At 43.4% G+C, this 68769-nt stretch overlaps 10 protein-coding genes across 14 annotated transcripts in view; 4 read left to right on the top strand and 6 right to left on the bottom strand.

The window, feature by feature from the left end:
* The window catches only part of LOC131262766 (probable sodium/potassium/calcium exchanger CG1090), a 9772-nt gene extending 5499 nt beyond the window's left edge, over positions 1 to 4273 (bottom strand). Inside the window, exon 1 of the mRNA XM_058264840.1 lies at positions 4190 to 4273. The gene's annotated coding sequence lies outside the window, so the exon portion shown is untranslated. The remainder of the gene's footprint in view (positions 1 to 4189) is intronic.
* Positions 4274 to 15660: 11387 nt separating this feature from the next.
* On the top strand, positions 15661 to 16699 carry LOC131259170 (early growth response factor homolog 1). Its single transcript, XM_058260604.1, has 2 exons — positions 15661 to 16306; positions 16422 to 16699. The coding sequence occupies exons 1-2, from the start codon at positions 15661 to 15663 to the stop codon at positions 16697 to 16699; spliced, it is 924 nt and encodes a 307-aa protein (XP_058116587.1).
* A 13262-nt stretch (positions 16700 to 29961) lies between these two features.
* On the bottom strand, positions 29962 to 33181 carry LOC131266016 (aprataxin and PNK-like factor). 3 transcript variants are annotated; one of them, XM_058268363.1, is made up of 4 exons: positions 33039 to 33179; positions 32591 to 32961; positions 31619 to 32516; positions 29962 to 31249 (listed from the first exon to the last, which is right to left on the bottom strand). In XM_058268363.1, the coding sequence occupies exons 2-4, from the start codon at positions 32675 to 32677 to the stop codon at positions 31041 to 31043; spliced, it is 1194 nt and encodes a 397-aa protein (XP_058124346.1). In that variant the 5' UTR covers positions 32678 to 32961; positions 33039 to 33179; the 3' UTR covers positions 29962 to 31040. The 3 variants fall into 3 exon arrangements, with proteins under 3 accessions (XP_058124346.1, XP_058124338.1, XP_058124353.1); XM_058268355.1 differs by lacking the exon at positions 32591 to 32961; XM_058268370.1 differs by lacking the exon at positions 32591 to 32961 and having other exon boundaries at positions 31115 to 31263; positions 33039 to 33181.
* A 1439-nt stretch (positions 33182 to 34620) lies between these two features.
* On the top strand, positions 34621 to 47545 carry LOC131260560 (serine/threonine-protein kinase ATR-like). 3 transcript variants are annotated; one of them, XM_058262320.1, is made up of 3 exons: positions 34621 to 34948; positions 35022 to 37800; positions 42571 to 47545. In XM_058262320.1, the coding sequence occupies exons 1-3, from the start codon at positions 34671 to 34673 to the stop codon at positions 47512 to 47514; spliced, it is 8001 nt and encodes a 2666-aa protein (XP_058118303.1). In that variant the 5' UTR covers positions 34621 to 34670; the 3' UTR covers positions 47515 to 47545. The 3 variants fall into 3 exon arrangements, with proteins under 3 accessions (XP_058118303.1, XP_058118304.1, XP_058118305.1); XM_058262321.1 differs by lacking the exon at positions 34621 to 34948 and having other exon boundaries at positions 35104 to 35155; positions 35228 to 37800; XM_058262322.1 differs by lacking the exon at positions 34621 to 34948 and having other exon boundaries at positions 35171 to 35355; positions 35439 to 37800.
* On the bottom strand, positions 47539 to 50628 carry LOC131260561 (uncharacterized). The gene is made up of 4 exons (XM_058262323.1): positions 50493 to 50628; positions 50067 to 50418; positions 49652 to 49998; positions 47539 to 49575 (listed from the first exon to the last, which is right to left on the bottom strand). Exons 1-4 carry the CDS (start codon positions 50530 to 50532, stop codon positions 48305 to 48307), a joined length of 2010 nt encoding a protein of 669 aa, XP_058118306.1. The 5' UTR covers positions 50533 to 50628; the 3' UTR covers positions 47539 to 48304.
* A 974-nt stretch (positions 50629 to 51602) lies between these two features.
* On the top strand, positions 51603 to 53702 carry LOC131272663 (uncharacterized). Its single transcript, XM_058274484.1, has 4 exons — positions 51603 to 51718; positions 51776 to 53022; positions 53091 to 53319; positions 53400 to 53702. Exons 1-4 carry the CDS (start codon positions 51686 to 51688, stop codon positions 53562 to 53564), a joined length of 1674 nt encoding a protein of 557 aa, XP_058130467.1. The 5' UTR covers positions 51603 to 51685; the 3' UTR covers positions 53565 to 53702.
* On the bottom strand, positions 53678 to 55759 carry LOC131272661 (guanine nucleotide-binding protein-like 3 homolog). Its single transcript, XM_058274483.1, has 2 exons — positions 55666 to 55759; positions 53678 to 55598 (listed from the first exon to the last, which is right to left on the bottom strand). The coding sequence occupies exons 1-2, from the start codon at positions 55685 to 55687 to the stop codon at positions 53827 to 53829; spliced, it is 1794 nt and encodes a 597-aa protein (XP_058130466.1). The 5' UTR covers positions 55688 to 55759; the 3' UTR covers positions 53678 to 53826.
* Positions 55760 to 56045: 286 nt separating this feature from the next.
* On the top strand, positions 56046 to 56919 carry LOC131260886 (probable small nuclear ribonucleoprotein G). Its single transcript, XM_058262731.1, has 3 exons — positions 56046 to 56197; positions 56270 to 56417; positions 56488 to 56919. The coding sequence occupies exons 1-3, from the start codon at positions 56166 to 56168 to the stop codon at positions 56536 to 56538; spliced, it is 231 nt and encodes a 76-aa protein (XP_058118714.1). The 5' UTR covers positions 56046 to 56165; the 3' UTR covers positions 56539 to 56919.
* Positions 56579 to 58510, bottom strand: LOC131260885 (zinc finger protein 436-like). Its single transcript, XM_058262730.1, has 4 exons — positions 58329 to 58510; positions 57993 to 58270; positions 57145 to 57926; positions 56579 to 57073 (listed from the first exon to the last, which is right to left on the bottom strand). Exons 1-4 carry the CDS (start codon positions 58464 to 58466, stop codon positions 56679 to 56681), a joined length of 1593 nt encoding a protein of 530 aa, XP_058118713.1. The 5' UTR covers positions 58467 to 58510; the 3' UTR covers positions 56579 to 56678.
* Positions 58511 to 58700: 190 nt separating this feature from the next.
* On the bottom strand, positions 58701 to 60537 carry LOC131272429 (mitochondrial outer membrane protein SLC25A46). Its single transcript, XM_058274153.1, has 6 exons — positions 60402 to 60537; positions 60164 to 60327; positions 59792 to 60074; positions 59664 to 59720; positions 59375 to 59590; positions 58701 to 59303 (listed from the first exon to the last, which is right to left on the bottom strand). Exons 1-6 carry the CDS (start codon positions 60437 to 60439, stop codon positions 58766 to 58768), a joined length of 1296 nt encoding a protein of 431 aa, XP_058130136.1. The 5' UTR covers positions 60440 to 60537; the 3' UTR covers positions 58701 to 58765.
* Positions 60538 to 68769: the final 8232 nt, after the last annotated feature.

Genomic DNA, 68769 nt, shown 5'->3' with positions numbered 1-68769 from the left:
CTCGGCGACGACTTGCCTACGCGTGGCGCAATCCAACATTACCAGCGGACGGACGGTGAAATTCAATTTGTGCCCGCCGCTAGCTTTAACCAACAACACAAACCCAACGTCGATCCAGGGCTTATCCCGATGGAAACTGGCAACGGGTCTGAGTTCGTCCTTTCTTTCATGGCGGAATCAGATAGAGAAAGTCATCTGTCAACGGAACGGCACCATTCTTCCATCCTTCCATGGATTGGACAATGTTTCAATTTAAAGACAAACAACCATCTTTCACTCGGTGCGTTGGCTTGGTAACACTTTTACGTCGCTGAATCCTCGCGTGCCCTCTGCTGGTCCTATGTTAATTATATCTTTCGAGGGAAGTGTATTTGCAGCTTTCGTGGAAGGGCTTGGATCCAGCCCGGTGAAGAACAGGAACAAACCGTAACCTAATTTATACCGCTTCATTAAGAAAGTTACTCATTAATGCACAGAGTGCCCACATTTTCTGCTGCGGCTGGACGAGCATAAACCCAACGTTCCTATGGAAGAACCGCTAAAACGAATCACAAGTATCCAATGTGTCGTTGCCCTGGCTGAGGTTTTCCCCACCGCCTGACAAGGACAACATAAACCCACTCACAAATGCTGCTGAAAATGCCACACTCCATGCACCACCACAAGCAGCTGCCAGGGTCCTCTTGCAGCGAACAGAGAAATAAAGTGTGCCACAAACAAACAAACCATGACCACGAGCCTTCACCACAGGCTGTCGATGGCGCCGTTACTTCGTGGTTGCCATCTTTGACGTTCGCGTCACCGTGCAACGCAGTGGCACCATACCAATTCACGACCGCCGGTCTCGATGTGCAATTATGTAATGCGATGTTCGGAATTTCTTTGCCCTCTCGGTGGCGATAGCAAGAGTTCTCCAACAGAATTTCCGTTAGAGTGTGTGTTGATATCTTCAATGATTCTTTACAACCGAAACTTAAACTTACTTTTGAAGACTGTGACAACCCCTATCCATGAACTATTGTTCTACTATAAAGGATCCTACTTGCTTTGGGAACTTTCGGAAACAAAATGCCATCTGCTAGTGGCTTAAACTTTCCCCTAGACTTTATGGAACGATGTAACAGGAATGCAAAGTTTCGTTGGTGTTGTGTCACTTTAGTGGTTTGTTAAATTGTACTATAAAATGCTGAACGAAAGTAAAAAGGATTTACTCGATTCCAGAAACTCAAATGGTTCCTGCGTGTTCATAGCACATTTCAATGGCTGGGCTGTTTCTAGAAAAAATTCTATCATTTCACCTCACTAAGCTTCATTTCCCGGAAGGACACGAACCATTAGTGCTCACAACGGGGTGTTCCTGTTTTGGCCCCAATCGGTGGGCGGTAATTTGTCAGGTTCCCGTGATTGCTTATTTTCCTACGAATCACTGCCACCCGTTTTTCTGCAGCAACAGCAGGAGAACCAGGGGCAGCAGGGGCAGGTTCGAACATCGTTTTCATCGATTGGCGCGCCGGAGAAAATCCTTTCTAAATCGCCGGAAAACTCCCATTCTCCCGGGTACCCGCAGCTAATAGGGAGTGTTGCCGTTTCTGCCGGATCTGCTGAGTGCGGTGGAGTGCAGAAGAAGAATGATAAAACCCATGTTTATGTGCTGTGTGCGTGTGCCTATAAAGAAGGAACAAGGCGGACCGGGTAATGATGGAGAATTATGGATACTAAGAAGCGACAGCACAATTGCCAAAAATGACAACAGCTAAAAAATATGTCCTGCGAAGGGTAAGATCGGGGGCCGGAGAGGAAAGTCACTTCCAATACATGGGGAACTAACGCTACCACCGTCCTCGATCGATCGACGTTGGATCGAATAGTAGGACGACAAAAATCCATCGAAATCGCACCCTGCAATCTGCCATCTCACCGAAACAGGATCCTGCTCGTTAAGGTGTTTTATTTCACGACATCGTCAATGAGCTCCGTAGCGGCTCTAGCGGGTGATGCCTGCGGTTTCAGCAGAACCTATAGAGCAACTGGTCACTGGCCTTACAGCTGACTTGTGGGTTTGTTTCAGTTTACTGTCCTGTTTCTCATCAGCACCGTCGTTAGCGGAATATCGATTTGGTCCCGTTTCCCGTTGCACGAAATGCGCGATTCCGAGTTAGCTGATGCTTTCAGGACATACCGAAAGGTTATAAAACACATCGGGGAATGGGGAAGAATGGCACCGGTTAAGGGAAATGGTGTCTATATACACATACTGTAGAAATGAAATTATTTAATCACACAAATTTTAAAAGGAGAAACGCCACCATCTTATTCCAATGGAAAATGAATTGAAATACCAGCTACGCCTGCAGAAAACAGTAGAAATGTAGATGAATTTTAACAACCCCGCACAAGCTGTCGATACGCCGAGCAGGAGGATGACCGTCGTCCCAAAAATGTAGGGCTCCTGATAAACGACCAGCCGCCGCGGCGCACGACGACGAGCTGCCGATGTGAGAAAAATCGTTACGGACGCGTGACGTAGGGTAAATGTATACTAAGGGACCACGGCGAAATCCGTACCGAACAGCAATTTCGGGAATATTCACTCACTTTCCAGCCACATTATTCGCCGCGTCGTTAGCCCTGCCCTTCCTACCAACTTTTCCTCTGATCCGTCCCTTCGACCAACAGCCCACCATCAGTCCACCACTTGCCCTTCTTTTTCTCCTCCGCACGCCGCACGCGCTCTTGAGTTCGGGTTGTGCTCGGCTCCATTCAAAAAAGTACACCCGGGTGTTGTTGGCATTGTCCCGGCTGTCTATGGCTGGTCGCAAAAACAACTGCCGGTGGGATGAGCGCTTCAGAAATCGGATATCGTGTGTTGCTAAATCTGGAGTGGAGCCGTCTGTGGAGCAGCAATACAGGACGGGAGACACGTGGTATGATTCCGAGGGGGGGATGGTTCGCGTAACGCTTCGGAACTCGCGCGCCACGATTGTGCGTGGAGGCACTCACAGCGCCACTCGCAACGTACGGCGGTCGGTACGCGTACTAGGAAGCGAGAATGTATGCCGGAGGCAGAAAAGAACATTCAACCTTCGTCCTTTTTAGAGCATGTAGTAAAGATGTTTCATTGGGGGTTGTGCTTTTTTCTTCGCTCGTCGCCAGAATTCCTAGTCCTCGTAGGACGCACGAATGAATGCTTGCCCTTGTTTCGCTTTTTTGGACTCGTCTCGGACCGCTCGGTGCGCTGCACCCATCGTGCAGATCATACATACGTCTGACCGACCGAGCTGGCTCGTAGCGCCTGGTGAGGAAGAACAAAATTTCATTGATTTTCTATTTTGGAAACCCCTTTTTTCCTTCGTCACTACAAAAATAGTGAGAACAAATTCCTCAGGAGACTCGGTCGCACCAATGTATGCCAACCGGGTCGGACGACGCGGCGTCGGAGTTTGGTTTACCCCCACAGAGGAATGTCCTATGATGTAAGCGTCGCCGAGATTAAAGCAATCGATGGTACAAGCCCGTCCCGAAGATAATTAGTATCGTGGCCGAGATTCTCCAGCGGACGTTCGTCGGAACGTGCGATTTTACGAGGATATTTTTCACCGGACCGCTACTTACTTGCGTCACGCGCACGGTTCACAAGACAAGTAAAACCCGTTCACTTGGTCGAATAATTTGGGTATATTTTTTATCTGTGTGAGCACTCTCTGGTTATTTTTGCAATGTCCGGTATCCCAAGGTCTCCGGAAGTGGCATACGGAAGACGCATTTGGTTATGAACACCGTTGAAGCTTGATATTAGCACAGATGTGTGGCTTTGCCTTCTCTAAAGCTCCGATTGATGTACAAATTTAGAATCGATCATTGCTGCTCGAATTCCATGCGATATTAATAGATTTGAGCACGAACTGTGACGTACAGAGAAAAGTTCACCTATGTGGTGCCTGGCGAATTAGGGCTCGTTATCGGATTAGGTAGTGTTTTACCGTTACTGTAACTTATCTACATGCTTTGCATCATTTTTCCAATAGCCTCCCATACATGCACACACACATACACCCACACGCACACGGTCACATGCACACACACATACAAACACATCCGCTCACACTCACGGAAAAGACTAATTCACACAGCGTGGATGGTATTTCGCCAGCACGTTCCCTTGTACCACCATAACCACTAGCTTGCCTACCTTTGGCCGCGTAGGGCTCCACGAGAATTTAATGTTGCTTTCTACTCCTTAGCACGGACGCAGTTTTATTGTGCCCTTTCTCACCCACAAATGCACACATACACACACGCCTTCACGTACATACAACGCACCACCCGCACACTCACTTGGCAGGCTCCACTGTATTGTGTGTCCCCCGTCGTATGGTGACACCGGGCCCGGGCACGAGCTTTAGCGCGAGTCACAAACGCTGCTGGACTACTGAACGCCGACGGTTCGTTGGCGATAGGCCCTACCAAGCGAGAGCCCGACGACGGGATTCTTTACCGTGGTTGGGCTCGTGGTCGGTCGCAGTTCATCCGAGCTCCCCATAAATGGCACCTGTAACGCCTATAACGCTTTCCACCGGACCGTCTGTAGCCGCCGTTTACCAGCTTTTCCCAAAAACACGTGAGTGCTGCTCGGAGCTCGTAGGAGTGGAGCCTTCGGGATTTTCTACGCACGCACCGGCGCAGTAGCCACCAGCTTGTATTCTACGCTGAGGAGTACGACGCGGCCCAAAGGTTAATCAAAAGAAAACTCGTGTTCCTATATAGGTTGGTAGGTAGTTCTGTCACATGTTACTCCACTGCAGATAGCGAACTGGACTAGGCCAGAGCTGGCAGCGTGTTCTACACGCCGGATGTTCGAGAGGTTAAGTGGTGCGTTGACAACTTTACACGTCGGGCAGTGGGATCTGGCTTGCTAATCCCTCACAACAGTTCTCAAAGCACGAAGCTGTCGACCGACATCCGAGGGGACTCCACTCTCCACTTTCACCGGCTCGAGTAGATGGTAAGCTGTAGACCACACTTCTAGCTGGTTATTTATTTACTTACTTTCCCTGTTTAGCTCGTCCCCAGTTCCCAGAGTTCCATTTTGTAATGGAAAGTTCCGGTTACAAGATCCTTCGAATACTGGTCCTGCACCTGTTGCCTCGGCGAAAAGCGACTGTAAGGATTACGTTTTTCACGTATTCGTAGCAATTTCTGTTCAAACTCGTGCAAAAAAAAGGATCTAAAAAGATGAAACACTTTTCTGTGAGGTACTGAAATATAGAAGGTAACTGGTTCAAGGCATCCATGTATCAAAATTAGAATGTATCTGGATGGAATTGTTTCGCATCCCCTTCCCACCGGCCATCTCCCTACGCCTGAGTGCGAAATTATATCAGAACCGCAAACATCACCTTTTCCCAGCGAGCAAATTGATTGCCTCCGACCGGAAGTTATTCTTTCCACAGTTTTACAAGGGAATTCCAAAAGTATAAAGCGAACGAAACGCAACCAAGTTGCGGTTAGAGGGTGACCGAGTGGAAAGCGTGCACCACGGAGAGTGTCATGATGCAACGACACGATGCACCAATTCCAGGGGTTCATTAATGGAATTGGAGAAACAAATTATTCGTTTCTGTCTTCGGTCTTGACCGGATACTCACATCCCATATAGCGCACCATACAGCCACATAAACATACGCCACGGGGAGCTGGACACTGCTGAGAGGGAAACGCAGCACGATCCAAACAGCAGGGTGGCCGCATACATGATTGAAAGTTATCGTTTAAACGCTACGAAAGGTGGTGCGCTGAAACAGAGGGAAGACTGAGCCACCCGCCGGTGGGAGATTTTTCTTTCGAAAGGAATTTTGCTCAACTCTACCAGCATAAGGACTAATTTGGCAAATTGGTTTCCTTCGAAGAAGTTTGCACGATATGTGCGAGAAACAATTTGTGCAATGCTTTTATCAAGTTGAAATCTTTTTAATGCAAGATCCATTGAGAATATTTTCAGGAGCCTACACCCGGGGTAATAACTGACAAACTGCATATATTATATTTTTATTTTTATAATAATAATATATATATTTTTTTAATTGTAAATCATCTACATCATAATTAGGGAATATATGCCACGCAAAAAACTAATTCAGTTTTATTGACAACGATTCAGAATCCAGTAGAACATGGATTTAACGTATTAGTGTTGATCCAATGCTGATTTTTTATATTTTTCCTTTCATAAGGCAAAGCAATTGCATACATTTTGTCTAATGCAAATGAGAAAACAAAGTTTAATACAAGAAAACGTTGAATTGGGGTCATGCTAGAATGCTTTCGAGTTAAATTTGCTATTCATTCTTACGCCAAAAGATGCGTACAAATGTAATAAACTGCAACCTTTTTAGTAGATCAGATTTAATGTCTTAAATGTAATCGTTGTAATACTTTCAAAATAAGTAGTCCAATTCACCTCTCTAAAGTATTAGGCGTTCAGCAATTCTGAAAGAAAAATAGAAATGAAAAGTGGCAAAATTGACCATTATTTCAGTTTTGAAGTATTTTAAAGTTGGAAATTTCAAAAGGGGAGCTCGTTTTTATTTGAAACCATAAATTACTCTGTATTAAAAATTCTCTGAGTAAAGATAAGTAGAAACTGTAATAAATCAAAATTAAAGAAATGAAACCTTGTATGTCAACCGATGGGTGAACAAAAAAAAAGACCAGACCAACTATCCTACAGGACCGGATGATTGGAAAACGACCAGAAAAAAATAAAATAAAAATTCAACGATCGATCAAAACGTCTTTCATGTGATCAAAACAACACTGTGGTCGCGTGTAATACAATTTCACGAATCTTTAAAACTAACTCGTATTATCTATTTCACTCTTTGATTATTGAAGTCAGATTTTTAAACTCTAAATCTAGCCTTAATAAGTGACAAACAATGATTGATCAGAAGTGAACCCTTCCGAAGAAGGGTTGTACCCATTCGGCGACGGATTGATTGGAAGGGATTGTAAAACGGCAGATGATTAACTGGGAATTTTACAAATTGAAAAAGGAACATTGAATTAAGCGGTAGCATTACGGGACTGTAATACATTGCGCCGGAATAAAAAATATGAAAGCTTAAGAATGGCGATCTTCCAATCGATCTTCTGAACTGATTAATTCCAGCGCAACCTTGTGTCAACAGCTTCAACACCCGGTGGTAGGGTTAGGATTTTTGGAGAGGGCAAACCTCTGTCACGTCCTGATATCGATAGCTCAAAGTAAAAAGTGGCACGACGGATCGTTTGAGCCCCGTGTATGCTTTCATAAGAATCGAGGGCGGATTCCGTCGGATCGGAATCTTTCTTTATAAGATTCGATTGTTTTCCTTTGACCTTTGCACGCGGATTCTGCGAATCGGTGCGTAGTGGTTTGCGCTTCGGGACAACTGGTAGCATCGATGGTTCAATTTTCTCGCAGCACCATTCTCGGAACAAAACACATCCAACAAACGCCCGCTGACAGCGCACTTACGGGCTGCCGGCTACACTTACGATGATGATGATGATGTTCCGACGCCTTTGTTGCGACCTAGGGCGGAGCACCTTTTCGCACCTACTTCTGCTGGGAGGACCACTTTAGCTCGATATCCTTTAGCCTACGCAGGCTCTTTACCCGTTGTTGTGGTGCCGCATTGTGTCCTTCTGCCGCTCGGCGGCAAACTGTCATCATGCGTCGAAGGGCGAACATAAATAGATTGGTGCTGCAAGCGAAATTTCTCATTTTCTGCCATACCTCGGCCCTGTCACCTTTGTCATTTGCCGACCCGGTGCCGGCAGTTTTCGTTTGTTGTTTTTCGGTGGCGTTTTGTCTTCGTCACTCGCCGTACAAAGACCCGTCATTCTGGTGCATCGAAACAATAAGTGCCTAAAACTGCACCAACCCGATCCATTCAATGTTCGAAGAACAACTCGCTCAAAGGCAGGGAAGGGACCGAGAGGCTGCGGAAATGACTTTTCTCTTAAAGTTATAGCTTTCGGCCCGAATGGGACGTGGCGGTGCTACTTCATCCAGGCACAACACAAGCCTTCGGCTCCGGGAGCCCGCGCGGGTGTGTGAAATCGAACTGGGTCAATGTCGGAGGTGTTGCCTTTATCCTGACGCTGTTTGTTTGCTGCATGCCCATTAGCCAAAGTTGACAACGAAAGCTCGGGTCCGGTTTCGGCTTTGATGTGGTTCCCGCTTACACGGCACTTAAAGTCATGCAGGGCAATTGTGTGTTGTTTTTTTAAAGATTTAACAAGAGGTAAAGATCTACTATTAAGGATATTTCGAATGGCTTCTGGTATTACCAAAAATCAATTATTGTTTCACAGTTTCTCACACTTCTTTACAAGAATTGCTTAATTTGTATATGTTATAAACAACCAAATATTATTCTTAACACTTAATTAAACTACTAAATGATAAAAGATACTCATTGTATAAGTGTAACGGAACACTTTCTTGTAGTAATGAACCCGTGCATAAAAAAGTTCTCAAGCGGTTGAGGATACTCAACGGATAAATGAATTAGGATTTTCCATTCCATGAATCTCTCGGTTTGTTCGCTCGTATGGCGTCGTCTATGGCCTAGGCCCAACCGATGCTGTTGACTGTGCCTGACTACATTAACTGCTTAACGCTGTTGTGCGGCATCGCGCGTGCTTTTGGCGAGGCGATAATCTTGTTTTTGATTCATTGGTTTCCACCTTTTTTCCATCGAATCTAACACGAACCTCGACACATCCATTGAAGCCACCAAGCGAGTGTGAGCGATTACATTGTATCTTGCCTCGTTGGTGTTTGCTCCGATTGTGTTTCAAGTGATTGCTGAATGTTTACTTTCGGCCATGGAAGCGTGTTGTAAATCAAACATGAATTTGAAAAATCATGTTATGCTTAGCTGTGTACACTTTGCATCGAATCTTGCTATTTGCTTGCAAATAAGTGTATCTGTGTATAATTTTAGGTAAAAGTTCATTTAAGCACTCGAAGGAATATTATTTAAGTATATAAAATTGATTAGTAAAGTAGTGTTTGCAGAATTAGAATTTTGGATACTACTTTATTAATTTCAGATTAATTATAGTAGTTGTTGATGGCTGATTTATTTTGCAAATTGAACCTCTTTATGTTATGCGATCGTTTGGTTACCTTTATGACACCTGTATTAATTCGAGAGGAATTTCTAGTTTATTATGAAACGTAGGTTTTTAGCAGTTATATATTGTCTACCTCGTGAAAATTATTCATAGAAAATAATTCCTTATTTCCTAGCACTCCGCATTCTGATGCATCATATTTTGTTCATATTTTTATTCAAAAAATCGTAGAAATCTTTTTTTATGTACATTTCGCTAATTTATTTTATATTGTTAACAAATTTTTGTTGTTTTTGCTAGTAGCAAACGACTATTTTAATTTAAGCATTTCTAAGAAACCGCTTATCTTGAGATTTTCGAAGTATGATATTTTAGTCGTGTCTGTTCATTCGATGAACCTCAGCTTTCGATACCTTTTGATGAAGTTCATGGTTGTATAAGTTTTTCGTTTTATTCTATTGTACAATTATTTTTCTGATAAATGTATCAGCTATAAGCACCTATAGAAGTTTTACAACATATTTGCATCTCAAAACATGATTGATACGAATTTCATTTTATCAAGCTATAGTTCATATATCATAAATGCATTCACCATCGTTTGCACACTCTAAAAATTATCTCTGTCCTCCTATCACACTTTTGCTAAGTATCATTTTGATAGTCTCCGTTAGTCGACGACATTTCTGCGCTCGTTACACAATGCATTTTGAAGAGGATCCTTTTCTCGGCTTGCATTTTTCTCCGGCGTGATGAAAGTAAACGCTCAAAGGTAAGTGTCAGGATTTATTCTTTGGACCAGACAGCCTGACGCGGTAAATGTTTCCTTCTCCCTCCTTCCCGCAACATTAAAATTGTCTTTATGTTTGACTTACTCTGTCCCGTCACTGAGTTCACTGTGGTTTCTTTTCTTTCATAACTAACCTCACCCAAGACAATGATCATTCTCGTCCTGGCTGCATTTATCTTTCCCCTCGTGTATCATTCCTGTCCCAGTTGAAGCCAATTGTGTCCTTATTTTTCACGGCTTCGCCATTCCACTCCAGATGCTTTGTCCTTCCACTTTGACGTGTCTTTACGCACTTTTGTCCCAAAAGGCAGGATCGCGCTCGTCTTCGGCTCGACGACACCAAATTGATCGGTCCGTTTTGGTTGGATTTTCATCGTTCATTACATTTATTATCCCTAAATGATACCCAAAGGAACCATGCGGTAAAATCGAGAACGGTCGGTCTCGTTGCAGCAAACGAGATAGGGATATTGGACGAAGCTAAAGAAGGATACGGCGTTTCTCAAATTCGTCTTATACCTTTTCTGCAACGCACACTCTTTGTAGTGCAATATATTTTCTTGCATCGCGTTGGTTGCTCGTTCTACGACATTTCGGGAAAATTTGTTGAGTGTTTGTTCCGCCAGAACACGCATGCCGACATTTGTTTTCCGACATCCGTGCACACCACAGGCCGACAATGATTGCGAAGGAATTGAGTTGTGTCCAGCATTCGTCACGGAACGTCCACGTTTGGATCGTCCTCCGGGATGCCGTGCCAGGACGTGTTTAATAAGACTGAACCGAAGCTAATCAGCTTCGGAACCCGAGTGGTTGGATAGGTGAGTTAATTAACATGACATTGCCACCCGATAATCCTACTAACTTCTATGATCCTTGACCGACTTTTTTTTAGACCCTGCCATCCTTCTAAACACCGGAACGGAGCTCAGAATTCATCCATTGCGAGGCCATCCCATTCATTCATTACTCGGACTGCCGTCGGGAGGACCACCGCCGTAAAGATTGGCACCTAATCTGGGTCGCTTTTTCACGGACTTGCGGCTCGAGGACGCACGTCGGGCGGTCGGAAAGTGCATTGAGTTTGGAATTTAGACGTCAAAACCATTTCACACTTCCCTACCGTCTGCAGAACACGGTTTGCTCGGTGGCCGATGAAATGAAGCGGAATAGGATTAACCATTTTGCAAGCAAACAAAAACCCCTTAATCCGATGGTCAAAGCGGTGGCCCAGAGAATGGCAGAAGAAATCCTTGTGCAAAAATAAACCAACACCCAAAATTGCCCTCATCCACTGCTCGACTTCTGCTGACTTGCCTGTATTTACCGGTATAAACACCCGTGCCATGTTTTGGCGAGTGCTTCGTTTCGGTTCAATTGGAAAAGTTTTGAAAGCATTTATGCTAATATTTGTTTCAATTTGTCCACACTCGTGCCGTCCTGTCGGGTGGTGTGGCAGAGCAGGGTCGTATGAAAAGTTTTTCGGAAAGTACGGTTGTATGGGTGTTCAAGTGCAACAAAGCGCATCCTGACGAGATCAATTACTGTGCTGAGCCAAAGTGCTGATTTAGGTTGACTTGTTTTCCGATGGATTTTATGTATAGCACATTTAGACACAGAATCGGTTGAATTGATTTTGGTTTTCGCAGTTGCAAACCTAATTTTAATGCTTTTTACGTAGACTATCTTAGCTTTGCCATTCATATACTGAAAGCGTTCAGATTTTCTCCCACATATCCATAGTAGATAATACACTTGTAATAGAGCAATATACTCACAAGATCGACATCTACCTTTACACCTTTGTGACTTCATGACAAGTCATATCGAACTAATGTTGCTAACTATTTATTTTACTTCTCGTATAACAAATAGGAGCAGAAATTGGTCAGACATTTTTTTTATATTCAAAATGTGTTATTGTGTAAGTTTTATCGCCTGTTTCTTTATTGAAAATGGCAAGCAGTTTTCAGTGACAGACTTGAATCGAATTTCGAATCGAAAATCGAATTGAATAATCAGTTTTAATGAATACTGTAATATACGTGACCACCATCTCGGGATGCTTTTCAACCTTCTCGCAAATGAAATAAAATTTTATTTTATTCACCTTTCGTTCCTTTTCATTACATTGTCTCATGGAAAAGCAACCAAAACTAAAAAAATACCTCGCTTGACTAAATTGTATGGATTTGCTTTCGTTTAAATTCATAATAACAGTCGATTATCTTATTCTTCGTTTATTTATTTTTTACACATTCATTATCAACAAAATATGATTCAACACCATTTGTAAGACAATTTTAAACCCTATAAATAACTATATAGGCAAGCAAAAGAGTATAAATACCAAATCCTATGCACTCTGCACAAATTCTTAAGAGCTACCGTAGTCAAAGTGCTCAATTTTTGTTCGGCCATTTTGAAACCACAAATAGCTAACAGAGCCACCATTATTGTTACGCTCCCTCTATCACCCCTCAAGGCGAGCAATCGAATGGTTTGAACGAGGGGTGCCTTTCAAGATCATATCCCTTGTTCTGAAGAAGAACAAACACTTCTACCACAGACAAACATCCAGCATGCAACACAAAAAAAACTCAATTGGTCATCAAATGATGCTCGCGGTTTCTACCCCGACTGGGGGAAGCACAGCAACATTTTGGATGGGACAAGCTGCTAGCGCCAAGAAAAGATCAAGAGTCGTTGCTGAACGAGAGGATATCTAGTAAAGTGAGTTAGCTGTGGCTCAGAACGGGAAGGGCACAATGCTGCTACTTCATAGTTGACCACCGGCTTGTGGAATCCATTAAGAGAATCGAGGATCAAACGTTGGGGTTGCAGGACACCCGGTTCAGTCGAACGCAGGCACCCGCCGTATAGCTGTTACTGTTTGATGCGACCACGGACCTTTTATCTGCCCGGGTGAAACGATTAATTCTTGAACATCAACGGATGGCAACTGTAGCAGAAGCTTAAAGTAACCGTCGCTTACAAACCCCGCGGACGCGGCAAACCACCGGGATAAGGGATCGAGGATCATCTGGAGGTGGCCACGGGCCGCCGAAGAGCCCATCCGCCCGTTGACAAAGTGTGACACATTATTTATGGCGTTCTTTGGAGGTGCCTTTGTTTGCGTTTCACGATTCTTCAGTATTTTCGGAACCAGGGCACGAAATATTGAGCCGCGGGGAAGCGATGTAAAGGAAAAGCTGGAAAAAACAATGACACATTAAAACACGCTTGCCTCGTGCTCTCTTCAGATAGCGTCGATCATACATAAGCGGCACAAATCAAAAGGAAAGGTGCTGACTTAAGGCGGATCGAGCAAGCGTGCCTTTTGGGCAGACGGTACATAGTACTGTGGGCTCATAAGAAGGTTTATAAGAGTCTAGAAAAAAATCCCAAATTGAAATTTGTATCCTTTCAACCTTTCAGGACACGTTTACTCGTTCATATTTTGCTAACCAAAGTTAGTCAAAGAAAACCCATTTTCATAAACTTACTGTAACTGTTTCTATAACCTGGGTCGTACTTCAAATTTTTCTACTAAAAACTGAAGACTGTAAATTAAAACCTGAGTATGTGACAATTCAAAACAATGAACAATGAAGACAATGAATGAGATGTTTTAAGTAATATAGTTAATCACACGCAATTTGAAAAATAAAAAAGCAGATTATATATTGATATAGTTACATGTTAACTTAATTGGAGGATCAAATGCTTAATCTAATATGGTTAGTACTTCTTAAAACTGTAAGAATTAAATTTGCCCTTTACCTGGATTGAATTTCATGTTGTCATCAACATTACCTTGAACACAGATAATTGATAAAAATAAACTGATCTTCGGAGAAAGATTCATCATAATATTGAATACAGGTAATTGATAAAATTTTGATTTGATTTGATTTGATAAAAATAAATTGTACTTCGGAGAAAGCTTCACCGCAATATATAAAAAAATTACGCTGTTTTTGTGATGATGAAAGATGTATGGTATGTTAATGTCAATTAGTAAATTAATGGTATGTTAATGTCAATTAGAGAACAAGTTATTGCTACTGTTAGTACTCAGCATTGAAAAAGAAGGAAATAGTTTGAAATGTTCCATAGGTTCGAAGTTTTAGTTAGCGTAATCAATCGTTTCTGCTTGCTGCAAGCATGTCATGGTTGCACCATTTTCCCCGTTTATGGTCCATCCTCCGCTATCGATCATTCGATTCCCATTTGAGGGAAGTGTCCGCTTTTATGCACAACGTCAGCGTGAACGATAAACTCATCGAGGGTTGTGTGGAATGTAAGGCCCGTCGGACGCAATTCGAATCTGAACTGTAGTATTTTTTTTACCTAAGTTGTACAAAAAAATAAGCCATCCAAAATGGACAGAAAATATCTGGATTTCGTCCTGATTTTTTTTTCGAAAAATGCGATCCTTTTTCAAAAAGGAAAAAAAGTTTTTCGCGTCGCCAGCCAAATCAGTGACACTTTTTTTTTCTTTCTCTTCATCAAATGCAATTCCATGAAAGAGCCAACAAAGGAAATCTTGGGTTCGTGGCTTGGGATTGTGCAATAAAAACCACTAATAAATTTCGAATAGGCAGCCGGCCGCGTGCTCGTGATCGTGAAGTATTGATCATTGTGTCCCGGAGGCAACAAAAGGAAACATATCTTGCCAGAACATAAAAGGCAACTGCACCGAGAGTTGGAGAGGATTCCAGTTCTTCGAGCAACGATCCGTCAAAATTAGCGCGAAATGTCTGCTGCGAAACCCTGGAGACGATGGTTGCGGCGTTGTCGAAAATGCGCGTACGCGTGTCTATTTTTGACGGTAGGGAAAATTGATCGATCACATGCGGTGGGACACGACTTGTAGGATAAAAATAATTCCATTCCTTTGTGTCCGTCTAATTCAACTACATTGAGCTGGCCTCCTTCCATCCTTGATATCTGGCCCTTCTCATGGTAGGCAGGAAGATTCACGCAACGAGACCTCCCGAATAGAAAAGTAATAGTTTCCCCAAGATTGCACATATTTGGATTGGGGAGGCAGTGACCCTCGTGGCCGCTATGGAACCATTCTCGAACCCCTTAGTTTGGAAGGATACGGTTGAAATGATTACGCCAATAGGCTAAGTACGCTTGGAGGGTAGCATTTCGTCTGTTGCTCTTGAGGTTTGACGCGTTGGGTACTGGACGTGTGCCTGTAAGAACGAGATGACAAACGCATAAAATGTATCGAATTGAGAGGAGGTGAAAAAATAACTGGGAGGAGGCTATGTTCGGATAACCTAAAAAGAATCCTCGAATGCCCTCGCTCGCCTTTTCGAGCCCTTGGTGGTGATGGAAAATCGAAAAGGCCTCTTTGCGCACCCCTCTGTTTGGGAAAGGACCGTTTCGTAGCTGCCAGACGTCCTGGCAGGCCCAATCGATGTCCTCCTCGCCATCCCGAAATCCTCGCAGACAGACTGTCTGTGTATTCCCGATCCCACCACCGGGATCGGATCGAATGAGTGACTGAGACAGAAAAGGGAAAACCCACGGATCAAGGGGTTTGGATCCTATCTCGCTTGCACTTGGGATCGTCCTTTCGCCATGGTGATGGGATTTTCTGTTAAATTTGTCAGTACCTCTGCAAGGACATCTCAGTCAGCACACGGCTTTTCAAGTGTTAACATCTCACCCGACATTTCCTCGGTGGTTGAAGAAAATTCCGTGTTTACCTTCGAAGTGCGTAAAAAATGTCGGCCAAAACGATTGCGCCACCGCAAACCTACTCGCGTTTGTTTCGTCCTTGGGACGGTAAGGAGGGAAAGTCGGCAGGAACTGCGTCGGAAGGGCGAGAGGAAGTGAACGCCGTCGGTAAATTCCGTCCAGTTTCACGAGATGAAACGGAATCGGACTCATGTTGCGTCAGTGATAGTGAAAGTGAGCATACGGTTAAGTCGGAACCATCCACGGATTATCATACAAGCCCAGTGAAATTGAACGCGAGCTTCGATCTAGGGCCACCGACACCAACCTCGGTCAACCCGTCCATGATGCACTACCCGTCGGCGGATGTAGCCGCATACTACCAGTATTGCTATCAGCAACATCAGCAGCAACTGGCCGAACATCCACTGCCTGGCCATATCCACGGCCTGCCGGATACTCCATCAGTTCTAGGTCCGTTTGGAGGACACACTGTTCCAGCAACGATCGATCCTTCGCTTGCCTTCACGTACGATCAGATGGAACAGGAGTACCTGCGAGTTCTAAGCGAAGACGCCAAGGCGAAACTGCTGGCTAGTCGCAAGCAGCGACCCAAGAAGTTCAAGTGTCCCCACTGCGATGTGGCATTCTCCAATAACGGCCAACTGAAAGGACATGTTCGCATCCATACCGGTAGGTTTCTTTGACTTCGATATCTCTTATAGAGAACCGCTTAGCGGATAAGCTTCTTCTTTGGCCTTTCGTAACTAACGGTCCATGTTATGTTCTCCACCATTTCGTCCTACAGGAGAACGTCCTTTCAAGTGCGACGACTCGAGCTGCGGTAAAACCTTCACCCGCAATGAGGAACTGACGCGGCATAAGCGCATACACACCGGTATCCGACCGTACGGGTGCCAGACGTGCGGCAAAAAGTTTGGCCGTCGGGACCATCTAAAAAAGCACACCAAAACCCACATGCCCCAGGAACGGTACACTTACGGGTTGGTACCGGCCTCCGCGGCAGCCGCAGCCGCCGCCGCCATGTTAATGCCAATGTATGCAACGCATGTCTTTGGTTACTAAAACAAACGTCTAGTTTCGACGCTAGAGGAACTGAGCCACCTCGAAGTCCGGGCGTTCAAAGGCCACCCAGTGATCGTTTTGTAAGGTCGTTATCAAGCGTGATATAGTGATAGATGCAAGACCTAGTAACGAGAGTGCCAAGGTGTTAGTTAAGAGCATATAAGACTACATCGGATAAAACAAAGATTCTATTTTGACAGCGAGTTTAGAGAACTTTTTATAAGGATGTACACAAGCGAATAACGCACTGTTTATAAAGCGTTCTAATAAAACAAATGATTTATACGAAAATTCTTCATCCTTTTCTGAATTTGGAATAGTTCTAGTTGATGACCTGTAGAATTGTATTATAGCAATTGTGTTTTAGTTTTATTAAAGGATTCTTACAAGTTAATTGCCTTATATTCTTCTTCTTCTTGGCGTAACGATCGTGTTTTGGTCATGCCTGCACGTTAAGGGCTTACGAGACTTTTTAGCTATGTGTACGTGCATAGTCAGGCCTCTCGTACAGGGGATGATCTGGTCTCGGATGGGATTCGAGCCCACGCCGTCGAGGTGATGAGCCCCGGCACTCATGGGCCGATTTTCTAACCGGCGCTACCACTCGGCTGTCGCGGACCCCCTTAACACTTAAAGTGATAGTTTACGGATTTGAAAAATCTTCAAAAATAGTGAAGTTATAGCGTTTTTAAAAAAAGGGGTCGCATTCAGGCAAGATTTCTAAAAAGCATTCGGGCAAGATTCATAAGCAATGTATTCTAGTGTTAAATATGTAGAAACAGATGTTTCTATCATCTATTCCTACATCTTTTGATTCCATAAAATGTGATCGGAATGAAAAACGTATAAATTTTTCTTAAAAGACTTTTTAACATATTTCAAATTTTTATTAATGGTTTGTTGTATCTGATTCAAAAACTTCAATGGTCACAAAACAAGTTCAACGAACATAATAAGAAAAAAAAACGGTACAGAATTTTTTAAAGATTAGTTTATACGGATGCATATTTGTTGTGTGTTTAGTATGTATGTGCAATTAATGTGTATTGTTTTTTCGTATATTAGAAAATTATTCATCATAAACAGCTTTATTTTTTTTTTGGAGTTTTAGTCTAATCTTTGACATTGTTGAATGACACATTTTTTTGTTGTGCTCTTTTCTACATTTTTTCTTCTATGTTTTCTCTTGTCGTTAAATTCTTGTTAAAATAATATTCCACTACTGGACACAAAATGCTCCAGCTCCGATATGATAGTAATAAGGAAAAACCATATAAACGTCTTGACTTTCGGGTTGCGGCTTGGGTATTGCTCAGCATGGTAGAACCATTTATTATATTGTATGGTCCCGTGCCTTTACAATTGGTCACTGCTACTGGAAAAAATAAAATACGCAAATATCACAAGGCTAGCGTAAAATTGGCGAATCCAATCTTGATGACTTGTTTAAGTTATTTTCCTTCATTCCATTCTGCTAGTTCTCGCCTCCCTGTAGGATTCCATCGGAGACAGCTACCAATTAGCCAACAAGCTTTTCACAGATGAAAACTCAATTTCTCTTTGGCACGCAAAAATGTTTTTAAATGTATACACGTCTCTGTTGTCTAAGGAATGTTGCAATTCTTTGAAATTTATGATCTCACCGACCGTACTTCGGAGGCATTTCGAATTGGGGAAGGATACCTGCCTAACCGTGACCAAATGTCGTAAAATAATCATCACTTCACCATCGACTCCTACGCTTTTCCAGTAGAACCCAACGCACTGCCCTTTGTTTTCAGGCCAGGGAAATTACTCAGGCGAAGGGTGGACGAGTGTCAGGCCTGGGGAAGGTTAGTCAATCATAAGCCAAAAAGCGCTCTCCGCAGGACAATTGCTGGGTCGAAGTCGTATCGGGAACCGTAACCGGAGTCGACATAAAAGAAACGGATCTTGCACGCCTTTTTATTATCACTCTGAATCCTATTATTCCATTTACCTGTCGTTTTACTTCACTCGAAGCTGGGAAAAAGGAGTCTGAGGTGAAGCAAAAATAAAATAAGTGAGAAAAGGACGAAAAGGACCAGCCAGCCGTTGCTAGGAAAGAAGAGCTAGGACAAATTAGCTATGGACGGCAGTGAACTGACAAAACTTTAACCAGGTTTCCCATCGCGACCGGGAAAGTCAGTTGCTCGAAACTCAGGTCCTCGAGAGCGCACTGTCCTTCACCCTGCCACACCCGATGTCTTTACCAACCCTCGTCCATCCTTCCGCTCATATGCTCCTGTCACCAGACTAATCTGCTCGACTCCCGTAAACGTTCGCTTTTATTTATGACCATTAATTCTGTTACTTATGACACCCTGAGCCCTCGACCCGGCGAGGATCCACACCGTAGGACTATTTGTACTTTGAGTGGAGTAAAAAGGTGTTGGGCAGTGAAATAAAAAAGAAAAGCAGCACCCAGCGAGGTGTCTAAGAAAACACCCACCGGTCAGGAAAGGTTAGCGGACGAACGGTGAATGATTGCCTAGGTAATGGGTAGGAGAACTTAGGCACAAACCGCCGAGAAGATTGGGAAGAAGCGGTGGTCAGAGAGAAGGAAAGGGGCATAAAAAAGGGCTCCTAAAGGGGAATTCATCTTGTTCCAAGGGCCAGTGGTGACCACCAGTCTGTCCGAAATTGTGAATGAATGGAACGTACAGAAGAAGAAAAAAAAACGGAGAAAGAGAGCATAATAGGTCAAGCCCAAGGCACCAGTCTAGGACACTTGCAGGGGCTCCAGAAACGCGATGAATGGGCAAAGGGACTTGAACCGACCCAGACAGTCTGTCATCGTGATGTAGATAGAGCTGACCGGGTGGGCAACGGATGGACGAACGGATCTTTCAAAGGTGATACACCTTCATCCACCACAGAGCACAGGCCGTGCGAATGTCGGCCCACATTCTTCCACGAGCACCGATTAGGACGAGTGTCGGTGTGACTTCCCGCACCGATTATCGTTCCAATCAGCTCATGGCCTTATGAATGGAAAAGCGAATAAATCAGACATTGCTGGAATGGTGGGAATATGGACCAGGTAATTCTACACTCCTTGCGCACGACATTTTTGGAGACAGTTCCCTTGGCCTTTCTTTCTTTCCTTTTTTTATCTTGGTTAACTGAATTCGATTGACAAAATTGGGCAATCGATTGGGTTTGCGGTTTCATTCATTCCAGGGATATTGCACATCACCAGAGCCAAAAATAGAGCCTGGGAATTTTTTTAAACCTTTCTTGTTTCTAATTCCTCTGAAGGACGGTTTGATGCTTTCTACGGTGCTCTATTTTGTTGCGAAGTGGCCAACGCGTGGAATCAGGTGTCGGGCTGATTTATTGGATTAGTGTGTACAGTGGTTCCACCGTTGGTAAGCGTTCCTTCTTGAACACGCAATCGGACCATGAGAACTTACATGCTTGATTGGAACAATCCAAGACAAAGACAAATCGAATACTACCTGTTTGAGGATTTTTTAGGTACTGAACAAGTTTATTTTGTTATTTGAAATCCTACATTTTTTTAAACGGTAATCTTTTCTCATATAATTTAATCTATAAACAATTAAAATAAATAGTTTATTCTTAGAATAAGTTACTGTGTTTTTTGGGTTAGCAAATAGAATGGATTACGTTTTTAGTAACCCTATAAATATAGAATTCTTAGAAGAGCAATGTCATTCAAAAATAAGCTCGTTTAACAAAAAAAAACTAAAAAAATCACGCAAATGAAAAGTTAAAGTTTAAATTTTGACTTATCCTTTATCAAAACAAACTTAAGTTACATTATTTCTCATTCAGAGCAACTTTTTCCTGTCCATTTTTTTCCTCGAAATTGGAAATTATTAGTAAGAAAAAAAAACAATGCAAGTTATATTATTATGCAAAAGACGAAAAATCGATAAATGATGTGGCTAACAAGAGCATAACTCCAATTTTGTTTTCATTTGATACACTATCAAATGCTTCAGTAACACGGTAACAGTAACTACACGGCACATTCTCATTCTGTTATCTTTACCTTGTTTTTTCACAATATTTTTAACACAAGAAACAGTAAGCGAGTGAGTAAGAGATTTCCATGAAGTAACTATGTAATCTCGACAGGGAATTATGGCATGTTTCATCTAAATCGACTCAGACAAACCAAATAACGTAATATCAAAACATAATCAAAAAGATGTAATTAAAATGTATAATTGTTAGTCCTAAGTATTTAGTACTTACAATCTTTTGTATTGATAATTTTTTTGAATTAAAATTACACGACATTGCCTTTTTTTTAGAGTACTACTGTATTTTAAATGCATGGAAATTCGTTTTTCAATTAATAAAATCCAAACGAAATTGTTATATTTTGTCAACCTCACTAAGTAAGTAAGAGAAAGTAAAAAGATTTTCTTTTTCCATTCCTTGGTAAAATAAGGGTCAACCGCTAAATCGTCTGTTAACTGCAACCGGTCGGAACGGCTTACACATCCTCCCCCTTTAACAGCATACAGGGAGGCCATAACGAGGCTCGATCTCGATTGTTCCATTGCTTTAAGAGCTCTTTTTCCGAGGGGTTAGGGTTTCAATTTAGTAGCCGTTTTAAAATGCCTCCGTAAGATCACCCTTCCTGTGTTGATGTCGCACGAAACTTCTCCATGCCCTGCCCTGGCTGTGAGCATCATGATGAAGCATTTTGCATCCAAACCAAACCCCCAAGAAGCACCCAGGGCTAACTGAAGGTTTTCCACCAGTCGGGAAAGCGTGGCCCTATTTTGCGAACAGTGAACGCCAACTACCGACCAATAATTTCAAACAGTATTCGAGGATAGAATCCCCTTGGTGTGGGTTAACCATCCAAAGCCAAGAAATTCTTCCTAAACCTGGCAGAAGATAGTCGGTTGCTTCGAAGGGTAATTTCTTCACGGCATATCGGATGCTGCGATTGTCGCTCGGTAAAATGTGCGCCTCTTCAGGCGGGAATAGGGCATGCATGCACGCACGCCATTTTTCAACTTTTCCCCCTTCGGGCGCGCAAAGGATCAGAGCTGTCACGCAACGACGCTACACCGCAAACATCCTCGGTCTTGTTCCCGGGCCCTTCGAGCCACGGAAAAGCGTTCCCCTTATCGGTCAACCATTATTCTTTTATTCTTTTCTGCTTTAGCAACTGACATCCCCGGCCATTACGCTCGATTCGCTCGCTCGAAAAGACGGGTCAAGTATTGGATTCGATCAAATAAATAATAAGCAAATGTGCGACATGCACTCATGTCCCTTTCCTGCTTAGGGGGGAACACTACTTGAGGCGGCTGTGGTTTGGTGGTGCGGTTTGTCATCACCTTCCCATCCTTCGCTCCGAAAGCCCTACAAAAATGGCAGTTGCACTTTATTCGCCTGCTCGGAAACTATCACACGCTCAAAGGGGCTGGCTGGTGGTTCTCGGGGGAAGTCCCACCAAATGGCGCGAGTGGAAACCCCTCGGGCACAATGGGACGAGTGTCGTCAAACTGGGTTGTCGGAGGGCGAGTAGAGTTTTCCTCCTCACGGTCGAGTCACGCGTGGAAAAAAGCGTGGAAAGGCAAACAAATGGTTATGGAGGTTTATCCAGAGGGTTCGCCGTAATGTGCATATTCAATTGTGACGGCAAGCGGGGCGCCCAGTAACGATATGATAAATTGCGTTTGTTGAATTTTCTAATCGTGTTATCCGATGTGGGATTTTTTTCTTTCTTTTTGCATGCCCTTTATACGCAAACCGCGCCTATCGCGAACCCCGGGGTTCCCTCGGCAATGATGATCTCAAAGAGTCGCCATTGTGAAAAAATACGTACCGGTGACAGAAAATATCACGCTGTACTGGAATATTTAGCACCCCGAAGCACATTCTACGGCAGAACACAACACAAAAGACGATACATTATTTTGTAAATTGAATTAGATACGTGAATGATAATTTTGCTGTTGCTCGTAGACATATATAAAAACTAGAATCGATAGTATACTGTAAGTTAAGTATGGATTGTTACAAGAAAGATAACATTTAATTTTTGTGTTTGTTTCAAGCCATCATAAAAATAATTTCGACTGGTAGCAGATCGATTTGGCCATCGTACCTCAACAAACCCCTAGTCATTTATAAAAGCATAAGATTTCATTATTATAAAATATCTTGGTGAAAAATTCCAGAAGAGTTTTCTAAAAATGTTAAGTAAAGGATCTTGTAATAACAAACTTTCACGAATAATTGAAAAATTGGTCAACGAAAATTATATCATGCCCGTTAATTTGCATAAAATCTTTAAATAACCAACGATATAAGAAAAAGTCTCTATAATAATAGCAACTGAAATTTTGTTAACCACTTCAATAGAAACACTTAGATGCAAAAACAATTTTGGACATACTTTTGTATGCTTTGTGAGGAACCTTTTTCTCGAGCACAACAGCAAACCAGAAACACGTGCTATCTGACTGCCTTTATCCAAGAATCAAGCCTTTTATCTTGTTTCTCACATTCTCCCGCCAACGAATGCTATTACAGTATGCTTTTTCGAAGCATCCAGCTGGCGTTAACGTGGTCTTGCTTTAACAATGTATAAGATTCGCGGGTGGTAAAGGTGGGGTATTTTTTAGGTTATGTTTGGATTAACGACCACAGGACATATTGCTTGTGCAAAGAACTGACCGATAGAAAGCAAACCGCATTGATAATCGAATACACGTTTGTCCAACACGTAGGTGTTACGTTGCGAGTCAAGAGCAAAGGAAAGGCACACTGGACGGGAATCAGGGTCATTGTGACGCTGTCATTTTGAGATGGGGTACTCTTTTTACATGCACCTCTTACGCCAAATGATGCAATTAACAGACCAAAGTTTCCGTAGAGCGATGCCATCGTTGAAATTGGTTAATTTCATCAGAATTAACGATTTACTCCAATGGCGAAAGGTGTTCGATTTGGAGAAGAAAGGACAAGGCTCAAATATTTCTTATTGTTTGCTGCAAACCGTTGAATATCGTCAACCACCCAAGCGGCGATCGGCAAGAATAACCCAATTGAAACGATCGATTCAAGCAGATAAGAATATTTTTCGAAACAGTTGAAACACGATCGATCTTTCATTCCCTCTGGTTTGGGAATTGCAGAACCTTTTGCTTTAGGATGCTACAGGTCTAATCTAAAGACACGTGTTTTTTGAGTGGTACATGTTCCTTTACAGAACATGGGTTAATTCGAAAGATGTATCCAAGAGAAAGCCGTGGAATAATTCGAAAGGAAGAAATTATGGTATAGCACTGTTTTGATGAGGAGATAGAAATAACAGATTAAGAAGACGAAATCTACTCTTAAAATAAGACAAACGCAATCCGAGAATAACAGCAAGCAGAAAATGCCATAATTCTTCATGATACGAGGATCGACAGACCTTTCTTCACACTTTCACCCTCGTCGAGGTTTTCGGGCATTTTGCACTCGATTCAAGAGTAAAAGGATGACACTTTTTCTCCGGATCACCTTTTAGACCACACCATCTCGGCGGAGGCACCGAATGGGCAAAGTGTCAAAATAGACAAGCGATACCGGAATTGTTTCCTTTACAATGACTCAATGTTCGACGGCATGAACGATCGGTTCAGATTCCCAACCTCCCACGGCGTATATTTTTCTTAAACCCGGCCCGAGAGATGAGTGAAGCAGGCAACAATACTAGACGGCATGGCACCATGGAGGTTTAATTGCTTCCTCAGGAAACTGCAACGAGGTCTGATGAATTAATTATCGTAGATCTTCCAAATTGCCTACATACACATAAACATACACATAGCCAGCACATACCAGGCACGACGAGAGTGCAGGAAAATGCAGTTGTAATTGCCTTTCTCTCGCCCTAAGTGATTAGCGCTTTCAAGACGTCAAAAAGCCCACCCTTGATCGGAAGTCATAAAAACAACAATATCATCCGGATACCTGGCCGACAGGAAGAGCCCTACGCTCGAGGGTAAACAAACACAGAAGGTGGTGGCACTATCCTTTTATTTCCTCAATGCTCAACGGGGGGCTAAAAGGGATCTGGGCCACAAAACGCCTAGCGTCTCGAAGAGCTCGCCCTTTTTTGAAGGCTTCTGTCACTTCCTAGACCTAAAGTTTGCCACATTATTAGATTGCATCCTATTCGACCGTTCCTGTGGACCGTCACTGGTGGGTTGGGTTTTTGTGTGATGACTTCGATGGACAATCGATCGCACTTCCGTAGGTGCTCGTATCCTCAATGTTTGAACTGTTGTTATATTCGAAGCGCGATCGATGATATTCGGTGCGATCTTCATACGAAATTGAAACCTCCCAGCACGACTCGGACATTCAGACGAGAATTCTATGGAAGCTGGAAAACGCAATGAGAATCGTAATCGCAATTGCCCAAATACATTAGTATAGGCCCAGGATGGCATCAGAATGGACGAGAAGAGAGGATCAAAAGCGAACAAATGGGTCAAACGAGTATGCGACAACTTCTTCCGGATTTGTGACAGAGCCAATCACAGAGATACGTTCGACTTCCTCCTTGCTTTTCATTTTGAAACTTGTCATGTTGTCTGAATGGCTTTTCTTACATGAAATTGCGTGCTTTGTTTGACATAAATTTATCACAAAAGAATCATGGTGCTGGACGCATTTTATGGAATAAGACGAAAATCCTATCGCAGGTGTGGTCCATTGGTAGGTAACATATTTAATGTATGCGCTCTACGTACGTATTCGCAATGTCCATTGAAAAAATATCAAATGAAGAAGAAGATTAATCACTTTTACATATTCAATGTAACAACTGATCATCTAATTGTAAAATCATATGCTCTACACAATGGCAACAATACACAAGATCAGTTTAGTATTTTGTTTGGTACTTCTAAAGCTGCAAGTTATATTTCAATTGAGCTGCTTGAAGTTATATTTATTGATAAAATGTGTTTTTATGGTGGTAGAGGAGATAAATAAAGTGTATTCAATTCGTGCAAAACATTCACAGCAAAAATAAAAATCCAGAATATTAACAACACAACATAGCTGTAGGAATGAACGATATTAAGTTATGCGTACAGAGAACGAATCGAATAAACTTTAGTTTTTACTGTAGTTATTTATTTTACTGTTCTAAGAACTAGAAGAAAGAAATGTGTAAATTTCAAATATATCCATAAGGAATCGAATACGTTTGAATAAGAAAATCTACTTGAAACTTGTGAATTTGTTGAATCCAGTTTAGTATAAATTCCTCGTTCGTTCTCGCCTTGGTGGGCTGGCTTTGGCAAAGTGTATCAGCTGCTACACGCTGTTACTGATAACCTTTTTTTTACCTAAAGGTAAAAACATACGTGGACATAACATGCCAAGTACAACCATTTATCCCTACATAGATGATTTGCTGTTTTATCAACAAAGTTCATCGTCATATATCAAGCTGTAGAATTACCACATGATCGAGAGGCAACGGAGATTATTTGACGTTTGATGTTGCAAAGAATACAAAGTTTTCAATTTAATCTCAACTTTAATTGACCCGCCGGCTAGAGTAAACCACGAAAAGTCTTTATTCCATCTATTTTTAGCACTATCGCCTATTGCACCCAAACAAACTCTATTTATAGCCGTCCGATGCTGACGGCTGACCTCCGGAATCATCGAATCTTACAATCCAGCCGGCCAGTCGGGATGGAAGTTCCATTACTTCCAAAAATCTAAATGAGAATGAAGCTTAGAAACATCACATGTTTTCTACATGAATTCTATAGATTCGAACTATGAGCATTTGCACCGTTATGTTCACCGCTAGAATTAGAAGCGCGGAAAACTAAACATGTTAAAGTCGAGTCTCATACCCCAAAATGATAGCCTCACCCAGTTTTTTCACTCATATGCTATTTTAAATGATCGCAAGGTAAAATAAACGACAGAAACATATTTCTTAATCTAAAAGAAATGTGTTTCACTTCTAATTTATCAGAAAAAAAATTTAATTATAACATTTCGGTCAAAAATTAAAAAAATGGAGTGTCCCATAATGATAGCCTCACTTAAAAAATCATTCAAATTAACAAAGCAACGTAGTTCCTAGCCACGTCATCAGTTGCCAAAAGTAATTTTTAAGTTCTCTTACTTTAAATTATAATTTAATTTGAACATTGGAAGCGAAAACAACTCTAGGAACGAGAAAAAAGTCAAATTGACGCTTATCGCTTTAATGGCAAGTCAAATCGTGAGATTGGTGTGCTAATAAATAGATCCACAAACGTTATTAACGATTATGTAAAAGATTCCAGTTCTCCTGGTCGTCTTCAAAATCTTTCCTCGCGTGATAATCGGAGGATTTTTTAAGTTGCTTTCAATTCAACCAAAGGTTGCCGTAGAAAAAAAAACGATTTCTGGTTGAATGTGCACAAAAATGATGTGTTGCGAGCTTTGAATTCATGTTCCGATATTGTAAGAGAGTCCATGAAGAAAGATTCTGCCCTCAAACTTCACCAAAAAGTCGATAGATTGGAGTTTGTTACAGAACATATGACATGGAAGAATGAGTGGAGAAACGTAAGTTGTCACTTTGTAGTCTTGTTCAAATTTTAAATTAATAATTCATGTTAGATGGATTATAATGATGAAAAAATGTTCAATCTTGATGGACCGGATGGAAACATCCATTACCCGAGAGATTTGAGACGTTACCCACGTTTTTTTCTCTAATCGCAATTTTGAAGGTGAATCGGTCATGATTTGGGCTGTGTTCAGCGATCTTAGTAGAAGTGAATTGGCTAATGTACCAACATGTATGAACAGCGATATGTTTATCGATATCCTGGACAATCATTATCTGGAAAATCAAAACACTCAACAGGTCATTTTTAAGCAAGAAAATGCTGCCGTGCACGCAAGCAAGACAACAAGAACTCACCATGCACGATCGAGTATCGAAACAATGTCTTAGCCAGCCGTTTCTCCAGACCTTAATCCAACAGAAAATGTTTGTGGAAGGCTAGTTCAAGAGATTTATGAAGATGGGAGACATTACGAGACCATATAAGAGCTTAAACTTGCTATCCGAAATGCATGGCGTTTCTTATCAGTAAATACTTTAGAAAAATTATCGGAGAGCATGCCATCAAGAATTTCCCAAGCAATAAATCGTAACGGAGGACCCACTGATTATTAATTCATGACTTTTGAATCCATTTATGCTATTTTTGTTGATAATTTAATCAAAAACCTAAGTGAGGCTATCATTTTGGGACACCACTGATTTTAGATTCTTGGTACAAAAGGGATTGTTCATTCGTTTTCTTCAACAATATTTATGCAAAGTAGTCATTGTATACTTAAAAATATTTGTGTATTTTTTTGAAAAAAATTATATGCTCGGTATTCGCCCTGCATAGAAAAAACTAGGTGATGCTATCATTTTGGGGCGCAGTGTACCTTTAACGCCATTTTGACAGTAGAGGGACATGCAATATTGAACGAGTGATTCTGGATTATGAGTAGTTGAATAATTGTACTAACGTTTAAAAAGCCATTTCCGAAATGGAGTCAATCGTTCTTAGCACGATGACTGCCATGTCTCTCGTGACTCACGTTGACTGCCATCTGCACCAGTAACATTCTTTTGCACAGCGGTTGAATTTGAAATAAAAACTCAGTAATGTTATGGCTTGGAGAGGACAGGATAATAGACGGAAATTACGACCACGACTCATTAGTTCCGAAAATCTCCACAATATTCTGACTCTCTTCATTCATATCGTTTCTTCGGGGTGCCTTCTTTAACTTTGAACAGTGTGAGCGCGGAAGCGAGCCTGCGGTCTGGTATAAACTATATCGAATTCGATTAATTTTCAGGATTAAATGTTTATCTGGGTTATTTTGTTAACATTATTAGCCTTGCGGTGCATCATGTTTTGCTTGGCTTTAGAGGCCCGCAATGTGTTTACGGATTGCACTGCTGCATTCGGTCAATTTGTCTATTTTGCAATTTTTGTCTTTCAAAGTTGCCTCATGCCTCATACAGCATTTCCCAGCTTTTTATTCCAAAGTCCCATCAAAACACTAACTAGTACCAGGTTTCATCTGACAAGATGCGCTCTATAATAGCCTCTTTGCGTCCACGAATCTCCAAGATTCATGAATCGCAAAGATTTACGAATCTCCAAGATTAAGGAATCTCCAAGATTTATGAACGGGACATACGGCCTTAGTTGCCGGTAATTAAGCCTTAGGGGTCTACATCACCAGGTTAGCTAGTGAATGCCCAGGAAGCTGGATTCGTCAGCCTTACTGGTGTAAATCCTCGCGGACTAAGAAGAAGAAGAAGAAGAAGAAGATTTATGAACCTCAAAGATTCATGAATCTTGGAGAATCATGAATTCATGAATGTTGGAGATTCGTGAATCTCAAAGATTCTCGAATATCCAACATTCATGAAACCCGGCTTAGATAGAATTTAAAAAAGCAGCAAGAAAATGAGAGAGGACGTGTTTTGACTAGCGTTTGTGTGTGAAACTGTTCTAGTAACGGCATTTGCTTGTGCGTGGTCAGCAGACCAGGCTGGCTGAGCATTGCTTTGACGAGCACGGCTATCAGAACACCCAACAAAAAACGGCCTGCTTGAAAATATGAACAAAATGGGTGTGATAGCCAAATACAGTAGTGCCAGACAAAAGAGAATGAAAAAAATAAAACATTGGTTTCTGAGGGGTCCCTAATTATTGGTTTAACTAAGCAAGTGGCTATTGTTAGTGAAGTACAAAGTGTGAAGCTAAAATTTTTCTTTCCGGGTTGAAAATTGAGGTTTACTCTTGAGTGTTGATTTATCAGCTTTATTCTTTGCGCTGTATAGCATCAGAATGTTACAAAAAATCTATGCCAAGTATGTCTGGTATAACGTAATTGTTGCGAAGAATTGTAATGTTACAAAACTTATTGTGTTTTTTAAACAACACATTATCATTGCTTTTGTTATAGACACTTAAATTGACATCCTTATACTAGCTATGCTGCACGTCTCTGTGTTACCAATTGAAATAAATTTTGATCATTTTAGAATCAATGGGGGCTGCATCGCTGGCGTCTGCTGAGCACCGCACATGCGATCTCCAGCCACCCCGCACCATCCACAAGACCCAACTCACAGACCAAAAAAATAAAACGAAGCAAAACCCAATCCACATTACAACATATTGAAAACAGTAAAAACTTCTCTGATAAAGTACTATTTACACAGTCGATCGGCAGACTGAACAATGCGATTGACAGACACATTACTTTCCATCTCGGGATTTTTGCTTAGTTAGGCATGTTTGGTGACTTACTTACAAAACCAGCTTGAGAGAATATGATAACTTCTGAAACCGAAGTTCGAAAGTTTTCGACCTAAATAATATTTTAAATATCACAGACAGTTACTATTTGCTAGACTTGGTCTTATTTGCGCAGATTTTTTTCAAGACTGCTCGGTGAAAAATATTTTTTTATTTAACTTTTTAATTTTTGTTATTTATTTTTTAAGAGATACTTTCTTAAACATAACAAACTTTACGGCAACTCATCTGATAAATTGTATTCGACGGGTAATTTATTTACAAAAGGATTACAACCTTTTTAATTCAATAAAAATAAACGTATATTACTTTTATATTATAACATTTTTCGGCGTTTAGTGCCATTGTTGCAGCACGCTGTTAACAAGCATCGGGATGTTATCAGCTATTCGCTCCATCTCATGAACAATACTCACCATTTATAGAAGGAGAACAGTTCACAATTTAGTAACGTTGCATTCAATGATCAAAACATGTTTAAACTTGATGCCACATGTATCCATGTATTATGATGAAGCCTGGGTACTACAACGACTTTTAGAATAGACGATTAGTGTTTGAAGCTGTCATAAGCCTGTTTTACTCCTACCGTTTGAAAATAACAAATGAGACAAACAACTGGTTGAACCATGTTTAAGATTGAATGCAACTTTTTTGAACCTATAATGTGCTCATTCTATAAATGGTGCACGTTATTTAAAAGAAAGGGCGAATTGCTGATACCAGCTTGCAACTGCAACTTTGAAACTATACTTCGAGAAATGTTTTATTGATGAAATCCAACTAAACAAAAATTTCGTCATTTATGAAAGTTCGCAGTTATCAACATTAACCGAATGAAAAAAAATTAAAGTCGTGCCAGAAACATATTCCTACTAGGCGTTAACCTATTTCAATTGAGGTTGATTTAAAAAACATGTATAACCTTGATTAACTCACGAAGATACATGAACAGATGCAGAAAACTATCACTCCTGAAAACCGCTATCAACGCAACCTAACCCTTCATCTTCGGACTCACTCGCATCTTCATCATCATCATACATGCCTGGATAGTATTCATCCGAGGAGGATGCATCGAAATCCTGATCATACTCATCGTCCTCGCCGTATTCGTCAAAATTGATCGGGTCTAATGGAACTGCAACTCGTCTTACTCTTGGTAAAGCAACGGCACCTAAAAATATATATCTAATAAACATCAAGCTTTCGATCATATTTGGAATTGTATTGTTTCTTTCTAACTCTATATAGATAACAGGATAGTAAGGGATATTTTACTAATTTATTTTACATATATAACAACATTTCCTTTAAATATTCATTGTTAGAACTTATTGTTTTAACAATATAAACTTCTTGTCAAACTATCAAACGCAACAATTGATGTTGATATAGAAAATAATCACATGCATAACTAGCTACCAACTACCATTGTAGACTACGTAATCCTTATATTTCGCTGGACTTTGGGTTATTCTTTTCGTTCGTCTACTAGTATTAATAGAAGAAGTAAATGTATTATTATCTTTAGGAGCATACTTACTCGGATCCGGGTGCTGGTACTCTTGGAAATGCGATGGATTTCTTCTATAACAACGGGCACCGAAAGGGCAGAGCGGTGCATGTAGAGGAGCCGGAGGAAAGTTAGGTCTTCGATAGTCGGGATCTCCCGGATGCGCGAATGATGTTCTATGATCATTACCGCCACGGTAACATCGTATACCAAAATCGCATGATGGACGGAGTGCGCCGGAATCAGCCGGACTTTTAATGACGATTCCTGAACCCGCATTTGCAGCACTGGGGCCATCGGGATCTGATTTTATAGTCACTGAGACGGCAGATGTTGACGCCAAGTTTTCCTCATCGGGCTGTGCCGGACTAAGGACACTGCTAGCGATGGATTTACTATTTGGGATATGGGCGTCGGGATCTGGTTTAATAGGTAACAAAGAATCAACGACTTCAGCATTGGTTGATAGAGATGCATGTGCTCCAGCTTCGGACGATGAAGATGGCATTGGTTCGTCGCCATCGACCCGGTTACGTTTAGCTCCATCCGTTGCGGATTCATCTTCATGCTTTCGTTTTAAGGAAACCTCATTACTCGAGGCTTCCTGTGCAATTTCAACCGGAACGTTACCAATTGCTCCTAAGTCTTCCATTTCTTGAGTTTCTGTATCCAGCATTTCTGTTTTAACTGTATCTTCTGTTTCCACAATCGATAACCATTCGCTATCAGGCGTTAAACGAAATTTGTCTCCGGTTGTTAAAAATATACTTTCATCTTTCTTCAATACGGAGTTGTCACTGGTAGCATTTTGTTTACGATAGAATATTGGATTTGTTGGATGTAACGCTTTTATGTACACTGTTATCTCTCCTGCCGCCAATTCGGTTCTTATCACACCATGATTTTTCGACACTCTCTTATCATCACACTGGAAAGTACAAGATTAGACAATGTATTTTCATGACACAACATATGCTATATTTGCCCAAAGAATTCTCATACCTGTAAGAAACCTCGCCCTATGATCACATCTTCATCCGGGACAACAAATTGTGCTGTGGTACTTTCACATTTCACTGCTTTAACCATGGTGCTTATTGGTTTCCATAATAAAGCAAAAAGATTATCAGTTTATACTTGTTTAATGTTTAGATCAGCGTGCATTAGCAACTGCGCACTTTTAGCTTGTGGAAAACCAAATAAAGCGCGAACTGAACACGAAATACCAAGGTGATGTACTGTGAGAGGTGAACCCCTTGGTTTTGCTGCTACGACCAAGGTCACTCCTTGTCACTTTTAAATAAACTGTTCTCTCCTGCCTCTAACTCGGTTCTTATCAAACTCGGATTTCTCCATAGACTCGTATCATCACACTGGAAAGTACAAGATTAGGACATGTATTTTCATGACACAACATATGATGTTGTATTAGCTCAAAGAATTCCCATACCTGCAAGAAACCTCGCCCGATGGTCACTTCTTCTTCCGGGACGACAAATTGCGTTGTATTGCCTATGATACTTTCACATTTCACTACTTTAACCATGGTGTTTATTTACATTCATAATAAAACAAAACGAAACTCAGTTTATATTTGCGTCATGTTTAGTTCACCGTTCGTTAGCAACTGCGCACTATTAGCTCCAAGCTGAGGCCTAATATAACTCGGGGTCCACACTACAGCGCGACGTCCCGTCACGAAACGCGACGTCGCCTGACAGGCGGCCGAACTCCATACAAAAAAAATGTCGCACAAATCGCGCTAGTGTAGAAACAGCGAAAAACGCGACGTCGCGCTAGCTCTTGTCAAATGTCAATTCGAAACGAAAACAAGCCGACAGCTGGACAAAACGTAAACAACCCGAAACACAAACGCGAACAAAACGAGCAATTGAGGGTATTATGATCCAGTTCCGCGTTATTGCTCGAAAGTTTCCGCATATTTGCTCGAATAGCAACCTGGGTATTTATACAAGTATTTCAAGGTATATAAATATATAGTTTTTAACAAGTTTCGAGCACTTTGATTTTTAATCAATTTTCAAAACGATCGAGTTATTGGTGTGTTTTATACTATGGCTAAATGGCTAAATAAATCAAAGTGACTTGTCTAAACACAACGTTGATATGAAAAGTGCATCCTGAATTATCATGTTCTTGGTAAATACCAAGATCCATAGAACCCACATATGCTTCGGACACATACGGTCTATAGAGATCCATCGACCAGGAGGTGCTTGAAACTGCTCGATGATAACGACGCGCGTCGTTTCGTATCCGCGCATCGTCTCGACACGCAGGTGGCGTCGTTTTGGATCGTCGAGACGTCCAGCCATTTTTTCGCTTTTTTCAAAGTGTTGTTTACCTTTTGTATGGGCCAGCGTCGAGAAGTTTATCGTTTCCGCGCTCCCAATCATAATACCCTCAAATATTCTCCACGAAACATCAGAATTTTCGTTGTACTACTTATTTCTAGCCTTCACAAATTCAGTAATTCAGTTATGAAACTCAGTTTTAATTGATATTTTTAACAAAGGCCTAATTTTTGTACGGCCCGAGGCAGGCTGAAACAAAAGTAGGAGTTCAAAATAGTAATTCTACTCGAAAAGCTGATCGAGTGCTCGAAAAATCCTAATTTTGTCCATTTAAATGTCTAGCGGGTGAGCTTACCTCTTTTTGAGACCCACCTTGGATTTTGTATGAATTTGACAGAAGAAATCGGTAGTGTGAAGTTTTCGTAGGATTATTTCACAGTTGTTTCATTTTATTGGATCGCTGCATGCGTGAATAAACTCTAAATTGTGACTTTCATCTCTATGTAACAAACGAATACATTAGAATTTCATAAAATTCTACACTTACAGAAATATCGCAGAATATTTTTTTTATAGCGGTAGGTGTATGAATCTTGTTTACACCCTACCTTCATATTTACTGATCTACTTTCTTGACAAAACGTCAAAGTTTGGCGCAAAGTGATATTGAAAGAATAATAAACAGAAAGAACAGTTTATTTGGCCGGCTAATTGACTGCGAGCTCTTAATTTAGTGTTAAACAGCAAAGATCGGCGTAAACCGGACCATGGAGGCCAATCCGGAGGAGGCCAAGTATTCGGCAGAAGGGATAGAAAGTATGTGGCGCACACTGATATCAACACTCACCGAGATAGTGAACGAAGACAACAGCTCTAGAATCGAAATGATCTTGAACATGATTCGTACCGATATTACCTATGATGATCCTGGTCTGTTTCCATCGACACTACTGATATCAGACATCGAACGGCAAAAGTGCCGCACTTGCAATTTTTGGCTCATTTATCAGCTACTTCGGATCGCATCAATGGACATTTACGACAGGTATCGAAATGTGCAATACTTAATTTGTATCGATGCGTTACTCCCTTTATGTTTGTCATTCCGTTTCTTCTAGCATTGCGAAGAGCTGCACCGAAGTGCTGAAGGAAATAATTACTGCGTGTTTCATTAAACAGCGATGGTTGGCACAGGAAATATGGTCCAAATTTGTCGAACTGCTTGAGCAAATGAATGATCATCAACCGGACAGTAAATCATCGTTAAACGAGTTCATCCAGTTCCTGGTCAACGATAATTGTATCAGTGATTGCCATTTTGCAGAAATAACTATCAACAGTATGGCATGTTGCCGCAAAATACGTACATATTGTTTGCGCGTTCTAAGAAATATAATATCGATCGTGTTCGATGGAGAAGACGAAGCATCACTGCAGATTATCGCCGGCAGTGTACGTGCAGTATTGCGGACTTTATCAATTGGAAATATTGATGAAAAAATGCTGTGTATGGTATTTTTCTCCACCTACTTCAGATACTCCAACCAAGCGCTAACTTCCGAAGATTCCCTACAAACAGCAATCGACGTTATGAACATGACGGCAACCTCACTGTGCCGTTTGAAAGCTTGGCATACGGGTGGACTAGTTACGGCGAAGAAAGTCAAGGTATTTTTGTTGGCAATTACAGACCTGTTTAGTACGCTAAGCAATCTACACCAGCTGTCCTCCTTGGATTCTTCTTGGAAAGAGAAGCTCAAAAATGCAGCTTGTAACATAATGCATCATACGAAGGAAATCCATCAACTAGACCGGATCATGCAGCAAGAGGAAATGGATGCTGTGTTGAGCAATTATAAACACCAGCTGGTAGAACTTATACGTAGACTAAACCCATGTACAAATGATGCTGGAAATTTACTTGCTGCCTTAGACCATTGTCCTGAAGCGCTGTTATTATTGGAAAATGCTATTTACGATGAAGCAATGCTCAAGGCCAAGAACATGGTTAAACATCGATACAAATGCAGCACAATCGAACGAATCAACATGAACGAAGGCTGCCAGCCGATACCGATCAGTGAGATCAGCACTATTTGGTCCATTTTACTCGAAAAGATCGAACGTCAGCAAAATCTTTTTCAGTACGTTTTAGACCTTGCTAATAAGCTAAATTTTAAATTTAATCGTAATATGGCAACCAGCCATAATCGGTCCGGCGAGCGGCTCTACATATTCTTGTGGCGGTTCGATTCGAAACTACCACCCATGGACGAGGACAACTTATTCAAATGTTCCGGAGAAAATTGGTCCGTACTGCTCGATCTATGTTTCCACATGATTCAACTGACGGATTTTAGGCGTATTGGCAGTGAAACACAGCGTTCCTTGTTGAACGTGTTGTTCTCTCCAATCGAAGGAACATACTTGAAACCCGAAGGTTTCAGCCGCGAAAAACAAGTGCACAGTAAAGATGTTAAGTATATGGAGCAACAACGTGAGCATGCCCTGGAGAGACTGTGTGCCATACAAATGAGTCATTTGGAAAAAGACTTTCCTGAAATTGAATCGTACCTAACGGAAAAACTTCTTGCACTGCTAGAGGTCATTTTATCGGAGGAAGACGGAATCTTAAAAACCGTTGTTGCTAAACAATTCCAGCAGCTTGTACTATCTGCGAAAATTCCACTAAAAACGCTGTTTGAGCGAGTATTTCTGCCATTATTATCCAACGTTAAAGATGTGCGCCTTGAAAACATAATTCCTGCATTGGGCATACTGTACTGTATTCGAGCAGCTACCAGTGATCGGTTCAAGGTATACCAATGCACAGAAAATCACAGGAACTTCCAATGTGGACACTGTTTGGAACCAAAACAATTTACCGGATACGCGGATGGAATTTATCTGAAAACGGTAACCGAAACTTTGGTTGCCGCTGGACTGTCACTAGAGCTGGATGCGAAGTTTCGTAGTATATTACCCCATTTGAAAGACACTACCGTTGAAGGGCGGTTGGCATTTGTAAAGTTTCTTCCCAACGCTCTAAAGCACACGGATTTGCTGATCAATGAAGAAATAGTGCCTTGTTGGGTGAGTTTGTTTAGTGATCGATCCCTCGAGGTCTGTCAGGCAATGAGCGAAAATGCTAGAGCGATTCTAAGCACTTTGGCCAATCGGTTAGCAGACAACCCGGAATTGTACGACAAGTACATTGATCTGGTGCTAAAGCAAGCACTGGCAGCTATCGAACAAAGTTTTGCGGGAATTCCTTCCTACGACCATCAGAGTGCCATCGTTCGAATGATCATAGAAATTGCCGTTGGCTCAGCTCGAAACAAAGCTCTATCTCAAATTGCACCACAAAGACGTGACGAATCGCTAAAGCAGTGCGTGCGAATGATGCTTTTTCTGCTTATGCAACCGGAATCGGAAGTAACGTACGAAGCGTCTCGTGCTGTTGCAGAAATGTGCGCTCGGCAAGATGTTAGCCCGTGGAACATTCTATGCTGGTACCGGCATGACATTATGAAGCTGATGATGGGCCTCGCGGTGAGCAACTATTGTTTCTCTGGCATCTCGCTGGCACACTCGTTGACCATCGTTAGTCACACATTCGAATGTCGTGATCCGGCCGATTTTGTTGGCAAACACTACAAAACCATGATGGCCATGCTTTTGCCCTGGTGTCTACGTTTCCCGAAGTGTGACGACATGCTTTCCGAATTGGCAGCCATCAGTCGCAAGGATCTAGTGACGATCCTGTCTACGTCATTTTTGACCATCTATACGTATCTGTTCATCAGTGAAACGCCGGAGGTAACCAATCGTTGCATCGAGTACATCATGAAACTTACCGGGAACAGCTTCTTCGAGCTTCTTCACTCGGATATAAAGGTAAGTTTTGCTGAAAATTGCCCCCTTCATTGAACGGATTGCAAGCAGTTTAAAAAAATTGAAAATAGGTGTTATCTCGAAAAATAACGAAATAGCTGTTTTTAGTAAATAGTTCAAATGGCAGCTATATTTCACATCAACTTTCAAACCTTCAAGCCTTCATCAAACCATCAAACCATCAAACCATCAAAAACTAAAAAAAGTACTATTCCAACCTCCTCTCTCAAAGTCTTCATTGCAACTAACTTATTTCTTGGCTGACCTATTCTATCTTATCCTTCTTTGATAATATGTTTAAACTTTTCTGGCAGCGCTAACACCCCCTCCCGTAACGTCTCTCGGGTTCTAACGAAGACTTACGAAATCTCCAACGTTGCCAGATGGATGGCTGCTCGTCTTACGATTTTCTTATTCGCTAGCTCTACATCCGCTTGTCTAACCCTTTTGTCTTTACCTTTTATAACATTTACTACTTTCCCTCTCATCCATTCATTTCTAGTTTTTCCTTCAACGACAAAAACTAGATCTCCGATTTCCAAATCTTTTTGGTCCTTGAGCCATTTACCTCTCTGGTTCAAAGATGTCAGATATTCCTTTATCCAACGCTCCCACATTCTATCTGCTAAATATTGCGACCTTTTAAATTGGTTCCTAAGTCCCTTGGCTAAATCGTATGGTTCACAAGTCGCAGTGTAAGCCCCTGGTACCCTTAGGAATTGATTCGGAGTAAGCGCTATTGGTTCTGATGAATCTTCAGCTACATATGTTAATGGTCGCGAGTTTATCATTTCGCAAGCCTCCGCCAAAGTGGTTATTAATATTTCGTCTGTCAGTGTTCTGTTGTCATTTAGGACTCGCATCGCCTCTTTCACCGAACGCACCATTCTCTCCCAAACGCCGCCCATATGTGGAGTTCCTGGTGGATTAAAATGCCAGGATGTTGAAGTTGAGGTCACTTTTTCGGCACACACGTAGAACACCCGTTTCATCTGTTGAAGTTCCTTGTCAGCCGCTTTGAAACATGTTGCATTATCCGAGTAGATATCGTTCGCCTTTCCAAACTTGCTTTCAAAACGTCTAATCGCCATCAAACACGACTGAGTTGACAGACTGTGAACTACCTCGAGATGTATCGCTCTCACAGCCAAACAGGTGAACAAAGCAACCCACCGTTTTTCCTTTCGCCGTCCAACTGTAACTTCTAGTGGTCCAAAGTAATCGATGCCAAATGCGCTGAAAGGACGAAGATTTGGTGACGTCCTCTCCACAGGTAAAGGTGCCATCCTTGGAGTGTTGGGCTTGCACTTATACACTTTGCACCAATTGCACTGACGGCAAACCGTTTTAATTGTTGCTCGAAGTTTCGGGATCTTAAATCGTTGTTGTATCTCGTTGAAAACTGTCTCACTATTAGCATGACCATAGACTTCATGATAATGTTCAACGATTTTCTTGGTGATGTTATGTTGTCTTGCCTTTATAATTGGGTACCGTTGATCGGATGGAAGATCGGGGTTGTTGGTCAATCTGGTATCCATTCGCATTACTCCTTGGTCGTCTAATATTGGAGAATATATGTACACTGTGCTTTGCTTTTTAATCTTTTTCATAGCACTTGATTCTGTTTTTTGCAAGTTAGCTTCTAGAATTTCCATTTCGTCCGGGTAGCTTTCCCACTGAGCCTGCCGTTTTAAAATAGTTTCCGCACTTCTCAGTTCTTCTCGCGTGATCATATGCGCGTAGCCCTTTTTCTGGTAGTCTTCGATTTGTTGGCATAGGTTGTTCATCAATTCAGGTCTTTTCTTCAATTTCGATTCAAGTTGTCTGAATCTCTTCGTTGCCATGGAGTAGCTCTCAGGAAACTTTCTTTCATTTTCTTTCCACAAAAGCCCTGTTTCGAACTGATCGCCTACTCGTTTCGTAGTTTCTTCCATAATTCTTTCAGCTCTTTTATTTTCAGCTGATTCATTGGGAATCGAAATGACGGACTCTTCTAACTGGTATTGTTCTTTAATGAGTTCGTACAGATGTTCGTTAGTCACTCTTTGATGAAACCCTATATGGTTGGTATTTGTGGTGCCGGATTTTGTGTAGCCATAAACTGCCCAACCAATCTTTGTCTTGACGGCTATTGGATCATTTTCTTCTCCAGAAACTACATCTAACGGAGTGAACATGTCGATGTTGTTCAATCCTATCAACATCTCGGGTCGTCCTGTGTAGGATTCCAAAGGAATGTTTTTCAGATAGTCGTACCGTTCTTTTAGTTTTCTAGGATCCAGGCGTTGATGCGGCAGCTCCAACTTTTCTACGGTATGAACATTTTTCAATAGCTGTCGGTCTGTAGAGTCCTTCGATGATATGGTGAGACTCAGCTTCTGAGTCCCTTTTTCTACACGTTCGATACCAGCAGTCCATGTTAATGTTAGTTTCTCTGGTACTCCAGTTGCCCCGAGACGATCCGCTAATTGACGTTCGACTAACGTTATAGCTGCACCTTCATCCAGAAAAGCTAGTACCGTTAGTTTTCGACCATCATGATGAATGTCCACAGGTACTACACGAAATAACATACTGTCGCCCGTACCAACATGAGCACTGAATACGTTCACTGCTGCATATTGTGCATGTTCGTGTAGCAGAGGATGATTCTTTTTAATACAACCATCAACGTTGCATTTTATGGGTCTTAAGCATGATCCATAGTGAGCGTTGAGACATTGCTCACATAATTTGTACTTTGTATTCATTCATTAAATGACGTACAATTACGCAGTGTTTATGATAACACTACTTCACCGACGACGACGACGGCACCAAGGGCCGGGGAACCCCGGGCCGCCCCCCTCGCCAGAGGACGCCTACGGCGTCGAGTGAAACTCCTAGGGCGAGGGGGGCGGCCCGGGGTTCCCTGGCCCTTGGTGTCGTCGTCGTCGTCGGTGAAGTAGTGTTATCATAAACACTACTTGAGCAAGCAATCAATGCTGTGTACATTGTCGTTATCAAGTGGTTTGTTGTTGAGTGGAAATTTCCATGAGGTGATGATGAGTGGCTTATCAGTACACGAGCCACTTGAGTGTACACATGTGCGCAGGGAGAAACAGATTATTGATATAGTTCGATCGAATGATTATTGGTATAAAAGGGGTGTACCAGTGGTCAGAGAGTATATTAACACGTTAAGCGCTATGCCCAAATTGGACTGCTTTCCGTTCTGCCAGCAATTCGTAGAAACGCCGGCCTACCTAACGGGTTCTGTCGGTCTAAGCAGACCGACGCCGGCTTACGGGGAAGAACACTGTCGGCCCCACGGGGCCGACGTAGCGCTTAACGTGTTAAGCGGAGCCATGGAGTTCGAGAGCCAGTACAATCGTGAAACGACTAGCGACGACGTTGTGGAGTCGCCAATAGATATCAGTGAAAAAGTACTTAGTGCAGCGAACCAAATCTGGACATGGATCCGCAAGAATCAAGAGCTGATGAACAACTGGTTGGCGCAAGAGGAGCTGGAAGCCTCGGAGGAGGATCCCTTATCGAATCCGGTGACGATGACGATGACTTCGGTAGCACCAATACCGGAGAGTCTTCACCAACACTGGAAGATCGTGCACATGATGGTCTCCGAGATGAGCTTCAGGGAGAGCGCGCCTATCTCCAAAGAGGACTTAAAGAGCTTTCTACAAGACGTGATACTCAATACAGGTATTACCACGCAGGCGTTTGGAGATTCGCTGATGTGGCAGGAACTGAAACACTTCTTGGCCTCATCGAAAAAGCGAATAGAGACATCCGGATGCTTTACATATTCCTCGAACGAGACCACCTCCACGTCGTGCATGATTGCGCCTACTCAAACTCGTCGTGCCGATGTTTCCGCGTTAAAACTCTTAGAAGAAGGAGTAAACGCCGGCAGCTACGAGAACTCACGAGCGAGGAGATCGATGCCATCGTCGAATATTACTTTGCGGTCGGCAAAATCTGTCTCTTCGGAAAAATACGATTTCACTTTAACTCCCACTATAATGATAGAGTGCTATATCACCGACATAACATTGCTAATATGATCCATATCTGTTAGCGGGCAAAACGGCACTGATTTTTTTTTTTGCCAGAAAGACTGATCCCCCCGTTCACCACCCTTGAATTCAATAAATTATTTTGAGGAGCCAAGGATTTTATCAAATATACAACAGCAAAATAAATCCGCTTCGACCAAGTACAATGTTGCAATCCTCCGAATTTGGGAGAAAGTAGCGATGGAAGTCTTGTGTGCAGCATGAACCTTTTTTGTAAAACGTTTGAACCTGGTGCATAAACTGGTTGCAGTACGATTCCATAACATATTAGCTACATGATCTATAAAAAATTAACTTTAAATCAAAAAAAGAACAAGAAAATGCTGCATAGTCTTATGAAACAATTTATGTTTGAGTTTATATGAGAATATATTGGACACCCTGTAGCTAACACAGCAAATGTGTACTTGTCCGAATTGCAAAGTTAAATGCTCTTTTTTCTAAAACGTGTGAGATTCATTTCTGAAAAAAAATGATACAAATATTTGGTACCCTGTACATTACTCAAATTTAAATACTTCAAACCTTTGCTCAATTGAGAAATATTGGACTAATATGCAGCGACAATTATAAACATCCTTTATAATGGCCAGAACTGCGCCATGCATTGTTAGGTAGAAATGGAATTGGTTTACAAAGATGGACGTTTAAATTAAATGTTTCGTTTAAACCTTTCTTCGTTCCTTCTTTTCAGCGCACCGTATCAGAAATACTAATATTCTACCACTTCAACGCTGAGTACGTGATAAACGCGATTCGAAGCTTGCTTTCGAAAGACAGTGACACCGACCAAGTCCCCACGGCCCGCATAGCCGACTACATTGCGACCCGATTCCTTGGAGTGCTGGCCAACTTCGAGGCAACGTTGGTTAATGCGGATGGTGAAAAAATCGTTAAAAACGAAGCGCTACTAAGCCTGGGCGACATCATCAGGCTTCTCGGTGGAGAACATATAACCCCGTTCCGGTTTAAAATAATCGCATTGCTGCGCACCGCACTGGCATTGCCGGAGGGACCCACCTTTACCCGCTACTGTGTCAACGTTTGGCGCATTTTCGTGTGCACCGTCGAGGTGAGCGTCCTGGGGCCGCTATTGAGCACGGTGTTTGTCACCCTCGAGCCGCTGCTCGCCTCCTATCCCGATGATGTGGAGTACATCTTTCGTTATCTGGTGCTGGAAAACAACAGCCTGCTCGGGAACTACATCGGCGATCTGTACTTTCTTGCGGACGCACCGGGCATGCCGGAAGATATAAGGAAAACCATAAAGGTGCGCATTACCGCACACAGTGGACATGCAAGCGATCGGTTTGCGGCTCGGCTCGAGGAACTGCTGCGACATTGCAACCATGAGAATTTCACCGTGCGTGCTTTTGCCCTGACCCATCTTTGCCGGTTGTTTGAAGCCAACCGCAGGGAGTTGAACGAAGCCATTCTGGGCCAGCATCAGCGTGTTAGCATCGGCACCATCGCAACGATGGTAGAAATGTTGAATCGCGCCCTCGGAGAGCAGGACACCAATCTGCAGCTACGGGCGGCCGAATGTTTCGGTGAGATGGGAGCATTTGCACCGAGCCATCTGCCCCCGAATTATGCTCCGTCGGGGCTTGGTTTCGCGCTGACCATCCACTCGGACGCGTTCGCCATATTTGCACTTCGCGAACTGTGCCGTGCGTATCAGCGCCAACGGGATTCGAAATTTGTCGACAGCTTTTCGCTGGCCATTCAGGAAATATTGAGCGAACGCGGAGTATCCCCGGCCAAGGGCAAAAAGTGTGACGTTTGGGAGACCATCCCGGAGCGCTTGCGTCCGATCATGGAACCACTGCTCACGTCATCCTATACCACGGTCTCGATCGCGAACCCAACCGTGCTGCATCCGGTGTTCAACAACGTTCGGTCCAGTTTCGAGTGGTCCTACCAGTGGGCCTCGCAGATGATTGAAAGCATTGGCCAAGAGGCCACCCGTAACCTGTTGCGTGCCTTCAAACCGAGTTTGCGCTGTGACGCGGGAACTCTTTCCCTTGTGCTGCCCTACATATTGCTACACTCCCTGCAGCTCTGTGAGGATGTGGGGCAACGTCATCGTATAGCGGACGAGTTGCAGACGGTTTTCGATGCGGCCGTCTCAGGCACCCAATCCCAGGATGGTGGGCTGCTCGCGCCGACGGTGAACGACATCGTGCCGACGGGCACTGCGACGGCGGTGGGCAGCAGCATAGTGGAATCGCTCATGTGCGATCAAGAGACGCGGGACAGCACCGGTAAGGAGCTTGCGCTCGAATGTGCAAAATATGCTTTTGGACTGTTCGATTTTCTCGAGCGCTGGAAGCGTCAACGGCTCAAGGCGGATCGTACTGCGGAGGAAAAGGAATCGAATGGTGGCAGTGCGAAGGTAGTTGATGCTTTTCTCGACCATTTCGATCCGGACCTGCTGGCACGGGTAAACTTTAAGTGCCACGAGTACGCACGTGCCCTGCAGCTGCTTGAGCATCGCTCGATCGGTGAAGATCGGGGCAAGCGATTGCAGGAGAAGTTACCCTTTCTGGGAGAAATCTATTCGCGGCTCGGCGATACGGACTCCGTCGAAGGTGTGATGGCACTGAAAGCTACCGAGCCGACCTTGACCGAGCAAATTCTCTACCACAACACTACCGGCCGACTGCATGAGGCGGTGGCTTGCTACGAACGGTTGTTCCAGGTGATGGGTGCCGGCGAACCGCCGAAGCTGGACGACTTGAACAGCATGATCGAATGTTACCTCCGGCTCGATCAACCGGAAACGGCCTTACTGCTGGCGGAGAGTTTGCTCGCCCGATACCACGATACGGCTCTGTGTGAACCGCTGCAGGACATCCAGGCAGAACCATTGTATCGGTTAGGACGCTTCGAGGAGCTACAGGACTTGCTAGAACATCGACAGGCCGCTCCGGATGAAACCCGCCACTGGGGCATCATTTGTGGATCACTGATTGTAAAGTACCGCCAGACGGACTACGAGAAATTTTGCGCAGAAATCGTCCATGCCCGGCAGGAGGTGGTACGGGGCAGTGGATTCGGTACCGGTCGCAGTGGAACCTCGCGTACCCTGGACGAACTGGGAACGTACGAGAAGCGATACGAGCAGGTGCTGAAGCTGCACATGATCAGAGAGTTTGAGAAATGTGGTCACATTATGCACCGCTTGCGGCAGCAGCGCAAGGACAAAGACAACAAGCTGATCGACGATGTTCGGCAGCTGGTGGACAATCTAAACACGCGCCTGGAAGTGCTCCAGCCGAACGCAACCACACTCGAACCGATCATCAGCCTACGGCGGATACTGCTTAAGGAAATGAAGCGTACAGTGGATGAAAGGCAAGGCGCTGGATCGACGGTGAAGGAACTGCGCCAACTGTTCGACCGACTGATCGGCGAGCTGTGGATGAAGAGCACCGAGCTGGCCTCGAAGGCCAACATGTACCAGCAGGCGCTACTGTACATCCTACACGCGGAAAGCTACCGTCCGCAAGATCTTTTCATTAAAAACGCTAAGCTACTGTGGGAAAGGCGCGATATAGCTGGCGCACTGAAGGTGTTGGAGCGTGGGGTGAATGAAATTGTCAACGAATCCGATGCGAACGCACTTAAAACGCTCCCGAAAGAGGATCGGCTAGTGTACGCTGAAGGTAAGCGGCTTATCGCTGCATACAATGCGGAGGCTTCGAACATCTCGACCACTCTCAACCACAGCTACTTCAAGGAGGCGGTGGCCGCAAACCCGGAAAGTGAAATCGCACTGGTACAGCTGGCGCAGTATCTGGACAAACTGTACGGTTCGTTCCCGAGCAACGAGCAGGACTCGGCGAAGGGCTGGGATTTGATGCTGGAAGCGATGGTTGCATACGGCAACTCGATGCAGTACGGTTCGAACTACATCTACCAGTCGATGCCACGGGTGTTGAGCATTTGGCTCGATTCGACGGCGAAGGCACTGCTTAAAACAACCTCGACCACCAGCTCTTCCTCCTCCGGGCAGATCGCCATGAGCCGGAAAGCTGCCCAACGAATGAACGCGCTGGCGCATAAGCTTTGCAACACACTTTCACCGTACTTTTTCTTCACCTCATTCTCGCAGCTCATCAGCCGGGTCGCGCACCCGTCGGTGGAAACGTACCAAGTGCTGAAGAGCATTATCGTGAAGCTACTGCTGAACTACCCTCAGCAGACGCTCTGGATGATGTTGAGTGTGTACAAATCGTCCTACCCTAACCGGGTGCGGCGTTGCGTGGAGATCTTCAACGATCGTCAGCTGGCCCAGACAGCTAGCATGGATAAGCTCATAAAGGATTTCAACGCCCTAGCGGATCGTTTCATAGAGCTAACGAACAAAGAAATCCCCGGCGGCGGCAACAGCAGTCGGTCGGCGACGGTGAAAGTGACGGTGTCCTCGCTCGTCAAGGCACTTCCGAAGCTGCTGGCGGACCGGAACTTCTCGAAGGTGCTGATACCGATCGAGCGGTGTATGCAGCTGGTGCTGAACAAAAGTTCCGGCACCGACTTTAAGCCGTACCCGACCAACGATATCTACATCGCGAGCATCGAGGAGGAGGTGACGGTTCTCCATTCGTTGCAAAAACCGCGCAAAATTAACCTCCGCGGGCATAATGGGCGGCTGTACACGATGATGATGAAACCGAAGGATGACTTGCGCAAAGACTTCCGCCTGATGGAGTTCAATGCGGTGGTGAAGCAGTACCTGGCCCAGGATCCGGACGCGAAGCACAGGCGTTTGCACATTCGTACCTACGCCGTGCTGCCACTGAACGAGGAGTGCGGCATCATCGAATGGATCTCGAACCTGAACACGTTCCGCGCTATCGTGTTCACGTACTACAAGCAGCGCGGGCTCGGAATAGCAGCCAAGGAGTTACGCAACTATAACTACGCTCGCACAGATCCGCTGACGAAAAAGCGCGATGCGTTCCTGTCGATCCTGGTGCCTCGGCATCCGCCCGTGTTTGGCGAATGGTTCCGGGACTGCTTTCCCAATCCGCACAACTGGTTCCAGGCACGCTCGTCCTACATCAAAACGACGGCTGTTATTTCGATGGTCGGATACATCCTGGGGCTGGGTGATCGTCACGGCGAGAACATTCTGTTCGATTCAACCAATGGCGATACGGTGCACGTTGACTTCAACTGTCTCTTCAATCGGGGCGAAACGTTTCAGATCCCGGAGGTGGTACCGTTTCGCCTGACGCACAACATGGTTCACGCGATGGGCCCCTTGGGGGTCGAAGGTCTTTTCCGGCGGTGCTGTGAGATAGTGTTGCGGATACTGCAGAATCAGGCCCCAACGTTCATGTCCGTCTTGAAGCCGTTCGTGTACGATCCAATGGTTTCATGGAGCAAAGTTGGTGGAGTGGGTAGTGTTGGGGATGTCAGCTCACGCGACACCAACACGGAACGTACGGACCCGCAGGCGTGGCTCAACGTTCAGAACATCGAGGAGCGGCTCAAGGGTTACGTGAAAATTAACGGTAAACCGTCATGCATGCCACTGTCCATCGAAGGTCAGGTCAACCATCTCATTAAAGAAGCGACCGACACGGACAATCTCGCTCAGATGTACATTGGTTGGTCGGGTTATACGTGAGAGTGGATAAGCAGTACGCATTGGTTAGAAATTCTTGAAAACTTGGTTTCATTTTTATTAGAAAATGCAGTGTAATTCGATATGCAGATGCCGATACATAATAAACTTTGATAAAGAAACAAAAATGCCTTGGACTCTACTTTCCCAAATCTGAATCGATCTTCTGTTCTACTACTGTTCCGCTATCCATTTCATTTCATTTCATTCTGTTTATTGAAAACAATGCTTCAATGTTATTAGAAAATGCAGTGTAATTCTATGCAAATACCGCAATATGATTAAATTTGATAAAGAAAAAACTGTCTTGGACTCTACTCTCAAAAGCTGAATCAATCTGCTTTACTACTCAATAAATTTCATTCTGTTTTCAAGTTTAAGTAAATCAAAGCTGATTATGATCATGACTTCTACATGACTTCGAAAATCAATGCCTCCTGAATTCTATGCCACCTGGAATCCATTTTCGTTCGTCTCAAAGATATGTTTCAGTGCCAGTGCTCGACGCAGTCTATCAAATTTACCATCTTATTATTAATTCGTCCTTCTAATAAAATGCTGCATCTATTACAAAAAAAATCTGATAGCACACTTCGTAAGTGCGAAAAATTCGTTTATCCCTTTTTAGTTTAAACTTTTTAAGTATCTTCCGTATTAATTTCTTGCTTCCCGAAGTTCTGATCTCTACTGAACCTTTTTTTGCACTTCAAAAAATCGGGAGAATTCGAGCTGATTCTGATCACAGCTACCACATAGATGGGGTTCTCTTTCTTCTGATGCAAAACGATTATTATTATTTTTGTTGTGCTGCCTGCTTAGGTTGTTTCTGTTTTTCATCGGCCATACTCTTGAGGAGTGCCTCGAGTTTAATGGTATCGTGGCCTAATGTCTGCAGCACCGGACTAAAGTATATATCGCGCCGCTCCTTGTTGGTTATTGCTGCAGCTAGTTTACATTTGATATCGGGCAGTTTAACCGAGATGGCATTGGAGGATAGGTCGGACGCGGATGCCTTAAAGTTTTGAATAATTGCCGACGAGCGCGGGTACGAGAACGTAGGTGATTGTTTTACCATCGGTCGGCCCTGAATAACGATTCTTTCGTCCTGCACTGATGCTGTGGTGTAGTAAACTATGACGTTCTCTTTTGTTAGGAACCATCCATCTCGCACCCCTCGTTGCAGCATAAAATTTGCATTGACCTGCAACACTACTCCTTCCTCCTGGGAAACGACAATTCGGGGGTACTCTGGCTGTTCGAATTCATCATCGTCAGAATCTTCACACACAGCTTCCAATGCGCTTTCTTCTACCAGTTTACGAACCACTTTTTCCAACGGTTTTCGAACCGTGTAGGCAATACCTCTGATGTGCCGAAGCTTACTCTGGAAAGCGTACCGGTTGTTTGGCCCGAATTTGAGCACCTCGGGTGCGTAATGCAGCAGGTTGTGTACGGTGTTGGTAAGATGGGATTTGTACACTTCGTCGAACTGTTGGACAAACTTTTCCAATAGCTTCCCCGCGTACTCCCAATGCTTCTTATACACTTTCGATGACAGGAGTGTCATTCCGCAATAGTACAGTGTAAAGTGCTGGTACACGTTAGGCTCCATCTTGTCTTTTAAAACGGCCATGCTTGCGTGGTACAAGAATGTGTGCAATTCTGGCCCAGACCAATACGGCGCATACTTGAACGGGCGCAAAGTTCTTCCCACCTCGGATGGGAATTTTATGGCGCATAACTTTCGACTCATTCTTTTCTCCAGTTCCTCCGACCAACCTGGGTACGTTGGCTCCATATCATTCTCCACATAGCCTTTCAATAACTTGCGCATCACACCAAATTCATCTCCAATCACTACGTCTTCGATCAGATTGAAGCGGGCTAAATCGAGCAAAGGCGTTGACGGCGTGTAATTTGCACCGTATGCCCTGTTCCGGAACTGTTCGGCTGTTCGCTGGACTCCTTTGACACCTGGTAAGATTACTTTCACATCCTCTTTGATGAACTTACCAATGCTTGTGCATTTGTAACATTGCCGTGCAGCATTGCTGTAGGCAATACCTGGAAAAGAAACACATAGTTTGTTCATAAGCAGCTCATTCACCAATACCGGTTAGGTTAGGTTATGTATCCTTACCGTTCATGAACGCTCGCGCTGGTGCGTCGGCGATGATGGAACGTAGGCGAATAGGAACGAACTTTTGGAAAGTATTCTCTCGGCGGTGTAGAAAAGGAATTGTGAAACTAATCGGCACTCCCGTCTCGAAAAGTCTATTCAACTCGGACACTAACGGCCGAAGAAAGCTTTCGCAGTTGGCTGGCAAGGGCGAACCGTAAAATATGCCAACAACTAATATCGGCTTTTCTGGGAGCGATAGAACCTGCACCAAGATGGGCCACAGTCCGGCGTTGTCTTTGCTATGCATGGTTACGGCTTCCAATGAGAGGTCTATTTCTAATACGTCGACAGTTGGCCGTGCATGACTTGTGAAAGAAAAAAAGAATATACGGAATAGTGGACACCATAATTTGTTGACCGTAGAAACACTTACCGAAAATACCATTGAAGGGTCTTTTGCACACCCGGATACCAAATTTGTCCATCCTCTATACCGGTATGCTCTATCAAACTGACGCCATTTGCCCGAGCAACATCAGCAGTAGTTTTCTGGTGAATTATGTCCAGAAGTTCGTTCAGCTTGTCTTGGGTAAGTCCGGATGATTTCACCCATGAGCCTAGCTGTTCCTGAAGCGGCCTTTCATCTTCGTCAGTTTCCGAACTACTTCTACTTACGGAACGACTTGGATCATCATTTAGACAACATGTGTCGTCTACTAAAATATAACGCATTTCCTGGTTTAGTTCCACTTCTTCTGCACCAACCATGTCCACATCTTCTGCAGCTGTAACATTCATGATTTGGTTGTAAGCACGTTTACTAATAACGTTAAACTAAATCCAAACCAGCTTTACTTACCTTTCGTGGGTAATATGGGAGCACCTGATTTGTCTGCCATGTTATTTGACGATTTAGTTTACCAATTAGTATGGATAGTTGCGCAGTGAAAATCGCACCAAGCGTGTTACTCTTCCGCGAATCCCGAAAGAAATGAATCTTAATGCGGCGTGCTTCTGGGCTTCTAAAGCAGTTATCGAAAGTTCTCCACCTTTCGTGCGGTTAGGTGAATAAACGGGAAGTGCGGAAAGTGGGGGGAGGCAGAAAGAACTGCAATAATATCTTGAGCAAATTTCACAATAAAAAAATCTGATTGGCCTTGAGCAGCAATTTTGAGATAAATTCACAAGCATAAAATTACTACGACAAATGTCCGTTGTACGAAAATAAATAAATAAATTAGTCACCGTGTTTTTTCATGGAATAAAAACCAAACAAAACTTTCACGTGCTTAACATTATCAATAGTCAACAAATAATCAAGTTTCTTCATACAATTCTAAGTGCTCAACTCCAAGATCATATCAGCGTACCGTGCACAAAGGTGAATGTCTTTTGTAAGTTATTTTAAAAATAAAATCAGATTATCACACCAAAAGTAAAGTACGTGTTAGTTAATGTTAAAGTTAATGTGTTGCCAAGTCCGCTCGGTTGAAGCGCCAGCTAAGGAAGTGTGGACCCTTCTTTACATAACGGACATTTTAAACATTCTAGTTATAAACGGCGCTGTGAATTACTGAGTACACTAGCCGGTGGGAAATATAGACAGAAAAAAGGGAATCAGAGCCGAGAACGAATCCTCTAACCTTCCGAATTCCGATTCTGCACACTAGCATTAATCACTAGTGTTGGGAAAATGGATTCCCGGTTGGGATTCCAATCTTTCGATTCGATTTAGGGAGCGAGTCATCGGATCTTCAGATTACCGAAACTGCCAACACTAGAATTAAATGAAGTTTGGTGTTTACGTACTCCAGTAAATATTTATTTTGTATCGATGTGATACCTAACTATTCTTGCTTTACCAAACGATTTATGCCACATTTATATTTGCTTAGTTATTTTGTATCGTTCGTCCCTAGAAATCCCGATTTCCCAGATTTCCCAGATTCTACAAAGCAGTTTCCACCTAGTTACATGTAAATAATTTTGTGAAGTTTTTTTTTTGAAGAATTATGAGGGGTACTGTGATGTGGGGTTTATTTTAACAGCAAAATGTATTCCTCGCAATTGATTGAAAAGTTAAAGGTATTTTGAAAATTTTCCAATAGCGTCATACATAGTATAATCTAATCTTGTTTACAGTTTGGCGAAAAGTATATCCTTGCCAACATAGTAGTTGTTCCGATTTCGAAAACTACCGAAGATGAAAGTTCCCATGAGTTTCCAGCGCGCAATAAATACCTGACGCGCGATATATGGCAGTCCTTCGTCTACTGCAAGCTGTATGATTTGTTTCGCAAGCACCTATCGGTGACCGGCCTGAACAGTGAGAAGGATAGTCCATTTCAGATGAATCAAGAGTATCGCGTATACTGTCCCGAGCGACCTTATCTACAGATGAAGTATGAGTTTCGGGACAAATATTTTCGCAACAGTTTAAACATACTATTTAAAGAAAAACAAGCCATACTGCATGAAAATTGCATCTACGTGGAAATAAGCGATCAAGGACGTATACTATTCGACAAGGTGGATGATCGCGAAAGAACCGTATTGCGCTTGCTAAAGGAAATCGACGAACTAAAGGCGGCAAATGCAGATGAGAATAAACTTGCTTCATGCCTATCTTCCGGCGGCAACAGCACTGGCAGGCGAAATAAGTTCGAGTTTGAGGAATATTGCCCTGAACCGGTGAACAAGCAGGACAAAAAAAGCTCGGTCGAAGAATATGTCCCTCTGACGCGGAACGGGTTCTCACCCGGCACCAAGCGTGCCTATAAACCGTCAAAGATCACAGACTCGGGTAAATCAGCCAGCCCTCCGGAGCCAGACCCTTACACGCCTGGCGCATTGGACAAACCGCTGGCGGCAGCCTACGTGCCCACGTCTAGTCCGTTGAATAAAATTGCGAACGGAAGCCCGGTCAAGGGGGGAAAAGTGGGACGTAATCTTTTCGGATCCGACGATGATGAGTACGTACCTGCCGATGGCAAAGCCGGAAATGTTCAGCCGAAATACGACAGTGAAAAAGACATGTTTGCCGACACCGAACCGGATTCTCCGCACCGATCAGATCAACCAATCGAAGGGGAATCTTCAGAAAACGATGCGGTCCGTTCATCGATTGCCAAACGGGAAATGCTGCCTCGGAGCAGTAAACTTAACTCGCGACCGTTACTACCGGATAGTCCGGAAGAGAAGCGAAAACTAAAGTTCACCAAGAAAGTTGTTGCGTCCAGGGCGGACGAGAATTTGAACAAACAACACTTAAGACTGAAAAACGGAATCCGTAAAAAGCCTGACCAGCGGAAGGAAAGCTCACTGCGTGGGCAAGGGAAGCTGGAAAAGTTGTCCAATATAGCGAAGCAGTTGTCCAAGGTGGAATTGCTGTACGTTCGCAGTATGCGTAACGCACGAAATAAATCATGTATTTATAGAACATTCCATTTTCTTTCAGCGACTGCACTAGCTTAACAAAGGAGGAAATCCTCGACACGTTCGGGCGGTATCGGAAGGAACTTCTTGAAATATTTGTCCGCTACAAAGACCGCACAGAGCGTCAATGGAAAAACTCCGGTGAACTTTGCTACTTCACCGATCTGGCCAATGTGATGGATGACGATCAGAAGTTAGTTATGCTGCACCACCTGGAGGAAGAGTTTGTATCGGAGCAAGAGCGAGGAAAGGTAAAGGATGACACACAGCCGAAAGAAATCGCTGCGTTATAATAAGAATGTCTGCTTACACTGATCACTAATCCTTACAGTACACTGAATTTTTCACATCATCCCTGCTGATGGAATGGGCGTTGCGTATTTTCATGGAGCGACATAAGTTCGCGAGTCGGCAGGCGGCGCTGGACCGTATCAAGCAGCAAGAAACATCCTACCTAGCGTCCTTGCCGAACGAATTTATGCTCAAATATCACTAAGTGCCGAGTGAACCAATTGTATGATACAGAAACACCGTACCGATTATGTTAGTGCTGTTAGTGTAAAGCATCGTCGACTTCGACCAATTTTTATTTTATTGTTAGTTTCAAATAACATTGTTTTATGGGTGCATCGAACGATTTTATTTTTTATTGGGTTCGGTTGTTGCAGTTAATTCTAAAGCAAGGGTAAATGTAATTTCTGCCATTTTCTATGTTTGATGACAAACACGTATGTTTCTACGGATAGCCGTAAAGTATTTCATTCATCCATCCCATAATCTGCCTCAAAATCGTACGCTTCTTTCTTCGACTTTAGTCCCTTGCTTTCGAGCTTGTTAAGCAGCTTCTTACGTTTTTTAAGCTCCTGCTTCAGGTTTCGGTTAGTCGTTTGATTTCCTTCCAGCTTAAACATGGGATCCTTCCGGTACCGTTTCTCCTCCTCCGCATAATCGTTTACCTTACGCTTGCGACCCCTTGCATCGCTGGTACCGTCTTCCATCGGTTCATCCCGCTCGATTATTTTGCCCTCTTGTCCCAGTAACTTCTCCAGCGCACCGTCAAGGTAGTCATCCTTGGCCAGCCGCATACTGACCGGACCAGTGGTATCCGTTTCCATCGTAAGAATGTCCTCCTGCTTAATGCCCTTTTCCATACCGTCTTCGTCTTTCACCTTGAAGCTTGCGTCGTACTGCTCGCTAAGCTGCGCCACCACTCCGTTCAACTGCTCCAGATCAAACTCGGGAACATTCTCCGTGGACGTGACCAGCTGCGCATCCAAATGCACCTCATCCGCATTATCTTCCGGTGGGTGGGTGCAGTATTTGATCTTTCCACAGTTCCAATCCTCGATAAGCGTTCGTGCGGCTTTCTTTACGTCCGGAACACCCTTCTTTGCCAGCGCTCCCATTTGGATCGCTTTCTTCGCCAAAAACTCATCCGCCGTGTGATACTCGCTGATGTCGTACAGCTTGCAGAAGTACATCGTAGTACCTCGCTTCAGAATGTCGACCGCCAGAGGGTACGGATCTTGGATTTCGGTTACCTTCTGTGCGTTCCTTAGTGCAAAGAACCTGTTGTGATCCTGTTCCTTTGGCCGTTGGAACACAATGCCAGGACTGTCGAGCAGCTTGACGTGCGAATCAATCTGAACTTCCTGCATCTGTTTTGTTACACCAGGCCTTGCTCCTACCATACAGGCGCGCTTTCGTTTGAGCGAGTTCACCAGGGAGCTTTTGCCCACGTTTGGCAACCCAACTACGCCTACACGGATTGACGTGCGGATGTTATCATTGCGACAGTAGTTAGCCAGCAGTTCCTTCAACAGATCGGCACCGATACACGGGGAACATTCGAGAGTTTTTGCCGATTTAAATTTCTTGTGGCCAATGTTGTGCTTCTGCGTTTGTGTCGTCGCCTTGAAGGGAATCACAGGGCACTTACGGCGTAGATATTTCATCCAACGTTCCAGGTTATCGCGGGGCACCAGGTCGGCTTTGTTCAGAATCAACACCAACCGTTTCTGTCCCGGTGCTTCGCGAACGATTTTTTCCACCTCTGCACACCGGGTACCGAGTGGATCGCGAGCATCTACCACCTCCAGCACCACGTCGGCGGCATCGATAACTTTTTTAAACTCCTTAAAGTAAGCCTTTAGCGAGTTCTCCTTGGCGTTGCTGGTGAAGTTACCGTACTTCTCCTCTTCCTTTGTTTCCGGGTCGAACTGATCTTGACGCCTCTCCGCCTCCGCTACCATTGACTGGAGCGTTCGCGAGCGGAGTGCTTCATGCCGCTGCTGCTTCTCCGCCTCACGTTGCTTGAGGCGAAGTTCCTCTTGCTTTTGCTTGTACTCTTGCACCTCGTCGAGAACTTCCTTCTTGAATGGACAAATGTTCGGCACCTGGATCAACCTTTGCTTCTTGCTCTTCAGCTTTGGCAGCTTCTTTGCTTCCTTTGCCTTCTTGCGCTTGCTGTCGGCGATCTTCTTGATCACCTTGTATCGAAGCGATGCTTTTTGCCGTTTCGACTGACGACCTGTTGTAGTGGTAAAAGAAATACGCTATAAACAAATGTTTTCATGTAAAATTCGAGGAAAACTTACATTTCAGCGCCTTTAAGGCCATTTTCTACAGTTTTTGTGTGTTTTCTGATCGCAGGTCAATCGGCAACACGTTTTTCAGATGATCTGGTTGGCCGAACAGTATTTTGACATTCGTTGACAGTTCTACCACGAGGCAGGGAAAACACAACTTACAGCATGTTGAACTTTTTTTCTCCGAATCTTGCATTGTGTTTTATTTCCCGTTAGCAACCCCCGATATTACCAACTTCTTCACGTCATTTGATTTGATTTTTTAATATAGTCATAGTCTGTGAAATATATTTCCAATCCATCCAGAATCAATCAAATCTAACAAATGTGGAACGAATCACATGGGATGGATCGGATTGGAATCCGATAGAATCAGTCAGGGGAGCGAGTCTTCGAATCATCAGAATGCCGGTTCTTTGACACTAACTTTTGACAAACCAAAACAACGCGCTCATCAAACGGCGTCTCGAATCAGTAATCGTAGAAGTTTGTGAAAATATCGATATAAAATGTCGAAAGCACATCCACCAGAGCTCAAGAAGTAAATATTTGACTAACCAATCAACTGCGTTTGTAAGTCTTATGTGTAATCGGCTTTTTTTCGTGATTCTAGGTACATGGACAAGCGGCTTTCCTTGAAGCTGAATGGCGGAAGAGTAGTTTCTGGTATTTTGCGCGGCTTCGATCCGTTCATGAATGTCGTAGTTGATGAATCAATCGAGGAATGCAAAGATGGAACCCGAAACAACATCGGAATGGTGGTATGTACGGTGCTCAGTGTTTCTTATCTTCTCCATTCTAGTGTCTAACCGGGTCTTTGCATTTTCATAGGTTATCCGGGGAAACAGTATCATCATGGTGGAAGCATTAGATCGAATATAAGATTGTAAAATATAAATCAATACAAGGCGAGAAGTACTGCAAAATTTAATGAGTGCCTTTAATTCACTTCTTTTTGGCGACTGTTAATAATTCAATATTGAGTCTTTTTTTATATTTTTTGTGGACAATACTCATTGATACTACTCATCCAAATATTCTACCTGCATTACGCTCTCGGTATTTGTGTTTGAAAACTTTTCTAAATTACGTCTACTACCTTTAGCCAATGCGCCATGTACCGTTTGTGCGTGTTGATCCAGTTGAAAGGCATAAATAAACTCAGCATTGCACATTGCTTGGTCACATTGGAATCGTTCTCCTGTATGGCGTCGGACGTGTATCTGCATATCGTAACGTTGAATAAATTGCTTTGGACAGTGAGGACATTTGTAAGGCTTTTCTCCCGTGTGAATTCTCTGGTGCAATTTCAAACTGCAGAGCCTGAAGAAGCTTTTATCGCACAAGGTGCAGTGATGATTCTTTTTGTTTGTATGATACTTCTCGTGTACATTTAATTCCGATGAACGGGGAAAGGCTACAAAATATAGAACAAATGCTTCAATGGGGGATATAAGTCACGCATCTTGATGTTTTTCATGCACTTACCCTTCTCACAGTAACGGCACATGTACGGATTTTCTCCTCTATGACGCCGCATGTGCGCAGTAAAATATTCTTTGCGCTTGAAACTTTTGCCACATTCCGAACACGGAAACGATTGCGCTGGTTTCGCATGTTCTCGACAATGGGCCATGTAATAGTACTTATTAATGAATTGTTTCCCACAGTCGCCGCAAATAAACGATTCTTTTTCGCTATGAATTTCCATGTGTTTCTTCAAATTGGCTTCTGTCGCAAAAACTCGACAGCAAGTTGAACAAACACGTCGTCTATCTATCTGATTGGAAGATTTATGGTGTCGCAACAAATGAGTCTTCAAGTGCTCGTCCCTTTTAAAAGATTTGTTGCAAATATCACACGAATACGGACGCTGCTCACCATGGATCAACATATGCACTGAGAGAATGTCCAACCGACCGAACGACTTTGAACATATTGTACACTTGAACCGCTTGTCCCGGCTATGAGTAAGCATGTGGCGTTTAAGGTGACTAGGCTTGCTTAGTACCCGATTACACAGCATGCATTGGGATTTGCTTATGGTAGTGGTTTCGATATTCGTCGCTTCGCTAGCTTCATCCGCTTGGCCATGGTCGTCATCAACATCCGAAGCGCCTGTATCATCAGCTTGTTCCATAGTCGCCTTAATATATTGACCATATTCGTCTTCGCTCATGACTTCTAAGGCTTTGTCATCAAGTGCTTCAATCTCCAGGAATTCCAAATATTCATCATCTCCGTAAGGAACATCTTTGCTATTTTCCTCTCTGAAATCATGTCCCACAGACAATCATGTTTTGTACACCTAAGACAACCACCGAGAAGCATCTTACAAGGCATCGTCGTCAAGCATTTGAGTACCGGAATCCGGATTTGGGGCATCCATCAAAACTTCACGGTTTTCCTCCGTCCATTCTGGAGATTCTTGTGATGTATCTTCCGAAAAGTATAAAGATTCCAGCTTGCAATCATTTTCACCGTTGAGTTGTTGCACACACTTCAGCAGAGTAATGTAGGAACTAGAGCAAGTTTGTTGAAATCCATACGCATTGCGAAGCAATTCTGCACAAGAGTAGCACAGCTTAGTCGGAAAGTTATCGTGGGGCAAAATCTGTAAAGAATACTGGGAGTTTTAGCTACTAGCGCACTAATGCAACATTAAACATTACCATATTCGAACTGATGCTGGTAATCATTGCCATCAATGTGAGATCATATTTTATGTCCTTCGTTCGCACGGATACTGTGCGCGCGGAAACGGACAAACAGGTCAGGCAAACTGCATCCAAATCCAGGTTAATATCCATTGTGAAATTAAAACTCCATTCCTAGAATCAATTCAAAAACTCACTATTCTACAAAAACGTAAACAAAACTATTGGCTTCACAAGGTTTGCACAAAAGTATACCAGTTTTGACAATTTATCGTTTTCAAGATGTATATAGGATTCGTGGCAACAGCTTTTATACCAGTTTCATAAATTCACAAAATTGAGCGGATGCATTGCTTTTTCGATGGCCAGTAATACTTTCATACCCGGTTCCGTTTAAGGTTCAAACAAATATTTTATTTATGTATCATTCAACATGCGCCTACACGAATATACTACGATAGTTCGTTGCTAAGTGAGCTGATGCCGCTAATGCTCCGGGACATTGTCGCCGACCCGACGGGGGTTTTGTCCTCCAGTTTGTAGAACTCAACTACCTTCGCAGGCGGCTTGCTCGACATCAGCTCCGAAATCTGAGTAATGAACCATTTGCCTAGCTTTATAACGGCGACATGTGCCGCAAACTGAAGTATCATCGCCCCGAACCCTTTGTACAGGCCGGCGACCCCTTCGGTGGCTACCGTTTGCCGATAGCAATCCATCACACCTTCGTAACTGGTCAGGATGGGAACTACCGAGTAACCGGAGTCCAGGTTATCGATGATTGTGCGTGTACCTTGCAGCTGGATGCGGTGTAGGATAGTTTCGAACGGATAGAAGATCATCTCTGTGGTCATCAGGGAAATCATGGTCGAGTAGACTTCAATAACCTGGCTCTGTGCGGCAAAGTCCCGTGTGCGTGCGCCCCTCTTTTCCTCGTAAAATGTTACCCTTCTGCACATGATTCGAGTGGAAATGCCACGAATGAACAACCTAAACAAACAAATAGATAAAAACTCTTTTTTGATTTACGTGGCACTTGAAATGTGTTTGTGTTCACTTACTGGCAAATGTATTTGGATATTCCAAGAGATATACTCGGTCCTACCAAGGCCCACACAGGAAGCATCCGTCCCTTCTGCGGAACACTCCAGGAAAGCAAACGACTAGTGCCCTCCCGAAATACATCAAAAATACCCGGCTTTTCACTGGCAATGTCGCTTTGGACGGTTTCAACGAGCGACGCGGTGTAGAATGGGACAACTGTTGCTATGCTAATGCTGTAGATTAGAAATAACAAAGCTTAAAATTAACACACGAAACCAATCGAATTATTACACCATGTCCATTTACCACTTCAGTAGTATATGTTGACCGAATTGCTTGAGAGTCGTCTTTGTATTGATCTCCCTAAAAGCAGAAAATACCCAATTAAATATGGCAATGGTGTTTGTAGTACAAATTGATAAAAAAATACTCACTTTGGCCAGGGTGTAAATTTGGATATCACATCTTCCACGGCTAACGTCATGCCGCGAACTAGAAGCACGCTTCCAATACCTTTCCATAGCGTAGTGACTCCTTGCCGTTGATGCAGGTGCACAATTACCGGCAACAGTGTGACCGGCAAGACGTGATATCTTTTTGACGCGTGATGCACCTGGCATTGTCGCCGCAGTACCAAAAACGGATGGCATAGCAGGTTCTCCGTTATTAAGCTGATGAGGTTCACACTGGCCCCGAGGTATTTTCGGAGCGATATTTCTGCATATATGTTTCAAAGGTAGACAGTAAACAAATTGTACGGCAGAAATTCCCGGCCGGGTGTGAAAAGAACAAAATTGCAAGCTTACCATCTTCGGGACTTTCGTAGAGCGGTTGAACATTCTTGTGCTTCTGCAGAGGCAGCGTTAGATCCCGTTCCGAGTTGATAAAATGGTACGGGGTATCATCTAGCGTCGATTTGTATGCTGATAAAAACCGTGCATTATCTAACTCATCTTCCTCTTCCAGATACCTGCACAACAGGAGCAGGAAAGAACGACATTGTTATGATCAACGAAACAAATGAACACAACTCCAGAAACATACCTCTCGTAGTCGTCCAGTCCCGCCATTGGGTTGTACATTCATTCGCAGCGTCAGAATAGCCCTGAAAGTTATGAAAATACAATATTTTCACAGTTCTGATCATCCGTGTTTTCGCAATTTTTTTTGCACTCCTCCTGCTTGACTAGTGTTGGCAGAACCGTGATTCGGAAGATTCGAGGACTCGCTCTCTAGGCGGGTTGTAAAGGATTGAGTCCGTTTTGACATATTCGGATAAAGTGATTTATTTAAGATTTGAATCAGATTTGATTTGTTTGCGACTCGATTTGATTTGATTCTGACTTGATTTGATTTAGACAAATTATATAAAAACTGTATAAGTTCGATGTACACGCATGATCTTAAAATGGATTTGCAACGTAATATTCAAATCCCTTCATTTGACTTTCCCAACACTATGCTTGACATTAAAACTCAAGATAAATACACACACTCTTTTTCCAATATTGTATACACTTTGTTCAACGAAATCGTCAGATGCAAGCAGTTTCAAACTGCAATACATCAAAAACCGTTTCTCAAATTGTATTGCATTGTTACCAAAGACAATTAACAGACAGGTCGCAGCATACCATGTAACGAGCCGAAAACCGTGGGAAAATTTTTGACAGTTGGTTAAAATTTTGTTTACTTCTCACGAACAGCGAAGAAAGTGGGGTAAAACTGCAAATTTGGTATGTTTCATCAAAAGAACAAAGAGTTGAGGCGTTCGAAATATGTTCTGGAGGAAGACTGGGTATAAGGCAGACCAACACACTTAATTTCGGCAATCACAGCGAGCTATATCACATGATTTCACACAGAAGAGCAGTTTCTATCCGCAAGACCATGGATACTGTGATCTAGAATTACCAACTACTTATTTCGCGAAGATTTTGGCGGAGATCTCCCACAAGTAAGCTGGCATTTTTTGGAAACACTTTTTTAACCAACTGTCACAACAATGGCGGAGCAAAAAACAGCTTTGACCCGACCTGTCTGTAAATTGTCTTTGATTGTTACCCTTCCAGTTTATTCAGATTAATTATTTTAGTCGAACGTTAAAATAAACGAAAGGATATAAATCAATTCATTTCACCTGATGATCATGATGAAGCATATATTTAATGAAAAACAAAATTCCTAACTCTAAAAGACCTCTCTACATACAACACTCTACGAAAATCTATTCAAAAAATCATCATGCACTTGCGATTGTACATTTATCAAGCCTTATTGCAAAGTATGGAGCAAAGTGCAAATGGAATCTACTACTGGTGCCTTTATACTACAAATTCGACAATTTCGCATTGTCAATATTTTATGAATTGGCTTCATACTCAAAGATAATCGTCACGGAAAAGTAAGAACGTTTGAAGTATGCCCCACATGTTTGAGTGTTTTGCGAGAATGGCTTATCTTATCAATTTACCGTTGGTTTGTCCGTTGGTCACGTACGGACAGTTATAAAAAAAACGCAGGTTACGCGTTGACACTTGCCCATTGGCCGAAGCCCCTCCTTCTGGCCGCTCCAAAGGGAAAGGGGTTAAAGCGAATGGGATGAAAGAATGTTTATATACCTGCTATTACGTCCCATATTATTTTATTGCCCCGGTAATATTGCACGTTCCTCTTGGGTCATTCCATTTTTTCCTTATTAATTTGACCGTAAGATGAATGCCAGCGCAAGGTTGCACATGGTGTTTTAACGAGCGCATTTGCCCGTTGTCCTCCAACTTACCGACGCAGATTATTAATTTGTTTGAAAGAAAACCCTCCTGCACCAGAACGGGATGAGTGCGTCACATAAAAGCGTATATTATGAAAGTAATCGCACGCACCGAAGGAAGGATGGGTTTTCATTTTCTCATAGCTTTTAGTAACTGGCATTTGCTGAATAGGATAATTTACTGTAATGAAATTTTATCGTACATGACGTGAAAAGCAGCTTTCCAAGTCAACGTCCAGTTTGTTTCTTTGAGTGTTGTGGTAGAGATAATGAATGATTATATTACTTGACTATTTTGATAAGAGTAATAGTGCATCATACAACCTGAAAAGAGTTTACAAATTGACAAAATGAAGTTAAAAAATAAGTAAATTTATCGTAATCTCTGAAAAGTTTAAACTTAAATTCGCACATCACGCGGTTTCCATTCATTCCACCAAAACATTTTGGCGATAAGAGTATCGAACCTGTCGCTCAATGAATATCCAATAACATACCCTTTTTCCACCCGGCCATCCTATTCCATAAATACCATCTTTATCGGCCCAGTACCAAGCGGCAAACTGTACCCTGAATTCCAAAATCGAATATTCACTTTGCATTTTCACATAATTTCACTGGGCACTGTGCTACGTGTTTGGACTAATTATGATTCAATTAGTAGATTTATCGTTGGCCCCGTCTGTCCCGAGGAAACTTGTGCAACCGTGACTCAAGGCAGGAAGGGGTTGGATTCCCTTCAGGAGATCCTTGAAAAAAAAACGAACGAAAACAATCGGCTCGTTGCAATAAAGAACCCGGCATGGGCCAGGGAAAGCGACCATGAAGAGGACAAAAGGAAGGCAGTTTTCTATCGTTACAAACAAAACTTTTACCCCTTGGCATTACCACCGGGCCACTAACCTTCCCCCGAGAGAGGGGGTGGATGTTCAAAGTCTCGAGTCTATTTCCCTTTATGTCTCCCATCTAATCTGCCCCCGTGGTTAAGCCGGCCATCATTATTTACAGACGAATGCGATCATAATTCATATCGATAAATTTTAGACTCTCACCCTTGGAGTGTTCCGGTGTTCGGTCTTGGTGGGCCTTGCTATTACCAGCCAGCTAGCCAGCCAGCCAGCCAGCCAGCCAGTCGGTGGTCAACCCCTTTTTCCCGAGCACGAAGTAAAACACCGCTACAGAAAGCAATTTGCCATTTTACCTTGCTGAAGCCCCGTGAGGATTACGCCGCATGGTAGGGTCGGTTCAGTCCTCACCCTGGCCGGACGGTACAGTTTTGGTTTTTTATTCTCTTTATCTTTCTTATTCCATTTCAATGTCCGGCTATAATGGAGAAACACGCCAATCCGCCGGCTGCCAATACCGCTTTGGCACGTCGGCCATATAGCGCCAATAGCACACCATCCGAGCGGTGGTTAGGTGCTGTTTCACTTCTTTTTTCGTGACATCCTCCAGCTGGGATCAGTTTACTGTTTTTTTTTATATATTCGATTCGATTATTATTAAAAATATTTTTCCTCACCCCTCCTGGACCTAAAGTGATACAGAAAAATAGGGAAAAAAGGTGAACAACCACCACCCCGAAAAACGGCCTAGCTACGCCGGTTCCATTTCCTGGTGTACCCTTCGCAACCGGTCGAACTCCTTTCGGTCGAATCTTTGGCCAGTTTTTCATACGAGGGCCGTAAGTGCGTTATCTGGCAACGAACATCGACGGACACTGGACACTGCTGCCACCGTGTACCGGTGACTTATTATATAAATTACCTTCAATCTTCCCACCCGCTCGGGGACTCGTACTCGTAGAAGTCCGCTCTGCGGGTTGAGGAATATAAACACGCACGCATATTCTCCCGGTGAAGCTGAGATCTGACCGGGCTGCGGTGGGTCGTTCGTTTTCCACCTCCTTCCGGTGGTGGTGGTGGTGTAGTTGTTAGTCCTTCTTTGCATGTGGAAATCAGACGACGGTTGGGACGGTTATCTCCCGAGCAGCCGTTGCCGCTGGACGCGCTAGTAAGTAAACGATGTTTTCGTCGAGAGGGGGCGAGGGTGGCAGCATACATTCTTGGCCCGAGGGTGCTCACATTCATTTTGCATAACACACGCGCGCGTTACGGAATAAAATGGAAACGAATGGGGAAAGCTTGTAATAACGACACGGTGGTGATGCACGGGGATCGACGCCTTTCGCGACGGACAGAAACAGATACACACACGCACACAAACACGCATAGGCAGTTTTCATCTACGAGATGTCCTTACGCATTCCGTACACCCCTCACCGGCTGTGTCCATCTCGAGTTTATCTCGGTGGGCACTTGGTTGGCGAGGAAACTCTTGGGGGAGGTGGGCAATCGAAACGAGCATGGAAATAGAAATTTACATAGTCCGGCCGCCACCAACCGGACAATACAGCGAGGGCTACTCTCCCGGCACTGTCTTCGTGACAATCTCTGCCAACCTCCCTCTCGCTCTAGTTTGCTTTTTTCTTCCTCTTTCCTCTCAATCCCTCGCACAGGACGTTTACATACACCTGTATCCTCGCGCTAAACCCCTGCCCAAAGTCCATCGACCGGGTTCTAAAATATATTCCAATAGGACACCATAGCCTACACCCCCTTCGCTGCCCGTTTGGGAAGACGTTTCGCACTGGAGATTGTACTGAAACAAAGACCACCGTACAAGCTGACCGTATGTGAGATGTAGGAAGGCTTGCTCGGGACATGTATGCGTATGGTTGGGTTGTTAAAACACGGAGTGGCTGAATCGATTGTTTTAACTGAACTTGTAAGTGAGTCTTTCGCTCTACTTTTAAAGGCATTGTACAGTTTTTATTTAATTAAAATAAAATATTTGATTTTCAAGATCAAGTAAAAAAAGATCATTAAACAAGACACTACCAAATAATTTATTTTTGTAAACTCGTACACACATATACAATCTTTTTACATTTTAAAAATGTTTAAAGAAGTTTTCCTTGATATTTTATTGTCTTATCAAATGCTGTTTAAATATTTTCGTTTACGATTACAATTGCTGGAAATACAAATTATGTTACCGCTGGTGAAAGTTTACCTAGCAGTAAATTTCGAGGAGTTAACCTTAAACATGGAATAAAAGATACAGAATCGGGTTAGGAAGAAATTAGGACACTACTTGCTCCCGGGTTACAATATGCATACTTTTGAACATAATCTGTAAATCATACTTTTAAAAGGAATATTTCTTGCAAGTATTACTTTCTTATGATTAAATTTAACAATTTACTGAGATAACGCAATCTATCATTATTCAATATTCTACCGGAAAATCTACAGGTATTAGGGACATAAAAAATCAATTTGAATGTTTCATTTGTGGCTTATATGTATTTTATTGATATGTTTATTTCTCATATACATTTTATTGATACTTTCTCAAGAATAGCGCATGTTTTACCTAACTGTAATAGAGAATTCACGAAAGAATGTAACGATCCTTCTCAAAGAAATGTTCCACTAACATAAGAAACACATATGAACACAAATGAACAGAAAGAAGTTCCCAAAAACTACAACGAACGGCAGACAAGAGTCCAAAACAGATATATCACAAACAAAAGGTACTTGCCCTAAAGAAACATTTTTTAACAGTATTTTCTATCGAAACCTTAAAGCATGTCTTTCATTTTCCTGTCTGTTATAGATAGAAAGTTTCAGGGAATGTTCGAAGCTGGAATCTTTCTGCAAAATGAATTTTGTCCTAACTCATGGATCGACTTCAGGGAGTGTCGTGTTAAATTCTACATTCTGCAACTGACGTAAAACGTTTTTGCAACCGGTGTTGTGTATTCTCATTTCCCCGTAACCCTTTTCTTATGTTTATGTCTTCCTAGTAGAGTTCAGCGCCGGGGACCGGAAACACTGTGTAGGAGTTTCCAATGGGAAGAACCGAGAACATGGACAACAGGCAAACGGCTGTTAAAAATCTGCCTTTACAAGGACACCCGTCTCGTGCGAACAAAATCTCAAATCTAGAATTTGTAAAACCTTGTCAGCTTACGAGGGCGTGTGTATGTGTGTGCATTTAGGCAGCACATTTACATCGTTTTGCTTCCACAATCTGGACCAAGCTTTTTAGAAACAGCACCGACTAGGGGCTGGCGGAATCCACGACTCGAAGGCCAGGAGGTGCCAAACAAGTCCAGCACCATGCTGGTTTTGGTGTATTTATTCTGAAAATCATCATTATATCTCTCTCTTCACTATGTGCCTCACGAGTGGGCAGCGGGAGTAGCACACACTGGGCGTCTTCCCACATCCGAGCAGTTCGCCGGAGCTAAACACTTTAGAGCGAAACCGATGGTAACGTTTGGCCACAGCACCGGAACGCCGCCACACCGTCCTATCGGTCCGGTTCTGGTCGTCTTTGGATGCTACCGTTCTCTGGAAAAGTAGACAACACCACGTACGCCGACGAAGACGCATGGGAAAGCCTTCCACACCATCTCGTTCCATTTTTCATGGTTTTCGCAGCCTTCCACACTGCTCGAGCCGGACGCTCGAGCCCGGAACAGTCGGTACACATCCTGAAAAGTTCCCAAAATACCCCTGGTGTGGCCGTCGTGGGAGTGAGTCCGTGTAACTCGAGCTCGGACGTCGAGATGTTTGGTTGCGTAGGGATCTGCCACCCCTTCGAAAGCAGCTTTATCATAGGGGACTTTCAGGCCGGTGAAGAGGGAAAATGCCGGTGAAAAAACGAACGGCAGCACGTTCGCATAAACACTCCGCCACGCGAAAGTATCATCGACAACTGGAAACGAGTGAATGGGAAGATTGGAAGATGGGCCAGTTATTCACACTTGCTGGTGAGAAGTAGAAAATATTTTCTAGATTTTTTTAATTTTAGTGATATTTACGCGGGTGGCGCAAATGCCACTATTTTTTTATTTCCAGAAGATTTTAAGCATTTAATTAAAAATTATTTTTTTTCTAAGAAGGCATACAAAAATCATCATTATCCTTAGACAACTATACAAAAACCCTCAAGATAGAAATATTCAAATTTTTTATTGAATTCAAAAAAATCCACTGCTACCACCCACTGTGGCGGCGTTAGCGCGCCGATGTAGGCCAGGGCAAAAGAAACGCGCCAAATGAATGGCCAGCTGAGAAAGTGGGAAAGATTGTAAGCAAAGCAACAGACCATCCTTAACAACCGCCTAGTCATAGACACATTTGGCCAACGCGAGCGAACACTACTGGGGTGTGTGTGTTTATGCTGGCTTACTACGGCTGCTCGGCGCTGGCTGCCCGAATGTCGGAGTGGACCATAAATAACGATATGTAAGAGAGCGCGCAGGCCGCCGGTTTGGGAAGCTGTACGAGGCACGCACGGGCACACAAACAGGACACTGGCCGGCCGGCAGCAGCAGGAAGGGAACGGAGGTTGGAAAGGAAGTCGGGAAGCGGAATGGGGCCGGGGAAGCAATGTCGAAGCGAAGGACACGCGGCAGCGCAGGACAACGAACGGCTTTGCAGTGAAAGGGTGACACGCATAATTTACTCTCAACTCCCAACCGTGAGGCCCACCCACGGTCCTTTAATGGTGTGTGAGGAGAAAGCAAAGTAGAATTTTAGAGCAAGAGTCTCGAGAGCGCGGGATTGTTGTGTGTATATTTTACAACATGCGTATACATATTACGTGCTGTACATAGGGCCCCCATCTGCCGGGTTTTCCACCCCCCGCCGAACATTGGAAAAACGAAAAAGTTGATGAGAGAGAAAGAGAGAGATAGAGAGAGAGAGAGTGATGGTAAGGATTGGTGGTAGCAACGAGAAGCGAGGAAGCCAAGGGAAAGGGTCGATAGATGGTCACTGTACGCTCGGTCCAGTCCGACGAAAGCGAACGAGGCGAGCAGGAAAAAGGGGTTTTCAAAAGCTTAAAACCATGCTCTGCTGGTGAAGCGCTGGGGCTGCTTTCTTTTGGTGGCCAAGAAAATGCCTACTGGGGGGCGGAAGGAGGGTGGCGATGGGATCGGCGAGCGGAGTGTTTTGAACAGCGGGGACGCACAGGGGTAGAAGGGGCCGTGATGCTGGTGCTGACGATAGAGCATGGAAGCATTACATAGTCGGCCCTGCGGGGGAATGTAAAGCGGTAAAATTGAAGCCCAAGGTTTTAGGGATGCTGCACAAGGTGACCGGAGGCGGACAGGGTCGTATGTGTGGTACTGTATGTAAGGAATGCCGAGCGCCTGGACACGCTCGGTATCGGGTCTTTGCATTTTGGACACGACTTTTCCCTTTTTGGAAAACCCCCTCCTGCGGCCGCCCTTGCGTTCCACCGCTGACGCTGAAAACGTTCTAAAACCAAACATTCTACCACGCGGAGCCCAACGTAGCCTTGGTTTGGAGATGTGGTTGTTCGTTTTCCCTCCTCCGGACATAGCACCATGCAGGTCCGGACTGTCCGGAACGGGCGTGCATAAAATCGAAAGTTAGTTTCGCTTTCGTCGACCTCTGTGTCGGTCTAGTTGAAAACGAGCTTGCCCTTGATACCGGGAAAGCCCAACGAACTCTACTTGCTTCGTAATATTATTGATCTTTCTCTATTAGAATGATAAAAAACACGTCGCCTATAGTAAGCAGATTAAGCGTTTCTTGT

This window comes from Anopheles coustani, chromosome 3 (assembly GCF_943734705.1).
Source record: "Anopheles coustani chromosome 3, idAnoCousDA_361_x.2, whole genome shotgun sequence".
Taxonomy (NCBI): Eukaryota; Metazoa; Arthropoda; class Insecta; order Diptera; family Culicidae; genus Anopheles; species Anopheles coustani.
This window is presented reverse-complemented; position numbering and strand designations above follow the sequence as displayed.

Bases quoted from the DNA above. Each gene is read 5' to 3' on its own strand.
- LOC131266016 (XM_058268355.1), bottom strand. From the start codon at position 33,134: ATGGTTAAAGTAGTGAAATGTGAAAGTATCATAGGCAATACAACGCAA. The intron at 32,517-33,038 runs GTATGGGAATTC...TGTACTTTCCAG, and splicing joins TCGGGCGAGGTTTCTTGCAG to TGTGATGATAAGAGAGTGTC. The intron at 31,250-31,618 runs GTAAGTATGCTC...ATATATTTTTAG, and splicing joins GTACCAGCACCCGGATCCGA to GTGCCGTTGCTTTACCAAGA.
- LOC131272429 (XM_058274153.1), bottom strand. From the start codon at position 60,439: ATGTACAACCCAATGGCGGGACTGGACGACTACGAGAG. The intron at 59,721-59,791 runs GTGAGTATTTTT...TTCTGCTTTTAG, and splicing joins AAATTTACACCCTGGCCAAA to GGAGATCAATACAAAGACGA. The intron at 59,591-59,663 runs GTAAATGGACAT...TCTAATCTACAG, and splicing joins CAACATATACTACTGAAGTG to CATTAGCATAGCAACAGTTG.
- LOC131260885 (XM_058262730.1), bottom strand. From the start codon at position 58,466: ATGGATATTAACCTGGATTTGGATGCAGTTTGCCTGACCTGTTTGTCC. The intron at 58,271-58,328 runs GTAATGTTTAAT...TATTCTTTACAG, and splicing joins CCAGCATCAGTTCGAATATG to ATTTTGCCCCACGATAACTT. The intron at 57,074-57,144 runs GTAAGTGCATGA...TATATTTTGTAG, and splicing joins GTGCCGTTACTGTGAGAAGG to CCTTTCCCCGTTCATCGGAA.
- LOC131260561 (XM_058262323.1), bottom strand. From the start codon at position 50,532: ATGGCAGACAAATCAGGTGCTCCCATATTACCCACGAAAG. The intron at 50,419-50,492 runs GTAAGTAAAGCT...TGAATGTTACAG, and splicing joins TCCCATATTACCCACGAAAG to CTGCAGAAGATGTGGACATG. The intron at 49,999-50,066 runs GTAAGTGTTTCT...TTCTTTCACAAG, and splicing joins ACCCTTCAATGGTATTTTCG to TCATGCACGGCCAACTGTCG.
- LOC131272661 (XM_058274483.1), bottom strand. From the start codon at position 55,687: ATGGCCTTAAAGGCGCTGAAAT. The intron at 55,599-55,665 runs GTAAGTTTTCCT...CCACTACAACAG, and splicing joins GGCCTTAAAGGCGCTGAAAT to GTCGTCAGTCGAAACGGCAA.
- LOC131272663 (XM_058274484.1), top strand. From the start codon at position 51,686: ATGTATTCCTCGCAATTGATTGAAAAGTTAAAG. The intron at 51,719-51,775 runs GTATTTTGAAAA...TCTTGTTTACAG, and splicing joins AATTGATTGAAAAGTTAAAG to TTTGGCGAAAAGTATATCCT. The intron at 53,320-53,399 runs GTAAAGGATGAC...TAATCCTTACAG, and splicing joins CGGAGCAAGAGCGAGGAAAG to TACACTGAATTTTTCACATC.
- LOC131259170 (XM_058260604.1), top strand. From the start codon at position 15,661: ATGTCGGCCAAAACGATTGCGCCACCGCAAACCTACTCGCGTTTGTTT. The intron at 16,307-16,421 runs GTAGGTTTCTTT...TTCGTCCTACAG, and splicing joins ACATGTTCGCATCCATACCG to GAGAACGTCCTTTCAAGTGC.
- LOC131260886 (XM_058262731.1), top strand. From the start codon at position 56,166: ATGTCGAAAGCACATCCACCAGAGCTCAAGAA. The intron at 56,198-56,269 runs GTAAATATTTGA...TCGTGATTCTAG, and splicing joins CATCCACCAGAGCTCAAGAA to GTACATGGACAAGCGGCTTT. The intron at 56,418-56,487 runs GTATGTACGGTG...GCATTTTCATAG, and splicing joins GAAACAACATCGGAATGGTG to GTTATCCGGGGAAACAGTAT.
- LOC131260560 (XM_058262320.1), top strand. From the start codon at position 34,671: ATGGAGGCCAATCCGGAGGAGGCCAAGTATTCGGCAGAAGGGATAGAA. The intron at 34,949-35,021 runs GTATCGAAATGT...CGTTTCTTCTAG, and splicing joins TCAATGGACATTTACGACAG to CATTGCGAAGAGCTGCACCG. The intron at 37,801-42,570 runs GTAAGTTTTGCT...CCTTCTTTTCAG, and splicing joins TTCTTCACTCGGATATAAAG to CGCACCGTATCAGAAATACT.